The following is a 70083-nucleotide window of genomic DNA, read 5'->3' as shown; positions in this document are numbered from 1 at the left end:
TGCGTGGTTTCTGTAAATCTAATGACACATTCCCTCTCAGGATCGCATCTCTGTGGGAGGACAACAATGGGAAAATGTTCCACGCCCACTGGTTCCATCGTGGGACTCACACAGTGCTGGGAGAGTCTTCTGATCCGCTGGAGCTTGTGCTTGTGGATGAGTGTGAAGACATGCTGCTCAATTATGTGCAAGGCAAAGTTAATGTCATGTATAAGGCCCCGTCTAACAACTGGTTCATGGAGGTAGATTAACTTGACAGCAGGTTAATTTGCACTTTGTTTGATGTTTTTCTTTACCTAATGGTTACATTTTTTATTTCAGGGTGGCATGGACGTGGATATCAAAGTAATCGAAGATGACGGCAAGAGTTTCTTCTATCAGTTCTGGTACGACACAGAGTACGCCCGCTTTGAGACACCTCCCAAGACCACTCCATCAGAAGACTGCAAGTTCAAGTAAGCACCATCCAAGTGTATTTGTACTGCACATGTGATCTTGTTTGTTTTTTTTTGTATGCTTGTTTGTCATGAATATGCTTACATTTTTGCTTTCAGGTTTTGTTCCAGCTGTGTCAGAATTAAAGAGAGAGAAGAACAGGCAACCCCACGTGCATTTGAGCCCCTGGCGGACCAAGACAATGACTCCAAGGCTCTGTATGCTCTGGCCTGCTTTCAGGGGGAGCAGTTCAGAGTGGGAGACAGTGTCTATCTGCCGCCTGACACTTTTAATTTCAGGTGAGTGAAGTTAGGGCTGGTCAGTATGTAGATATTATTTTATCATGATATGAGACCAGATATTGTCGTAGATTTTGAATAATTATAATTGTTGTCTTTTCCTGTGTGTGTGTGTGTGTGTGTGTGTGTGTTTTGTTTTTTGTTTTGTTTTGTTTTGTTTTTTTAAATCTGCTGCATTACAATAAAGTGATGTAATTTCTGATGACTGAGCCTTTACCTGCTCAGTCATCAATATCCACATTACTGATGATTGGTAATCAAAAATCTCATCTTGAAAGCACCAATAGTCAACCCTTTAATTTCGCTGCAATGTCAATATCGGGGTGTTTGATTCTCTCTGTCGTCCAGCCCAAAGTTTAGTGATTCAAAATGTTTTAATTCACTCAAACTTGTACAAGGAAGAAAATGTATATGCCACTCACTGCCTCTGTTCCTTGCTCTCAGTGTGAAGCCCGCCAGTCCAGTGAAGCGCTCCCACAGGAAGGAGGACGTGGACGAGGACCTGTATCCAGAATATTACAGGAAGTCCTCAGACTACATCAAGGGGTCAAACCTGGACGCTCCAGAGCCCTTCCGCATCGGGCGCATCAAGGAGATCTACTATCACAGGCGGAGCAACGGGAAACCCGACACCTCGGAGGTCAAACTGCGACTCTACAAGTTCTACAGGTAAAAACACATCACAATTTAATTGGTTGTCATTCAGAGTTTAGTCTGCACAGAATTAACTGGTTTTGTCTCATCTCCCAGACCTGAGAACACTCACAAAGGTGTCAAAGCCAGTTACCACACAGACATTAATCAGCTGTACTGGAGTGATGAGGAAGTGACGGTCAACATGGCTGAGGTGCTCGGCCGCTGTCAAGTAGAATACGCAGAGGACCTGAATGAGTCAGTCCAGGACTATTCCAGTGGAGGACCTGACCGCTTCTATTTCCTGGAGGTACAGTTCTTATTGCTTTGTATCGGCAGTATGGCATAATTGGCTAATATTCAAAATCAAGGCGGTAATGTGCAAAATGATGTATAAAGATCAGATTTTGGGCTAAATTGGAAAGACTGTTGCAAATGGAAGGCATAATGGCCGTACTTGAACGTATCTTCAATGCAGCATGCTTGTTTATTCTTATACATATTCCTCTCTCACAGGCTTATAATGCAAAATCAAAAAGCTTTGAGGACCCTCCAAATCACGCTCGCTCTGCTGTACATAAAGGCAAAGGAAAGGGCAAAGGGAAAGGTAAAAATACAGACACAAAATATTTACATTTTATTTGATCTAAAATTTGTTTTAGGTTTTCTAAAATCATTCAATGATTATTTTGTACAAGGTAAAGGCAAAGGGAAGGCTTCAGTCGTACAAGAACCGCAGGAGTCTCAGAATGAACCACAGACTCTTAAAGTGCCCAAATATCGCACGCTGGATGTGTTCTCTGGCTGCGGTGGACTTTCTGAAGGCTTCCACCAGGCTGGTAAGTGCTTGTTCTGTGCCACTCATGAAATATGTTCTCAGATCCACAATTGTTGACCTTTAGAGTTTGGGAAGCTGCAGCTTTTTTCACTGAAAACATGACTTCCGATTGCCGTTTCAGGTATATCTGAGACTCTGTGGGCCATCGAGATGTGGGAGCCTGCAGCCCAGGCCTTCAGGCTCAACAACCCCGGCACCACAGTGTTCACTGAGGACTGCAACATCTTGCTGAAGTTGGTCATGTCCGGAGAGAAGACGAATTCTCTCGGCCAGAAGCTGCCTCAGAAGGGTGACGTGGAGATGCTGTGTGGAGGACCTCCCTGCCAAGGGTTCAGTGGGATGAACCGCTTCAACTCTCGCACTTACTCCAAATTCAAGAACTCCCTCGTGGTCTCCTATCTCAGGTCAGTGTTTGGAAAAGCAGACTCTACCCTGACCCTGAGATACATGATGTTGCAAGTTTCCTGCAGCAGGCTAAATAAAATACGTTTTCCTGTTTTGCAGTTACTGTGATTACTACAGACCCAAGTTCTTCCTGCTTGAGAACGTGAGGAACTTCGTCTCATTTAAGAGCTCCATGGTCCTGAAGCTGACTCTGCGCTGTCTTGTGCGCATGGGCTACCAGTGCACTTTTGGCGTCCTTCAGGTGGGTCTGACTCCAGTGACTATTTGTCTGCCAGTCTGGGCAATATTTATTATGAGTTCAGCTAACAGCGAGGAACCTAGGTGAATAGCATTAAACTCTTCACGTGTTAAACTCTCCTGTTTAAGCTTATTGACAAAATGCTGGGCAACGACGGGAAACTCTTGGGAGTAGATACAAAAAAATGCAAAACATGACTTTTGTTTTATAGTGAGCCACATGAAGCAACACTATTACATTTCTCTTGTATCTTCTCTTACTTTCTTAAGTAAAAGTACTAATAGCTCACTGTAAAATACAGTGTCAAAGTAAAAGCCCTGCAATGAAAATGTCTTAATTGTTCTTACATAGTTTTACTTGTGTATTAAAATGCATTTGATTAGGAACAGTTATATGAATTTATGTACTTGGTTACATTCCACCACTGGTCAGCAGAGGGAAGCACAGTAACTGAAATGACTGTAATTGGGATCAGTGGACCAGTAGTATTTATTAAATCGGGAATATAATAATCCAGTCATTGTAATTACTCTAAAATAAAATCTAAATTAGATTATATGATATTCATGCATTTTTTTATGTTCGTCAAATTCAAAGCTGTCTCCTCTGGTTGGATAAACTGCGTGGACAGTGAAACAACATGATGTTCTCTTACGTAAGAGAAGATTTTATGAGTTGTCCAGAGCACCTAAGATAAGAGAACAACAAAAGTTATTAAGTTACACGTCTTGTCGATGCCAGTTGAACAGGATTAACCTCTTTACATGTAAAACTGTCTTGGTAAAGCTTATCAGCAACGTGCCTGGCAACTAACTCGTTAGTTACAGTCCAGCTTCCAATGCCATGTGATTAACAAGTGTATTTATTTTTATTTAGATCACAGAGTCAGAGATTTGACCCCCTAACAACGACAAAAAAGTCTTGCAACCTCTTGTCAGAAGTTGTATTTTCTTATGAGTGACCTACTTTCCTTCCAGGTTATGTAGGGATCTAGGAAAAATAGTTTTACATGCCTATGTTTTTATGAGGGCTGAAGTCACCTGTACTATTCCACTAATGTGCTCACTGCTGCCCTCCTCATCAGGCTGGTCAGTACGGTGTCGCCCAGACCCGCCGCAGGGCCATCATCCTGGCTGCTGCTCCTGGAGAGAAGCTGCCTCGTTACCCTGAGCCTCTGCACGTGTTTGCTCCCAGAGCCTGCTCCTTGAGTGTGGTGGTGGACGAGAAGAAATTTGTCAGTAATGTCACACGGTAAACATCCTTGACTGTACTGCTTATTGATCTGCAATTCCAGATGACAAACCTGTACAGCTCCTCAACTAGACTGTAACAATGCTGCTGTGTGACTGCACACTAGACTGAACTTTCTGCCTTCAACAGAGGTAACGGAGGAATCTACAGAACCATTACTGTCAGAGATACCATGTCTGACCTGCCAGAGATTCGCAATGGTGCAGCTGCATTGGAGATTTCCTACAACGGGGAGCCTCAGTCCTGGTTCCAGAGGCAGATCAGAGGCACACAGTATCAGCCCATCCTCAGAGATCATATCTGCAAGGTGAGCTGACTTACACTGATTTGTCTTGGTGGTAATTTTCACATGATGTAAATGCTCTGAGTTTATGTAGGATAGTAATGTGATCACGTCTTCTCTAGTTGATGGTAAAAGTTTCTAACAAAGGTCTTTGTGTCACCAGGACATGAGTGCTCTGGTTGAAGGCAGGATGCGGCACATCCCGTTGGCTCCAGGCTCCGACTGGAGGGATCTGCCCAACATTGAGGTTCGGCTGAAAGACGGCACCATGACCAAGAAGCTGCGTTACACACACCAGGATAAAAAGAATGGACGCAGCAGCACCGGTGCACTCAGAGGTGTTTGCACTTGTGCAGGAGGTATGTAGATCTAGTTTTCTGCTTGAATGATAACACAGCTTACATTTCCAGTGTGGAGGCATCTCTGATTGTGTTTGTCATTTTTTTTAGGGACGTCATGCGACCCGTTAGACAGGCAGTTCAACACCCTGATCCCCTGGTGTCTGCCCCACACCGGGAACCGCCACAATCACTGGGCCGGACTGTACGGCAGACTGGAGTGGGATGGCTTCTTCAGCACAACTGTCACCAACCCTGAGCCCATGGGCAAGCAGGTACATCAAGTTTTTACAAACAAGTTTGAATAAAATATACTTTAGCCAAAATGATGTCCATAATTTGATTTCTGAATCACATTAGGTCCCCAGTTAATACTCTCCCCATGTGAATAGGGCTTTAAACAACAGTTGAATTTGTGCTGTTCAAGGCCTGTGACCAATTTCCTGCGTCTTGAATCTTAATCTGAGTGTTTTGATTTCAGGGCCGTGTTCTGCATCCTGAGCAGCACAGAGTGGTCAGTGTGAGAGAGTGTGCACGCTCTCAGGGATTCCCCGACACCTACCGCTTCTTCGGAAACATCCTGGACAAACACAGACAGGTAAGTGCGACTTCACTAAAGCTTGCTCAAAAAGCAAGCAGAAGTGAGAATGTTTTTCTTGAACTTCTGGTTTCTAATAACACTGGTAGTGGAAGTTGGCAAGACACATGACTGTTGGATGTGTAAAAAAGCAAAAACAACTGTTTTAGTAATGAAAATGCAAGCAGTTCCAACATGGCTTCTTCATTAAATTCAAGGGATGTTACAATTGTTAAATGCCATTTAAACTCTGAGCTGTCATCTGATCGTGTAATTGCTTCTTCCTGTTCTGCCAGGTTGGAAATGCAGTGCCCCCTCCACTCTCCAGGGCCATCGGCCTGGAGCTTAAGAAATGCGTCATGGACAGAATGAAGGAAGAACAAGCAACAGGTGACTTGTTTATCTGAATTCTACATTTCCTGATTGACACTAAACATTCAAATATGCAGAAATCCTTTAACGTCTTTCCCCTTCCACAGAGACTGTCAAACAAGAGAAGATGGAGGTCTCTGATTAGGCCCTGGTTCCTTTCCAGCAACAATCAATGTCACGAATCCTGATGCCGACGTGTCAGGCGACCATTTCTTTTAATAAGCTGGCTTTTAACCGTGTCACTAAGTGGCCACCATGGACGTTCTGTGCAGTGCCATTCCATGTTTTGTTTTAACTGTGCTTTCTAATCATCATGTTGTTAAGAAATGTTCACCTCATGTGGGATAAATTGTATGTAGTTTTTATATGTGTAAAATTTCAAATAAAGCTCTTATGAAATTGATTTTGTGAATTTTATGAAGTGAAATTAACACTGAGCTGTTAAGCTGGTAGTGTAGTACTAAAGGTCAGGTATTCATTCCAGCTCATATCAGATTGTTTTAATTCATATGTGACCTTTTCAACCTGCATCTGGAGTGAACACTTGCTGGACTGCTACGACATGCTTAACAAAACTGATCCACTTAATCTTCAACATCGTTTAAATACAGCACAAGTCTTCTCTTGTAAATGTGCCAATGCTTTTTCATTAGTTTCACACCCACAACAGTTTAACAGATCTCCTCGACCCAAAACTCAGTGGATTGACTGTAACAAGCTAAAGTAATTTTAGTGACTTACGACACAGGTGGTGATGCACAACTTTAGGTGCCAAACAAGGCGTGTTTGTTGTTAATAAAGCTAGTGTTATTTAGTAGTCGAACAATTGAGAGTCATTTGAGATGCTTTTACTTCTTGTAAATGGCTGCATTTGCAGTACACCTCCACATGCTGGGCAGGTTTGAAAAGTATTTTGGGGTTGAGTATCACTTCAGGCACAATGCACTTGTGGTGCATTTATATCTGCAAAAACAGCTGTGCATGAAGGAAAATCCAGAAAAATACTGTCAATACAGCATGCACTGAGGAATTTATCATTTACCATCGTTACTGACCGGATATTCACATTCATTCATTTAAAAAGACCCAAGACTGTAACAAACTGCATTAAACTGAAGTCAAATTATTCACAGCTCATAGAAAGTGCTTGCATTAACATAAATCTCTAATGCACTTGTGTGAAAGTTTGCACAACTCTTCCAATCAGCAATCTGTCCTTGTATATCTATAATGCCACCTCCTATTTGCAAGCATGGATCAAAGAGGCCAAAGGTGCATAGAGATTAATTATGAACGTAATGATATAAAAACCTAAGAAAATGGCTTAAAATTACGTACCGCTGGTCACGAAGTGTAAAAAGCAGAGGTGCAAAGTGCAGCAGGGTTCGTTTTCTCTAGTGAAATTATCTTTGGGGAAAATACAAATTATGCTGTGATATGCTTGCTTGTCTTTTTTTCGGACATACTCTTAAGTATCAGTAAATGACACAGCCATATAGCACAAATTACTGTATTGGACAAATGTGTTAAGAGCAAAAGGGAAAATGTAATCTTGAGGAGAAAACAACTGCTGTCTAACAAACTAGTAATATCACTATTATACACACATTGGGTTTTTCCAACTAGATTTAGCCATCTTTGCCGATGTGGCTACGTCTTCAATATCTGATTGTATTATGCCATTAATGGATAATATTGCAAATCATTGAGCAGATATGATAGTGGATTTTATATTTTTTTTCTGCAAAAATAGCCCATCCATGACTTTCTCGAAATGAAACACTACACTTTCGACCTGTTCTCAGTTGGCACTTAATCATAACGGGACAAAATAGCATCAAGCCAATGACTGCATAGAAGCAGCGAAGGTTCAGTCAGAATAAAAGTTGCCCTGGTATGTAAAAACTACACAAACAAAAAGAAAGCAATAACAAGGAAATTGTGACAGCTGTGATTCTCTTTATTTAAGTAACAGCCATATTTTACCAAAACAATAAAATCTGGCTTCATCCTTGAAGATATTCTGATGGATTCCTCAGTTGTTTGACGGTCTGCAAAGAGAATGAAATAAGATTGTCAGCAAGAATAAATAACATGAAATAACACAAGAGGGAAGTGACGATAACTTACTTGGCCCATTCAACATTGAGAATAAGATGGTCGTATCCAAATCCTGACACTCCTGCGATGGCTCTGGCTGCATCCTCCCGGCGGTGGAAACTGATGAAGGCGAATCCCTGCAGGGAACAAGGTATTTAATGGATGAGACAACTGCAACATTATTTTGTTCACTAGTGCGCGGTGAACACTGTGAGTTGTGTCGTTGTTGGCTCACTAGCATCTTCAACCCATCCTGTCTGTTACCCTGTTTCTCTTCTTGAATGACAAATAAAGATTACCACCGCCTGACTGTTGGCTGTTGGCTGTTGTCTTTACGATGTGTTCAAGTGCAACTTTTTGGCCAAGACACGGACAACATGAGGTGATGTTTTAGTTTTGGTTTATTGTGTCTGGGCCTTAACAGATACAAAAAGTAGCTGAGAAAAAAAAAACACCTGTTTCATTTGTGTAAGAATTACAAATGATGTCTACAGTCTAAAAGCTGAAACACCTGCTTTGATCATTTCATTCTACATGACCTCCTTGCCTTTTGAGTTTTTGTTTTTAAGGTTTTAAAGATTAAACATGCAGATCTTTGTAAGACGGGCACTGACCTTTGACTGTCCTGTGTTCTTGTCCTTGGCCAGATAGATCCTCGAGATGGAGCCAAATGGTCTGAAGAGCTCTTGCAAGTCTGTCTCGCGGGTGTCCTCAGACAGATTGGTCACACGAATAGTGGCATTGTCATCAGCTGTCGGGTGAAAACAAATACTGTTTACATTGGGCAATGATGTTGCTGCTGTACAATTGCTCAGGTAAAGAATAGATGCATCGAATAAGTAGATGAACACACGTACACCCACCTCTGCGGTTGGGCTGCATGGACTCTCCTCTACGCGTGCCTCCATCCCTCAGGCTCGGGGGCACATACTTCCCAGTCTTGCTCTGCGCAGGCTGTGCAGGCTCTGGCTCCGCTGATGAAAGAGAGAAAAACAGGCCACACCAGTCAGAATTTTAGGAACGGCCATCCACTAAGTCAAACAGTGGGTTGCGGAAAAACAAATAAAAATTTGATTATTTAAATGGTGCGCTGATGGTACCAGAGCCGGCAGGCTTGTCCTTGTCTCCAGTAGAAAGCCCAAGCTGTTCAGCCAGCTCCTTCTGCATAGGGCCCAGGGTGTCCTTGTACGGACAGCGGGTGGTCCAATGGTCGCCTTTGCAAATACGGCAAGACACAATCTTCTGTCCTTTCAGTTTGTTCATGGGATCTTCATCCTGGTCTTGGGCATTCAGGTCCTGCAAGAGGTTAAATGAAGTACTTAGTTTTACAACAATTAAAGCGTTCTGCATGCATTATGTGGACAGCTACACATCAGTGAGCAGCAGCACAAAACCCTAAAGGTCAAAATAGACCCTCACCTCTTTGCTGGAGATGAAAGTCATGAAGACATCATCACTGACTGTGGTGGTGGCAACATTAGGCCCTGGTGCATCATACTCCGAGTTGCCAAATTTTTTCCAGTTCTGAAATAGGAGAACAATGTTATAAGCAGGTCGAGGGCTTCTGGCACAACTTCACCTACTTCCAAGGTGCATGGCGGAGCAGGATAAATCAAAGGCATCGAAACTCCAGCGACACTTAAAAGTATTTAAAACAGTATGATACAAGACAACTGACATTACTCAAAGTCTTTGTTTCAAAGTGAATGCAACTACATTAAATTCAAACGCTGACCTTTCTCCTGGCAACAGCTTTTGAGGCTTTTCTTGTCTCGATCTTGAAGGTCCGCACAATCTAGAGGACAAAAAAAAGTAGCAAATGCATAATTCAGTTTTATTTCATAGAAGTAAAATGTTTTATTTAATGTAGTCAGAATGTCCAAGCATATAGCACTTACAAACTACTGTGGTAATAAATGTATAAATGTAGTCGAGCATACAGTCAAAGCTTTAACGAGCGCTGGTACGGTGACCTCGAGGGTTTCTTTTGGTGGTTTTGGTTATCAATGAAAATTAGGGCTGTGCCTAACAATTTCATAGTTAATTAATCTGTTAATTATTATGTCAATTAATCGTTTAGTTGTTGGGTCAATAAGATGTCAGAAAATGGTAAAAAATATAAAAGGCCAATCAGTCTTTCCCAAAGCCCAAGATGAAATCCTCAAATGTCTTTTTTTCCCCCAACCAAAAGATGTTCAGTTCGCTGTCACAGAGAAATAAAGAAACCAGAAAACACTGTCATTTAATAACCTGGAATCTTTTAATTCCTTAAAAATGTCCTCAAACTGATTATCGAGTTGATGGTTAACAGTTGCCAACTAATCGATTACTCGTTCCAAATCTAGTAAATTAATTTCAAGACAGACAGAAGACCTAAAATATACAGACCAATGAATATAAGATGCATTTGTCTGTATGTAGTTTTGAGGTTTTACAAGCCAAATGACAGTGGGTTGTAGTTTGTTAAGATATCATTACGTACCTAAATCAAAAAAGAAAAAATATGCATTAGATTTACTAATAGTCCTGATGTTTTAAAGATAAATGTCTTTTTATCTCAGTGTTGGTCTCATTGCGTGGGTTAAAGTACAATTAAAGATTATTTCATAACCTGTGTAAGAGCTGCCATATACAAACCAGCACTGTGAACAACCTTCATAGATGCAAAACAAACCTTAGTAAAACTCAACTCACCTTGAACTTCTTTCCGTCCTCATCTATTTTATATTCTGTGATGGTTTTTATGTTTCCTTTGATGGTTTCCTTGGGAGATGGTAATGTGCCTGACAAATGAATATTTAGACAAGTTAGACTTAGGAAAAGAAACGGTATTTCCTACTCTCTTGACTTGTTATTGTGCCGATCTGATATAAAATAATGGCTAATGAACTTTCAACACTTTGCTATGCTGCACTGTCAACACTAGCAATTGCCAGTGTCATCTCATCATCTCTTGATCTGCAGCTCTGAATACTCCAGGAATCACTCTACATGCAAATTGCAGTTTGAACATTAGTGAAGACAAACATATTCACATTCTGACATAACCATTTAGTTAACAGATATTATTCCGTTTATGTCCACGTAAAGACAGTACCACTGCTAGCTTGCTAACGTTTAGCTATCTTAACGTTACCGGTGGATGACACTGAGTACGTCACTGTTCACAGGCCACAGCATAACATATTGTCGGTTACATTTCATAATTAACCGTCAATTTATGACAGTTACTCAAACTTTTCAAATATTAAATGTCAAAAACATCACAGATAATAACATATGTTGTCTCCAGCATTAAGCCCGACCACCACGTGGAAGTGGAATCCGCCTAGCCGGCCTCTTCTCCCGGGCACCAGACTACAAGAGACGTGCTAGCATTAGCTAACCATGCTAACTAACTCTTTACCTTCATCTCCTTCCTCCTCGACTTGGTCGGCCCAGCTGGGCTTGGAGCTGGAGGGGAGAGATTGATAAGCAATATAAGATCAATAAAAGACCAATAACACAAGCAGAATATAATGAATGTTTCAAAAAACACTCACTCGTCGTATTCAATCGACGGCATCCTCTCAGCTAGCTTAGCTTCAGGACCGTAAAGAGTGGAGCAGTGCGAGCCGAGTCGAGCCGCCAATGCACTCACTTCCGGTACTACACTCCGCAATAAAAGCATCGCGTTAGTTTAACTTTTACCTTCACAATAAGAGTCCTGTATTCTCTGTAGTTTCTACCACTGATTTTACTGGTGGGAGGTAATTCTGTTACCTTTTCTGCTATTTTATACTTATACTACAGTTCAGAAGGAAATATTGTAGCTTTCATTTATGTAAAAGGCCTACCTTTAGTTACTAGGTACTTTGCAGATCAGATTTACAATACACAATATCATTAAAAGATAAATTATGATGTGTTATTATAGATAAAGATTTTAAATGTATATAGCCTACAGTAAAATGATGATAATACGCCTCACTTTTACTGGCTGCAACATCTAAATCAGGGGTGTCAAACTCCTTTTCCTGAGCCACATACAGCCAAATTTGATCTGATTCTGTAGATGTCCATCCTTTTACGAAACAGATGAACTACCTGAGATGTCATAAGAAAATAAGTGCAGTTTCAACAGTATGCATCAGATTTTCCACATTCAGTCAGTCTACTTCTCACTGTCATTACATGTGCATTTATCGAGACATTACATTACAGATTCTTTTGAACTGGAGCTGCTGGCTGACAATATATTGCACAGTGTTCAACATATTTAAACATGGTCACAATAAGATCTAGGTGGAAAAACCTCTGAAGCAGAATTTTACATGAAGTATAGGCAATGCATTGTTTTACTTGCTCCGGAAACCTAAGTCTAGTCATCTAGTGGGCCGGATTGGACCCTTTAGTGGGCTGATTCTGGCCCACAGGCCATATGTTTGACACCACTGATCTAAATGATGCACACATTAATGCATAAATAATTATGATCGTCTAATATAATATACATTTCCCAAGATAGGGCATGAGTACTTTTACTTTTTGTACTGTGAGTATATTTTGATGTTAATACTCCTGTACTTAAATGTAAGTAAAATTGTGAGTGCATGACTTTTAATTGTAACAGAACCTTTCTCCACTCCACTTTCTCCGTATCTTTATTCTTATTCTAGTAAAATACCAACGTACTTCTTCCACTACGGTTGAAATATGAAATTATAAATAACATTTTTGCTTTGTGTTTTGATGAAAATGTTAAATGGAAAATATTATAGACCTTGAGTGTCTGATATAGGATGATAGAGATAAAAAGTGGTGGCGCATACATCCAGCTAAAACCAACAGTTTTTCTTATCAATTTATGGGAAAAGGGGAAAAAAAAGCAATCAGAGGTTTGTGGGTTTCAAGCACAGTGTTACTTTTTAGGGAGATAAAGTATAACTAATTCTGCTGCAAATTTTTTAGCATTATTATCCTCATTGTTGTCTTTCTGTTATTCACGCCTTTTTTTTCTTGTGCATTGCTTTCACCGGTCATCTTTCAAATAAAACTGCTCGTGTCCTTACATAACCTGTGACCAGGAAGTTGCAAATCAACATTGCTTCACTAAAAATATTAAAACTGCTTCCTCAGAGAGAACTGGCTTAAATCATCTTATGTCAATTCGATTTTTTTGCGTCTCATTAAATCTAGCCTAATTAAATTTGTGCTGTTACACAGTCCTCACTGTCATATATGTGTGTGTGTATATATATATATTTTATTTATTTTTTTTGACTGTGAAGATACATCTGCAACGAAGCAAAATGTCTGCGTTTACACACCAACTATGCTGTTGTGCATTTTGAATCATAATCAAAACATGGTCAGAAGATAGAAAATACTCCCGTCTCACTTTGCTTCCTCACATGGTGAAGACAGGAAGTGAATCAGAGTGAGGATAATCAAAATTAAAATCAGGCACATTTACAGAAAAATATCTTTATTATACTGTAGATGATAATGTTTCAAAGTTAGTAGAACAATAACTTTCAGAAATAAAGCAAAACAAGTCAAGACACGACAAGAAAAAAAAACAAACTAGAGAGTTGAAATTAGCCAAAGTTTTACAGCATGAAATAATGATGATCCTCAAAGGAAAGCTGACAAGCAGCAGCTCTACTTCCTCAGTGAGCCCCTGTTGTTGTCCTCTGGGCTCTTCCCACAACAAGCTACTCTTATACTGTCAAACAAAGCCATGTAAAGGATTGGATGGATACACATGTTCAGGGTTGCCAGTCCCTTTGAAATCTGGTACATACGGTAGACGGTACAGGTATTGTCGCGATCGGCGATTCTCCGATAGAAGTCATAGCTCTGGAAAATGTGGTAAGGCACAAAGGAAATGGCATACAGCACGAGCACTGATGAGACCAACAGGGCAACCTTGCGTTTCTCCAGTGGGGTTATACTGGCATTTTTCCACACCACCGAAATCACCACACAGTAAGCCACCAAAGTAACCAGGAAAGGAACAAGACACCCAAACACAGCAAGAAACAATTTGTAAGTTAAGTGAGTGTTCTCATCCCCATGAGCTGTGTGACAGACCGACACACACAGAGTCTTGGTATTGTTCATGTCAGGGCAAACTGAAGCAAATTTCAACACAGGGCAGGAAATGACTCCTACGATGATCCAGATGATGACACTGACGGCCTTGGCGTGGGCAGGCTTCACATAGGATCGGGTGAAGAAGGGACACGCGAGGGCCACACATCGGTTCACGCTTATCGCCATGATGAAGAAGATGCTCACATACAGGTTGCAGGTGAAAAGGAACCTCTCAATTTTGCACATGGCGTCACCAAACACCCAGTGTTTCTCCAGTGAGTAGTAGACAATCAGCAAAGGCAGGGTCAGGACATACAGCAGGTCACTTATGGCCAGGTTACAAGACAGGACAACCCCTGTGTGCCAGTTTCTTCTCTCTCTGACCACAAGCAGCCACAGGGCAAACAGGTTTCCTGCCAGGGCCAGGACGAACTCAACTCCATACATTGAGGGCAGCAGGGCTATTTGAAACTTCTCACAGGTGAATGGGGGCTTCATCTTGCTTTCAGCTGAAGGACTAAGTTATCAAACTGCTTTCACACAGTCTGTACTGTCCAATATCTGTAATTTAAAGTATGTTATTTCATTCAATTTGAATAAAAGTCATTTTGTTCAGATTTAAATAAGGAACATCTTTGATTACTGTGGTTAAGTATGAGAAGTTCTTTTAATAAAATATTACTTTTTTTTAAGTAAAAATGATAGAGACTTAATTTGATACTTAGAAAAGCAGAAATTTAAATATCAACGTTCACTTACTGAAAGGCAGGTGTACAGTGGTCAGTGCTGTGAAGAAGCTTGCAACCTGAAATTTCATGTCCTGTGTGATATCTGTAAAGAAAGCGCGAAAAGCTCTTTTACCATCCCAATCATCTTGGACAACAAAAGTGAGTGGGACTTGAAGAGCTTTTATAAACCCTAGAGTCACTTCCTCTCTCGGCCTCTGTGCATTTACGCAATTTGAAGAAGCAAAACTATGCTGACACCCATGGCATTTCATTTGCAAAGCAAACTGGTGATAAACAGACTGCAGTCTTAGTGTTAAAACTGATTAAAATGCTCCTGCTTAGTCATATTTTGATCATGTCAGGACAAGGGTGTTACTGAAGCTTATCAGAAAGTACTATTAGACACTTCAGAGCATGCATGGCACCATGCAAGTCTCCTTATCTCAATCAAAAGACAAACTGCCAGACATTGCTGTACATGCACAGGAGACATGATATCCCCCATTTCACAAGGACCTCAAATTTATGGGAGACTGGAGTTGGCTGGCATCAGCACTGGGGAAGCTACTGAAACCCATAGCTTTGAGAGCTGCCAATTAGGTAAACATTTGAAAAAGCAGAACTAAACTAGGAGGAAAAATATAGTTCTGTTATTTAAAGCTTCTTAGAAAATGCAGTTCAAAAGGGTAAATTATGACAAAATATAATATAAAAAAGTCCCATGCCAGCATAAATGGCCACTCAAATGAGTTTATTGCAAAAAGTGTCAACTTGTTCACAGGTCATACAACTAAATAAAATACCGTACTATTCATGGGAAAGTGCCTCAGATGTCATCTTTGGTTTTGCAGGGCTGAGAAATTACAATAGAGAAGCAATGGTAAAGTAAAAATAAAAATCCTCCCTTTAATTGAGTTATTTGTAGTTTAAATATTTACACAAAAGCAGTCCAAAAAAGCAATTACTTAAATCAGTCTGCAAATATAAATGTAGATGAACTACCAGCAAACTCCTGCAAAATTTAGTTTGATTATCTGTAGTTCACACGCAAACACGTGGCTATTTTTCTGGTGCTTTGAAAGTCACAGAAACAAAAGCGTAACTGAAATGTTCTGTAGCATTAAAAGTAAAACAGTAGTCTTTGGACTAAACTTACTACTGTGTTAAGACAGATAGATAGATACTGAGTTTGACTTTTGGGGTAACAGACATAGAAATCAGGTCTATTCTGAGCAGGGTTGGTGGGCACATGTGAATGTCACATGAGAATTTTATTATTTATTTTGTTGGGATATTTTGAGAGATTAAGAACTGTTCCAAAAGATTAAAATGTATATTGTTCTTATTTATATGTTAGACTTTTATTTTCAAAGGTCAACAGCAAATGTGACGAAGCATAGATGAATTGCTTAAATGTGTTTGGCTGTAGAAATGAGCAGATATTCTATTAAATGTTCATGTTTTCTGGTTCTGTCATTTTTGTAAATAGGCATACAGCATTTTAACAGAGTGCCAACCAACCCTGTGATGAGTCTGGTTGGCACAAATGCACAATATGACTTTAATCACAAGTCACCTCACTTTAGAGAACATTTGTGTACATGAATTTGTAGTTGAGGCCTTTAAATTTAATTTGTTGCTGGTTATTGTATTCTAAGATAAAAGAGATAAACAGTAGAGGGTAAAAAGTGTGCTATCCACCCCTGGTCTCAAGTATGATTATACTCATTTAAACCTGCTTTTTGGATTCATGCTAACTGGAAAATCATATTGCAGTTTGACAAACAAAGTTTATGTTATCTTTATTCCTCAGCCACATCCTTTAAGCTTGTGGTTTAGTCGCATTTCCCCTAAGACGTAGCCATAAGCCGTCTTTTTTAATGTCTCTCAAGCCTATAGTGCTGCTGAGGCCTCTGGAAACATTTGATGAGATGAGAACAAATTTAAAATAAACACTAACCCATAATATAACTGTGTTGAAGGCTAGTAGACACATGTTTATACAATATCCTTGTCAAAGAAATTTACAGTAAAAATGATGAAGATACATTTCAAGCCAAGTTGCCGTTTTGCAAGTTCTTGACATGACCACTTACTCTGCATTATATTTAAGTAAAAACAACAGAGAAAATGCTTCAGATGCTTCGACTCTCCCTGAGTGTTAGTCTTAGAAAAGATAAAAAATAACCCTATGTATTTCATGCCGTATTGTTCAATGTTACCTGATCACTGATCCAAGAAATGTCTCATTGCTACTCACAGTTTAATCCTTGGATGGAGTCATTGGTGAAAAACAGCTCAGGAACATCAGCAAGACAAACCTAAATGTCATAGGTGCGGTCTCTCCAGAGGGGCTCCAACTAAATAGGTGACCAGAAAGTTCAAGTTAAGTGAGATGCATACCTGCCAGGCACATTCTTAAAATTCCATAGTGAAGTCTCAGTGTGTCTCTGCAAGTAACTCCAGAGTTGAAGAGCTGAATGAGAAAAACCAGAAGTCTTTGCTGGTCCTTGTCTTAAAGAAAAGCAAAGTTCACTGGCACCCCCAAGGGGGGGAACATGGTTCCTCTGGTACAATTTCCTACCCCACCCCTGGCAAAAATTGGAGGTCGATATAACTGTCTTTTAAGTGGCATTTCCACTAAGCAGTCCGGTTCACTTCAGTTCAGTTCTGTAGCCAATTTTCGTCACCTCTGTTGAGGTACCTCACACACTGATTGGTACTAAAAGGTGCAATCACTGCAATCCATTGATTGGTCAATGGAGAACAGTCACTCTTGCTTAATGCTGAGTTGTGGCTAGTTTTGCTTCTTGTAATGTTACTCAGTGCTTGAGTTTGACGATGTGAATTCACAGACACACCTTAAATTTCAATACGACAACTTTGACCAGTCCATTTGTTCTTATCGTCTCTTGGATGACATACACTTTTAGTAATGAGTACAAGCATTTAAAAATATGTATTGATTTTGTCTGGATCATGTGAACTGCATATATTTTAGCCTAATCTCATAACAAAAATGTCAGAGCGTCACTCTGGTGTGGTCCGGCAATACTAAACCCCTGCTCTTGCCTGACAAGAACTCAATGCACAAACCCAGCCAGTTCTTTTTTTGTTCTGAAAATGTCAGCGTGCTTTCCTGTTGTGTGGACGATAAAAAAGGTGCAGATGTCTCTCTGTATCACTGGCTTAAAGGGAAAGAGAGTACTGGATGAAACAGTGAGTAACAACAGAGCCTGCCCACATTTAAGAGTACTGTCTGTGGTGGAAACACCAAACTGATCCAGGGTCTAGGTACATGCCGCAGGGGTTACTTTTGGTTCTAAAGGTACTATACCTAAAGTTTTTGGTGGAAATGAATCTGTGGCACACTCATTTTTTCTAACTAGGTAGTGGTATCTTGTGAAAGAAGACAACATAAGACATCCATTGGTGTTAACCATGTCTGCATAATTTGTCGGGAAGGAGGCTAATAAAGCTCCAAAGTTTGGCTAAATTGTGGCGAGGAAAAAACAGGCAAGGCCATTTTCAACGGGGTCCTTTGAACTCTCACCTCATCATATCTGAAAGAAAATGAGTTCTATGGGTACCCACAAGTTTCCTCTAAACTTGAGATTTGTTCCTGGTTAATGCTTTGTTCCTTGCAATCAATTTACTCCTTAAAATACAAGCTATATGTTAGTCTTTTTTTAAGAAAAGGGCAATCAGACTATTTGAAGAATAATGAATTACCTGAGGCATATACAGATACATAATAAAGCAGGATTGTTGTGGAACTCAAATTGTTAACTGTGCCGGTATTAGTCTACTCACATCGGATAGTTTTCAACTAGCCTATATAGTCTACTAAAATGGCAAAATTGAATTCATGAAATTCAGTTTTCACTTTTGGTTTTGGTGTGCCACCAAGATTTTCAGTGGTCCCATCAGGCCACTCCTATAAATAACATTTCTGGGAGCGCCACTGGAAAAGATATAGGACACCCTGAAATTATCCCATGCTAAACAACTGACTGGCTCACTAGAATCATCCACTACATTGTAAATTTAATTTTTTTAACACTTTATTGAACAAGTACGCTTTTAATATAAACTCACACAGTGTGAAAAATATATCATTTATGTTTTCATCTGCTGATTTTCAGCAATAAACTGTCTCACAAACAACCATCACTCACTGCTGAGACACTGATGGCAACTGGAAGTTTGCTGCCATTTGGTGGTCGCACATAACACATTTAACGTCCAAGTCCAGAAGCAACAAAAGAAAGGTTCAGCCTTTTCCCTTCCTCTGTTTGAAGCCTTGCTTTGCTCCCGCACCTTTCTTCTTGAAGGCCTGACTGCCCTTCGGACCTTTAGATTGGAAAGATTTGTCCTTATTTTTCTTTCCGCCAAACGTTTTGTTCCCTTCGAATTTCTTCTTTCCACCAAATGTTTTGTTCCCTTCGAATTTCTTCTTTCCACCAAATTTCTTCTCCCGATCACCAGATTTATTTGCTCCAAACGCCTTTCCTCCAGGTTTCATTTTCTTTCCAAATGGTTTCTCCCCATCCCCTGATTTCTTCCATCCTTTTCCTGTTTTGTCTCTGTGCTGTCCTCCTGGACTGTTTCTCTTGGGTGACTTAGCATCTCTGTCTTTTTTAAATGATTTACCAGGTGACAGCTTTCTTTTCTTGGCAGGTCCGTGATTTCTGTCTGAGCCGTGCCTCTTCTTGGCACTGGGGAACATGTCTGCACAGAAGAAAAATTCTTGGTCAATAGATGAATTAAAAAAAAGACCCGAGAGCAAATGGTTTATAGCACACTAACTATATTCACCTTCATCTGGCTCCTCTCCTACAGCCTGTCTGTAGTACTCCACCTCATCATCAGATTCAACAGCAGCTGCCTGATCATCCTGTGCGCCAGGATCCTCCACCTCACTGTCCTCTTCAGCCTCAGCTTCAGCACGTTTCCTTTTAATGCCTTCCAGGCTCTTTTTCCTCGGTCTTGGAGACTTGCAAACATAGTACATAATAACTTCCCATTAATTAAAAAAAGACAGTACAGAAGGATCAAATGTAATTTACAAGACCACATTACCTTTATCATCTCATAGAAATCATACCAATTTTTCATATAGTACTCCATATCATCAGAGAGATAAATGAGTAAGAACACAGTGCACTCACTCATGGTGTGGTAAATGACGTTCCCCTCTCCCATGCCTTCCTGGATCTTCATCAGCTGCAGAGTCATGCGAGGACCAATCTGAGGACAAAATGCAACAATTCAGGTGACATTCAAGCATCATCATATTGTTTTCAACCATTAACGGGCCTGGACAAAACATCAGTACAAGAATATATCTTATTACTTCCTCTTGCAATATGTTATCGATACACTGGCGCCAGATATCAATACATTACTTAAGCATGCAGGTACTCCAAACAGATTCCCCTGCCAATCTGACAAGAGTCAGTATTTCATGAGTCCTCATGGTGGCATTATTCAAATGAATGAGGGTTAAAGATGTAATTTTCCACTGGGAAGACGATCTTTCCCCAGACTAAGCAGTACAGAGATGCACATACTTTTGAAATGGGAGTTATATGACCAGAGCAAAAGGGCTGAGGGATTTACTTTTGCTCACAAGGCAGAAAACCTTCATCTACCAAAATACAGAGCGCCACAGCATAACAATAAATGGTCCTGCTGGTCAGTGACGTAATGTGAACTTGTCTGTGTGACACATTGGCGGCCGGCTGGTAACAAACGATCTGCTATTACAATCAAAGGATAAGGTAAAATATGTTTCATATGTACAGTTAAACAGTGCACTTAAATATGTTTCTTGAAAACATTCTAGGTGAGAAATAGGCAGTGCGGTAACATGATCTTAGTTTATATTCAAACAGCAGTGCTTAGTTTTATCTTTGATCAGAGTTCAAGAGAGCGAGATACACTTCTACACTATCCTTGGTGGCGGCATGGGTGGCGGATATTACGAAGATGTGTAAGTACAGCCTGTAGCAGGGAGATCTTAGCACTGGTAAGATGAGGGGAAGTTTATCACAGTTCATTTACACATACTACACACGATATGATACAGAGCTGGTTGAAAATAGGCAACGTGTCCCTAAACAGAAGTTAACAAACTTGCAGTGAAGAAGAAACTGTTTAGGAAAAAGGAAATAATGGGAGGAACAGGCGAACCAGCTGTAAAAGCGACTGTTTCTTTTTAAGTATGTGCTGTAAAGTGGATCTAATTTATGTCAATGTGAGCGGTGATTCAAGTGGAAATTTTAAAAGCAACATAAGGATTTGGAAAAGTAGGCCAACTTAAATATTTAAAGAAACTTTAAAGTGTTAAATTCAAGAACAGAAATTGGGTCTTAGCTGTGTCAAGGAGGACCTAGCTAAGACTGCACTTTTTTAGTCCTTTGTTTTATCTCAGTTACCAAAATATGTGAAACTGAGACCACAATGCAATGAACAAATACATAATTCTTGATTTTTTGTCTTTTTAGGATTATTTATTCTTCTTCTGTCACGCACGTTGTGATGTATCGCAGATGACTGTCTTGAAATATATATTACATATCGCAGGATCGTTGTATCGTAATCAATCGTTATCATGGGCAACCTATTGTGACAGTATCATAAGTTACTCCGTGATTCCCACTCCTAAACTGTTATATTGCTCAGCACGCTCACCTCGGTCAAACGGACAGCACTCTGCTGGGACGCCATGTTGCCTCGGCCAGAGTAGACCTGTGGTAGCTCAGTTATGTTGTGCTCCCCGTCCTGCTCTGCTTCACTCTCTGAAAGGTTCGCCCCCCTGAGAGTTGTAGGGAAAACACCAAACAGTTCAGATTGCATTATCAATTCTGCACGTTAGAACAACAGCTACAGATAATCAACAAGCCAAGCGCCAAGGACTTAAAGAATTGCACCTTCACAAGAACCTTACTTCATCATCAGCTCGCTGATATCCTCAAACTTGCTCATGTTGGGGAATTTCTCCTGCATCAGCTTCTTGACTCCGCGGCTCATGCCCACAGGGACGACCTTCAGGCTGCTGCAGGTTGGGAACGTGATCATGTGGGTCAGTGTGACGTTTACTCAATAAATAAAAAAGACCACTGGTAACTGTGTGGAGGCCCATCAGTGCGTTTACTTTGAACATGCATCACTGAACAGTCAAGTTACAAATGTATCATCATCTGAGCCCAACATCTCTGTACTCTGTCAGAGCAGCTACAACCAAGAGTGCAGGTGTGCACACACACGTGCCAAGACTGAGAAAACAATAATTTAATGTTAATGGCAAAATATCACTTACTAGTGCCGGAATTCAATCTCCTGGGTCTCTGGGTTGTAATTCAGCAGCACACACCTCTTGATGTTGTTGAGGCTCACCTGGAAAACAACAATATCCTTATTTTTTGGGCTTGAACTCAGGGTTGAACTTTTACAGTGCGGAATGACTCAAAGATTCAGAAATCAGAAAGCGTTTACTTTTAATAAATCTTCAAAGGAAATCTCAGAAGACTATACGTTCATCATGTCGACAGGGCTTTGAATCTTGAGTCACCCAAAGTGACACTAATACAATATTCAGCTGGAATAACGTACCTTGTGCACATTAATGGAAGGAAACATGTTCTGAAACATGGTTGCCATGAGTTTAATATGCATGCCATCAGATCCAAAGTTATTAAGGATGAGTAGCGGATGATGTGTGAACTGCTGCTCGTGCATCCTGTGTTTCTTCAGAGATGAAACTACATCTTTGACAAGACAGTACTGAAAGAAACAAAGTTCAAAGAGTCCTTATAAGAGAGGGAAGAAACTTAGGAGTTAAAATGACTTTAGGAGTTTGGGCACATCAGTGCGTTTACTTTGAAAAAAATCACTGACAGTCAAATATTAAAACTTCATCATTTGAGCCCGTCTATTGTTCATGTGTCTTATGTATGAGTTCATGTAATTACCTTGAGTACCCTGAAATGAAGTGTGGGACCTTTGGGAAGTCGAGCAAGTCTCTGAAAGCACAAGAAATGTGGGGTTGGGTGGAAGTACAGGCTTTATGTGGCAAAACTGGAAAGTCCTCCAGTACAGAGGAGCTACAAGCTAATAGTGTGATGTGATCTTACCATGTTGATAGAGCTGGGAGTCTTGCTGAAGATCATGAAGTGTGTCACTCCCAGTGGTCCTGCGATGGCCACAAAGTCTTTCAGCACGTTCTTTTTCCTGACCTGAAACAGACAAAAAAAGCACGGTGTTAAACAACATGATATGGCAAAGATGCTTTCATCAAGTTCAAACCGATTTATTGTGGTTGCTATTGAAAAGGTCACACACTCCCTCCAGCAGTGAAATTTAAACATGCATAAAATACAGAAACATTATTGATAAAATCACACAGGCAGAAACAAAAAAAGAGAGTTTATATATAAAGATACAAGAATATAGAGGGATACAAGCTAAAGTAAAGAATAAAATATAGCATACTATTTAAAGGAGATAAAGGAAGAAAAAGATGATATACTTTATGTCTGAAATACACACACATGCACAAACAGCTCCTATAAATGCATTGAACAGAGATGTCAGAGTGACAGAGGCTGCCTTGCACAGACACCCCAAGCAGCTGGGGGTTTGGTGCCTTGCCGAGGGCACCTCAAGAGTGTACATAAATATGTATATAAAGCTGCAGTATTCATCTTCATATTACATTACTTCAGGAAAACCTCAATACATACAAAAAATTGTAATAAAGCCCATATTGACCATGCAGCTACACCTGTGATGCCATTTAAAGCAACTGGAGGACTCCACAAAGCACATGGCATCACCCAGCAGTTGCTTGCATGTGAATACAGTCAGATCTGTGCTGAAGACAGCTGCTCCAGCTTTTAGTCTTACCTTCAGAGACTCTGCAGTGAAAGGCTCCATGACCCTCCGCATGTCCACGATGAGCTGACCCACGTTTTTCCCAACCTGACCCCGGTGAAACACGAAGGAGTGCGGGATGGACCCATACGTCTCCTCGGCCACATGGTTAGCTGTTAGTCGGGCTTTCTTCTGGTTCTTTGTCTGAGAGCATGATATCCACATATTAATAATCACGACAAAAGAAAAAGACACTGGACAGAGCCAAGTCAAAGTTAACGTAACAAAAATGCTAGCTAACGTTAGCTATAGGATCTTACAATTCAGCTAGCTCTACTAGTCACCTCATTGCATTTAAACTTCACGTTTTTTATATATTATACTTTGCATTTTCACAACAGACCAACTTCTATAATACTAGTTTTAACTTCACATGAGGCTAACTCGTCACTGCAGGCTAACGTTAACTAGCTAGCACAGGCCAACACTTACCTTTGATTTCCCCATTATTATTCAGCGAGACGAAGAGCACGCTAACTTCGTCAACATTAAAAACATCAACTAACGCTACACTATCTGTATGCTACCCAACAAAATACACCCATAATAACTGTAAAATCTACAGCACGTTCATCTACGACGTCAACGCGACGACTTCCACATGGTTCCACCGCCGTGTGTCACACACTAACACATCCGTGCTGCTCACACGTCTTCTAATAGTTCCTAGCAAAGGTGGTCCACGTGTTTGAGCTGGTGCCGCTCACTCTTCAGTGAAATTTACAGTAGATTATATAAGGTGTGTAAGCTACATATATTTTAAACGTTAGAATTTAACATTTAAATTCAAATTTTCTTCAGTGGCTTGATAATGGTGACGAACAGTATTGCTGGAGTGTGTTGTACACAGTAAAACCTATGTGCAACACATAAAAATGGTTCAACTTATAATTACATGGCACAAAACATTAATAAAGAGTAGTATTTATTCTTTTGATTTTTTTTTTAACTTTTTTAATTTGTATTTTCTCCAACTAAAGAACATGGAACTGTAAAAATTTTAACCACCGTAGAAAAATGCACTTTTTTTATTTGATTTGTTCAGTCATGACTGTTTCAGTTAGCTTTTTTGGTTGTTTTTTAAATCAATTAATTTATTTGTAATAATCAATTAAAACATCACATTACATTGTACAGATGCATATTTCATGTTATAATATAAAAAAAATGATTGCAACAACATCAAACATATAGCTACCAAAACTACAACAGACAACTTAGAATTATACGTTTATGATATGTGAACTTGGACATAATAGGCCCACATCTTGTTTGTTTTACTAAATATAATTTCCCTGATTATATGAGAGTTTTCAATAGCTTTCTTGTTCTTTGTTATTTTAGAAAGTTCAAAGAGATATTGTAGTTTAGCAAAAAACAGATGGATATTTGGTGTAATCTTATGGATGTGATATTTGCTAACAAGATGTACAAGCTTGAGTGCATTGTTAGCAGACTGGGAGCCTGTATTACAATTCAGAAACAAGACCATATCTTCTAAAATTGGTGTCGATCTATTTCGATAAATCAACAGAGAAACTTCAACCCAGAATTCTTGAGAGTAAAAACACTGATAGAATAAGTGAGACATAGACTCACTCTGTGTTTTGAAGAACATATCGGAGAAATACCTGCTTTAAATTTATGTAATAATGTATTGCAGGGATGATATCTATGTAATATCTTCAAGTGAACGAGTGTTTTAGTCTGCACCATTTTGTCGATGCAGTTCCACAGTGTGACCACTAGAGGGTAACACCTTCATCTCCAACTCGCCTGGAGGAAGTCACAAAGCAGACACTTAAAACCAAAGATGTCCTCCTGACTAATTGATAACAGTGAATACTGTAACATCAAAAAGGGGAAGAGACATCTTCAAGAGCAATGCTGCACATGTAACACTTTCCACCCATTGTTGGTCAGTGAATTAGCCTGTACAGTATGTTAATTTATATTAAGTGTGACATTTTCAATTATTAAACTTAAGAAAAATTACTAAAAGGTGTAGTTAATGAGTGGGAAAGAGAGTTATATAGAAACATTATTCAAGGGTATCAATAGAGAGCAGAGAGAGAACTCTAACAAAACCGGAAACTGTTTTATTTTAGATTACAGGAGGAATTGAAATCACAAGATGTAATTATAGCTTCAGATGATGGCAGCAGTGCAACACAACCAGCTGCTTTGAAACCACAAAAGAGAATTTAATTTTAGGTGTGACACCTCCACCCCATCATTGAGGGATCTTTGACAGCTCTGCAGTGCTGTCAGTAGCAGGATGCAACATGGAACAACTGTTGCGACATCAAAGATATTATTTCAAAGTGTTTACTGACAACACTGGCCGCAGAATATGGTGTAACACGAGGTTGACATGGAAACGCTAAACAGTTGTGACAGAAGATTACAGGTCAAAAACTACATGATGCTGAAATTAACTGGTTGTGACCATCGGTGCAACAAACTGGAATCATCCACCTCACAACATTTAATGCTTCAAATTTTTCATTATTCATTTGTTATTATTATTATTTTTACAGCAGAAAGCAGACACTGCAGTGCTCTATAAGTTAATGTAATGTCTGATGTAGTATCACTCAAGCAAATTAAAGTTAAAAAAAGAAATTGCAAGCTTGTGCCAACATGTCTGATCAACCATGAAAGTGAGGCCAGGTGTCATACTTCACTTGGGCTACACTGCTGCATTTTAATGAATGAACTTTAATTTGAACCTACAAGCACAATTCTGAGGTACATTTCCATTTTAGGATACTTTGTACCTGCAAATACTGTACTTTTTCCCCCAATTATAAATATTTGACAGCAACAGCGACATTAAAATGCTGCTTAAATGTTAATGTTTCACTAATAAGATTATGACATATTTTCTAATACAAAACTCTGAAAGGGGCCCGAAGAGATACAAGTCAGTTTTGCTGTATTTTTACCTCAGTAAACATTTGAATGTAGGACTTTTACTTGTTGTATATTTTTACAGAGTGGTACTGCTGCACCAAACTGTAGGCAGGTTAGAGATATAACCTAGATATATACATATCTGGGGGTCATGTAGTCATTGCTAAGCCTCCCTCTGGCCACCAATTTAGACTTGCCATTAGCATGTTAACTCCCCCAAACAAGTACCAGAACATATACACATATACAATACATACACACACCCACACACATGTCCACAAATGATGTAATACATAAAACAGGTGAACACATGCTGACACACAAACTCACAAGCATACACATACACACAAATGTGCATTGAATAGGAGTACGTACAGTTTGTACCAGCCTGTAAACGTGTTTATTTCTGCTGTAAAGTTGGGCACACTAGCAGGGAGATCATGGATCAAACTACAGATAGTTAATTCATAAATCAACAGAAAACTAATCCGCTACTATCATTTGATTTTTTTTTTTTCCTAGTATAAAGGCAGAGCATTTTCTCTTTCTAGCCTCTCTAATGTGGAAATTTGATGATTGTCTTTGTCATGTATGATGATTTTTTTTGGACTGTAAGTCGGACAAAACAAGAAATTTGGGGACATCACCTCAGGCTCTGGGTATTTTTTCATTATTTTCAGACACAATAAAGACAAGTCAAGTGATTGATGAATAAAAATATTTGTTGGTTGCAGCCCTAGTGTTAAACCACTGCATTCAACTACAACACTACTTCAGCTGCTTGTTGGACAGGGTCTGAGGCAGGACAGCAGGTTGATGGCAGAGGGAGGAGACATCCAGCTAAACAGCAGGTACTGGGAGGCGGCAACTCCCCCAGTTTGTAATTATTTGTCTCTCTCTTTAGAGATCCTGAGACAGAACCTCCGGAGAAGAAGAGGCAGTCTAGCTGCTGATAAAACTTTGTTGCTTTGAGATTTATTTGGGAACCAAATTTCTTACATCTTGATTTAAACATTTAAGGAGGACCACAGGCGACTTTTAATTTGGAAGAAGCTTTAATGTGACTCCTCCTGATCCATGAAGATGTGATTTTTGAAGATGCGTTAGCCTTTATTTTACATCTGTGCACTGCAGCTACACACTGGAGCAGAACATAGACATCCTGAACACGTTTCATCTGCTACGGTGAGTTAAAATCATCCATTTGAATGTAGAAATGCACTGATTATGTACTGATTATCCAAAGTTACACTTGTTCAAATAACTCATTAGCTTGTTTAATCAATATACAATCCAGAATATTGTTGTTTAAGTCAGAAAAAAAGTATTTGAAGTGTAGACATATACTCTTGATACCAGTGAGAAAGTCACACAGGAGATTCTTGTGTCAGATGTCCATATTGACCTATCTGGGTTCATGTGTTTATGGTGTTGACCCTGGTTGTTGTGGCTGGATGTGGAGCTAACTCTACTGTTGACCGTGAGATGGAGGTGTGTTTGCTCTGGCTGGTTGATGTTGACTGTTGTCCTTTCAGTGTTGACCTGCTAATAAATTCCAGCCAGGAGGAGATGTGTGTACTCTCACTATGCAAGGAAACATCTGTCAACAGTCAACACTAACAACACACTGTTTCCCTAAAAACAAAGTTTAAGACTTGATATCAGTTGTGATCAATGTGCTGTCACTACTGCGGTGATTCTAATCATGTCCTCTCCTCTGCTGCCAGGGTGTTCTCAGGAGTTTAACAGATTCATGGAGAAGACACTGACAATAGGTCTGACTCTTTTCTTGACGCTGTGTGTGGACATAGCAGCAGCAGGAGGGAAGAAGGAGGGGGCTCATGGCGAGGACACTCAGACACGTTCATCCCGGTCTTCAGATATAAAAGGAGGCCGTTGCTCCTACACTTTCATTGTCCCACAGCAAAAACTGACAGGTGCGCTGTGTTTGAACACACAGTCTGCCTCTATCAACCAGTCAGAGGTGGCAGCGCTGCGGGCGGAACTCAGGCGGCAGCAGGAGCAGCTGGAGAAGCTCCAAGGCCAGCTGGAGCAGGAAGGGTCCCTTGCCATGGAAGTAAGAGCCCTGCGCAAAGAGAGTAACAGCATGAATTCTCGCATTGCCCAGCTCTATGCCCAGCTTCTACATGAAGTCATACATAAGAAAGACCAGGCTTTGGAGCAGCGAAGGGTGGAGAACCTCCTGCTAAATGCTACAACACAGGTAAGCAGACAACTGCAGTCCTTGTCACAGACATTTCATTGTTATCAAACTCAAACTGCTGTGGGTGGTGCAACATGTCAGGCACTGCAGGTCTCCAGTAACTACAGGGAGCTGGAGAAGAAATACGGAGCCCTCACATCCATGATGAGCTCCCAGAACCAGTTTATTGCCCGTCTGGAGAAGCAGTGCCAGTGCAGGGAGTCCACCCAGCCTGCTCTGGTAGGGAACAAACTCTAGTCTGCGTGTTGCAAATTTATGCTGAGTTTTTGCACTTGAACTGAGAATGGTGTGTTGTTTTGTGTTGGTCTGGACAGGTGACGACTGAACCACCAAAAACCCAGTCTAATGTGCATCCTAATTACAGCTCTGAAGCCAACGAGATGACAAATGATGTTCAAAGGGACCAAAGTGCTCTTCCACCACAGCAGGAAAAAACACTTCCTTCCCTCCCCAACACCACAGCCAACACCACTACAGACCCTCCTTACATTAGTTTCCCTGTCACAAAGACCCCAGGTACATCAAATGCTAAGAATATCTTATTGCAGAAGTACTCAATGAGACATAATCTTGTGTGTATACGCTTATCAATCTTCTCTCAGTGTTATTTAGCTGCTTAGATAAGAAGAAGCAGAGGGAGTCAGTGACCTGCTGGTAGGAGCCCTATCTCTCTGGGAATGCCTAAACAATGTCAAAAACAGCCAGCAGCTCTTATCAGAACAGAGAGGACTTTATAATGAAGACACGCTCATGAATCACAGCATTTGTTGGAGCTTGTTGTGCAACTGGAATGCTCAAAATGACAGAGTAGAGGATTTGAGCAGTCTTAACCAACAAGTCAGCAGAACCAAAGTGACTCCACCATGAGTGTGTGTGACTCAACTCTTGCTAAAAGGTCTGATGAAATACTGTGCATTGCCACATCTTGTCCTTGTGAACGTGATTCAGCGTGGACTACAAATTCTTGTCAGGGATGACCATTAGGCATTCGAGTGGGAGATTTTCCTCCATGTATACATTTTCTCTGTGCAGATTCCTATGTTCCTCTTATCGCTGTGACATGAGACACTGAACATATGTTGGGAGAAAAATTCCTCAGCTTTAAAAAGATAAGCCGGAGTTGATTTGTGCCTGTGATCAACCTGATGTTAAAACAAACAGAATACCAAAACCATCTGTACCCGGCACCCTTGTGCTTTTCAAAATTGTCACTACTGAGTTAAACAATGAGTTCCACTCAAAATAAAGTAACTCCATTTAGGGGGACAAAATATAAAAAATACAGGTTGATTAGATTCATTATGTCTCGATCAGAAAACTGTCTTGATCCCTGACTAATGAGATACCAATACCTTAATACCTTCCTGCCATTTCAGCGGGGTATGTGATATATTCGAGTACGTGTAAAAGGAAACAAGGCCAAGTTTGCAACATTTCACAATCTCAAATATAAAGAAAGAAAACATTATTTCATCTGTTTTTCTTACATAACAGAAAAATACAACTGTATAGTTTCTGAATTGAAATTTCTCTCTTTCACAGCACTAAGACCAACTTAATTGCCTTGTTAACTCATCGTAAAACATACTCCATCAAACTTGGCGGAAACAAAACTCACAAAAACTGTCTTGGTTGATCTTTCCACTGTTCCATCAATTACTATCTCTGATATGGTCACCATAAACCCTTAATTCACAGAGTTAGATCTGAAAATACGCCGGATAACTTCATGCTGTTTTTCCCTGCTGTCTCTCTCTGCTGTTGCTGGCTGGCTTTTTACAAGTCCTGTAATGTTATCCCCACCATTTGTAGCCGCTATGTCTCTCAGCCCAGCTACCTGTTCCATCAGTGGAAACTGACTTCTGGTGGTGTGTGTTGTGTACTACAATACATTGCGTCAATACAGTGTCTCAGTATCAGTTTAATAGAAAGAGGGGCATCTGTATTTTTGAAGGTATTGGAAATCATATTCTAAATACCCTGGTATATAGCCCAAGCCTAATACTGTATATCTGCATATTGTTTTACTTATCATGGCTCCAATAGGATCCATTCTCACTCCTTTTCTCCCATCTCAGGGCCGTGGCGGGACTGCCACCATGTGCTCGAATCAGGTGAGACCACCAGCGGGATCTACCTGCTCCGTCCACAGAGTGCCAATCGCCTCCTGCAGGCCTGGTGTGAGCAGAGTCGGGCTCAGGGAGGGTGGACGGTCATCCAGAGGAGACAGGATGGGTCGGTCAACTTCTTCAGGACTTGGGAGCAGTATAAGGTGATTACACACAGCTGCAAGTCTGCAAAAGACACTGAGGCTCTTTATTTTGTTTATTTATAGAAGAAAAAAGACTAGAAGTCTACGGTAATGCTAGCAGCTCCATCAGCCCGTTGATACCTGGTATTAACTCACATTTTGGTGAACTGGATGTAGAACACTGCCATTCACATCTGTGTTTATCATGCGTCTCCAGCTGACCACTTGTGTTCAGATTTCATTAATGTCTATGTCACTGACGCTAGAAGGCCCAAAAGCCCTGTGCACAGTTATCACGTCCATACTCTCGATGGCTACTTGCTAGTATGCACGCCATATTAGAAGTGGTTGTGTCGATATAGCTGGAGATATCACTGTCAGCAGAATTCACCACGTCTCCCACTGTAGAGCAAAACTAAGGGCAGTCATGCAACACTTGACCCAACTCGTCGTTAAATGAGCAAGTTTTAGAGTGTTAGCACGCTGTCACCAAGACAACCACCACGTCCTGCACTAATGATACAGTCCTTGTATAAATTTATGAGGTCAAATGTGTCCCAGGCTACCTCGGCAGTGCTGATTTGAGGTAAATGCTAACCTTGCCATGCTAACACCCTGATGTTCAGCAGGTATAATGTTTACCACGTTCACCATCTTACTCTAGCGTGTTTGCTAACATCTGATAATTAGCACCAAACACAAGGTACAGCAGAGGCTGATGGGAATGCCATTAGTTTTGCAGGTTTTCAGTCATAAACCAAAGTATCTGACAGTTTGAAATTTTGACCTGATGATGGGGCTAGACTAAAAGTCAGAGGATCATAATTGCTATTAAAGTTCATCCTGAAAGGAAACATGTTTACCACATTTCTTGGCAATTCATCCAAATGTTGTTGAAACATTTCCTGAAAGGCCGGATATCTGAAGGAAGAGTCAGAAGATCCCAAGGGTCAGTAGGAGTCATCTTCTGGGGAAGATACCAATTTCTGTGCCAATCCATTCAGTAGATGCCAAAATATTTCACAGGATAAGTAAAAACTGCTGCCCTCGCGAAGGATTTTGTGGAACATGAATGTCTGAATAAAATGTCATTGCAATCCATCTGATAGTTGATAAAATCTTTCAGCCAAAGTGACGAACAAAGTGACTGACTGACAGTGCCAACTCTAGAGCATGGCTAAAACTGGAGGAACTCATTAAAGACAATGTGTTGGTGTGTTGCAGCAAGGCTTTGGGAATCTAGACGGGGAGTACTGGCTTGGCCTTGAGCACCTCTACTGGCTGACTAAACAAGCCCAGTATAAGCTACGGGTGGCTATGGAGGACTGGCAGGGCCGGCAGGTGTTTGCTGAGTATGACAGCTTCCACCTGGAACCGGAGAGTGATTGGTACCGATTGCGGTTGGGACAATACCACGGCAACGCAGGGGACTCCCTCTCATGGCACAACAACAAGGCCTTCACCACTCTGGATCGAGACAAAGACAGCTATACAGGTCTGCTCTCCCCTTCGTCCTGCTTTATAGCTCTCTGTTGGTGTTTTGACTTTTTCTGACAATAAGCCTGTTCCTATGTTGTGTCATCAGGCAACTGCGCACATTACCAGAAAGGAGGCTGGTGGTACCACATGTGTGCCCACTCCAATCTGAATGGTGTGTGGTATCGGGGCGGACACTATCGCAGCCGCTTCCAGGATGGAGTCTACTGGGCGGAGTTCCACGGAGGGTCCTACTCTCTCAAACGAGTTACCATGATGATCAAACCCTCATAACATATTAGCATTGTGGACGTGTGAGAATGTAGCAACCAATAATTAAATAACTTCCTGAAAATGTGATGAAATTTGTACTTAATGTGACTGAAATGTAATAACTTGACCAATAATGTAATATAATGCTGACTGATATTTTAAAACCATTTTTACCAACAATGAAATGACCTACAGGTGGGTCTCTTTTTTAAATGGATGTTTTAATAATTTTGTCATGTTAGCCTTTTAGTTGGCAGTAACATTGAACACTGATTTCATGTTTAGAAAAGTGGACTCTAGCAGTAGAATTTGAAATTTAAAACAGGTGGGCTGGTGCACTGTTACCAGGCAAAGATGGTAAATTATTAAATCAAAATCCCAATCAGCTGGGAATGAACCTGCCCATAGCCCCTGCTGATAGGTTGTTGTGTAACGATTTATCATTAGACCAGAGTGGATCTGAGATAAGACACCACCAGAAGACACAAACGAGCAATGGAAGCAAAACAGCCACTTACATTATCTGTCAAAATTATTTCCATTAAAATTATTATTATAAATTATTATTCTGATTACCATTAAAAATGACCCACCTGTATGGTACTACATAGGGGAAAAACAATATTACAATATCAGTCAGGCAGTGTTAATTTAGTTGGTGAAAACTATGTTTGAAATTTTTCATCGATGAACGTTTTTCCATGACGAAAACGAGACGATGACGAGCTAAAAATAGATCTTGATGATAAAAACTAAGATGAAATCTATACTTCATTTTCGTTGACAAGACGAGACGTGATTAAAATGTTCATGGTCGACTATCAGACATTGGAAACTGAGAGCGGACATTTATCTTCAAATGCCTCATGAGAAACAGCCTGGCAAAGTCCTGTAAATATACTCAGGGTGTATGCTGAATCGCATACTTTTTCTTTCTACTCTTAGTACGTGCAACTGTCCTTAAAAAGTACATGCTGTTGTACACACTGGGTGTTTCTCAAAGTCAAGGAAGGATCCTCAAATGGCCAAATTTCAAGGAGGCTATGTCATCGACCCCCAACGAAGGACTGTTCCAATGTCAAGGATCACCGAGGACTGAGTCCTTCTTTCAGAGAAATTCCGAGGATGCATGTGTGTATCCTCAGTGGGTATAAAATCCCCACAATGCTTTGCATACGGTTTGCTGGAATGTTTGCTGGAAGTTTGGAATTAGTCATTCACAGCAGAGATGGAGTGCTTAAGTGTTTTTGACTTATATATAATATATTGATATGTTCTCCCTAAAAGTCACTTTTCACTCTGAAAATACTGCTTACATGTGTTTAAAATTGTACAACAACATCAGAAAGTGCCAAAGTCATCAGAGTACCCCGAAAACCCCTCAGTCTCTGCTGAAGGGTTAATGACGCACACTCGTTAGCCTGTTCCAATTTGTGTTCGCTGGATGTTAGGAAGGACATCCTTGGAAGGACTCATGCCAAAGAAGGATCCTTGAGTCTGAGAAACACCCACTACTTCCTCATAACGTTACACCCTGAACTATGACCCTCTTACTCATTTATCCATTACCATGGAGATGAGAACAAAATGCCATTCATCCCCCACCTGTCTCTGAGGACAGAACTGACACAGCCTGTCTTCTCCAGGCAGCCAGATCTGCCTGTGTCTGCCAGTCTCTAGGGCCAGGATGTGGTCACTGAGTCTGTACATAGTATGTTTCTCAGTTTCTGATCTGTCACAGCAGGCAGATAGTTTGCCGTCGTGTACTGTCTGTTTCGAGCCAAATAACATTGAAGTTTTTTGGGGGGGTTTTGTGGTAGATGTCCAATAGTTTTCCTTTTCTTAAGCTATAACTTGGTCAGGCTGGATTGTGTGAGGGTTGTCCTGAGGGTTTGCAGCTTCAGCTTTTGGTGGGAGTTGTAAGTTGTAATCCAGCAGTAAACAATCAGCTGTGTGTGTCTGACTGTGGGTGGTGGAGTTGCTGAATGGATCTGTGGAGTTCCTCAGTGGTGGCTGTTTGCAGCTCTGCCCGTTAGCCCTTGAATAGCAGCGGAACAAGCAACCACTGGCCACGAGACTTCACAGCTGATCACTGTGGGACTCCACTCAGTCCGAACTATCTCAGGAAGATTTATGGTCGGATGCTGTTTGTTTGACAAGCAGGTAGGAGGCTCAATTATGAACTTAGCAGAGTTTTCTCTGACGGAGATAAGAATTTAGTTTTACTCACCAACTCCGTGAGAAGACACAAGTTTAAACCTCCAGACTGTCATGTTGCAGAAAAAATTCAGGTTTTAAGTTTTTTATCTGAGTTTACAACAAGCCTGGGTACAAATCCTAGTTGTCTCAGATTACTTATTTTGGGTTTACCGGACCTTATACTTTATTCTGCTTCATTTAGACCCATGGTCCCCCTTTGTGGACACTTTATTGTGCCATCTAGTGGTAAAGAGACCCCAATACACTAATCCATGTAGCCTAAAAACAAGATGGCAGCCATTCCTACCAAGTCAGTCTGCAGCCAGCCCCGACATAAAAGTTGACAAGGTCCAAACCTGATCAGATGTAATGGTTGAACTTATTTTATGATTTATGTAGTTTGATACACCATACAAACTTTACCAATTTTGGCAACAGTAACAATCTTAATTGGAAAGTACTCATTTGAAGGACATTGAGACTGTATTACCGTCGTGTTTGATGACAGTGGGACTTTATTATTGTTTCATATGAGGACATTGGGACTTTATTATTGTTGACAATGTTTAGTTTTTTATACTCATCAGGTCCTACCAATCCGAAGGAGAAATTAAAAATGCATACCAAACAAAATGTCAGGTCTCAGGAGGCTACACCTGTCAAAAACTGCTGGAGAAATGACAGTTCAAAAGTGTTTTGAAATTATTTGTATTTGTAGAAAAATTTGTCAAAATGAAATTTTTATACTACCTGCCACCTTGACTAAAACATTTTGAGTTTTCATTGACTAAAACTATGATAAAAATGACTAAAATGTGACTAAAACTAATGAGCATTTTCGTCTCAAGAATGAGGCTAAATCTAAAATAGCTGTCAAACTAACATTGCAGTCAGGAAAGTTTGTAACATAATTGGTCAGGTTATTACATTATTGTGTTTTTATTTCATTTTCAATCAGGTTAGGTGCAATTTCGGGGCATTGTTACATACATTCTCAGGAAACTATTACATTATTGGGTGCTTCAGGGTCCTTTAATTAAGTATATGTTTCAGTGTTATCCCTGTACAGTGTTGAGCCAGTGTGCATCTGTTAAAAGGGGAACATCACCTAAATAAGAATTCCAGTATGTCATTTCCATGGTCTAAGAAAGTTAAATCAATATTTGTTTAACATGAGCTACTCTCACAAGGCCAGAAACCTGAGAAATAAGTCTCACACTTGTCTAGACTTTAAATTTTAGTTTTAGCACTTGAGTTTTTTTTTTTACTCATATTTTTGGACTGTCTTAAACCATGGGAATATCATGAATGAATTTTGAAAATAGGCATAGTTCCCCTTTAATAAATATCATGTACCACATGTCTGTCCTCTGTGTTGCAATTTCCTGACAAAATCTGATGTTCGCCAATTTGCAGTGTGCTTTTCAAAATAAAAAAAATGCCAAATTAGCTCCCTTTTTAAAGAAATACTTTACAAAAAACAGAAAGTGAATGATACACAAAATATGTGAGGAGAATCATGCATTACCTACATTTGCTCCCACGATGAACAAACCTGTGGTTTGATGTCATATTTCCGCTTGCAGACAGTTTCCTGTATATCAGGGCGTTGAATTTCCCCTGGTGTGCTTGCTTGCTTTTTCAGGCGGGTGTAGCGTGTGAGCAGAAGGTAGTTCACCATCAGGGTCAGCTCTGAATTAGGATTAATCCTGTCCAGATACTAAAGCTAGACAGCCACAGGACCATCCTGGAACACACCTCATCACATCTTCCATCCACCTCCTTCCTCCCATGTGTTCATCCAGCATGCTGCCTCTCAGGATGTTGGGCCTCATCATGCTGATGATTTCACTGTGTGGTAAGTGTTAATGATGCTCTACTGGAGCTCTGTGTGGGCATTAAATGTTAGACTTTATGTTTTGCTGCTGCTAAGAGATAAAACATATTAAAATACTGGGGTACTTTCTTGCTTGCCAGTAGTTTCAATATCTCCATGTGATGGTGACTGAAAAAGAAACCAAAAAGTGTGTGCTAGATTAACCAGAAAAAGAAATTATTAACCAACTTTAAATAATTACTCAAACTAGCAGCACACAAATATATATATTTTTTTTAAATTAAAAGATATTGTGTTAATCCAATTTTCTAACTTGATTATTTTGAGTATTCACAGCAAGAATTAAAGTTGGATAACAATGTTCTTTTTTCAGTGTAATCATTAACATCATTATTTTAAAGTGTGACTTTTTAAAATGCGATTAAAACGTTCACATTTTAAGTGGCAGTAGGGCGAGGTGTTATGGTGTTTGTGGTAATAAACTTCCGCTGTGCTATTGGTGACAGTTGACTTGTGTAAACCATGCATGGGTGTGGTGAGATGGAATCCGTTTTGAAATAAAAAGTATTAGAAGAATTTAGATTTGTTTCTATTCAGCTTTATTGTAATTGCACAGAGTAAAGGTACTGAGACATCTAACAAGACGTGCAAAAAGCAGTTAACTGAAGACGCATGCAGCTATGTATAGTGGTTATATATATTAATAATAATAATAATGAAGATTAAAGGGTAGATATGAATGCACAAAGACACTGGTTCCCAACCTTTTTCCTTGCGGAACCCCTTTTCTAACATTAAGTGAACTGGCGACCCCTGACTATTGTACATATTGTACTCAGTGCATACAGTAACAGTACAGAACAACTGATAAGCTTACCCCAAATGCATAACTGCAGGACGTGTGTGTAAAATAAGCAATTATAATAAATTTTGAGTAGATCATTTCCTGTGAATGTTGCATCAAAGATGAGTTCTCCTGATATTTGTAGGAACCTTTTACAGAATTTTTTATTTTTTTTATTTTATTTTTAACAATCACACATATTTTAAGTACTTTTTTTGAGACTTTTTTTTTGGTTTTCATTTTCTATCTGCTCATCCATTGTTTTATTAGCTCTTTGGCTGTTTTAAGTTCGTACTTTTCTAATGCAGGATGAGACTGTTTGGCAGAGAGTGAAGGTGCTGTGATTACAGCTTGTGTTCAGGTCTTTGTCGTGCCCTGTGAGATTAAAAAAAAAAAAAAAAGAAGAAATCTTGGATAGTAATCTAAACTTAAAAAAAATCATTTAATTTTCTTCACAGAAATTAATAAAATGCTGAGATATAGGCCAACTGTATAAATTAAAAAAAAAAATAAAAATCTTACACCCCTTAAAAATCAAGAAAGCCTTATAACTCCATGTGAATCTTTTGGGAGCCCTGGTTGGGGTCGGACCCCGAGGTTGGGCAGCAGTGCACCAAGACATACAGTCATGTGCTTCAGTTACAGTAGGCGGTGCAGATATAACTATAAAATAAACAGTGCAGGCTCACTGCAAGTAATCCTAATATTGAGGCAAACATGGTGTGCACTACAAATTCAATATATATGGACAGCGGTATAAAATGTATAGGTATGTGAGAGTGTGTATAGTGCAACTAAGTAAGTGTATGTGCAGTATTGTGGCAGATCTATAGTCTTAAAAACAGAAACTTGAACTTTATATGTATTTCTACATTTGAAAGGTGATGTAAAGTTGTACTTTTTACAATCCTGAAACAAGTTGTTTTTGTCAAGAGACCTCCCATTTACATTAAATCACAAATCTTTATCATAAGTTGTTGTATGACTTGTATACAGGAGGATCATTCTTGTTTTCTGATGTTTAAAGTGAAGATCAGGACTGTTATTACTGGCATAGATGGACCATACTTCAATCACATGTATTTAAAATACAGATTTCTTATTACTTTTGAGTATTTTCTCATTTGTATTTTGCTAAACAAAAAAAATCATATACTTATTCTCAAACAAGACATTTTTATCAACAGAAACCTGCAGAAAAATTTGTTTAATTTGTGCTCCCTGGACTGCAATGTTAGTGGGTACACAAAGGTGAATACCTTATCGTTGAGGTTGTTGTTGGTATCGGAGGGAGGGTGGCACTTCTCTGTCTCTTCTACTATCTTGTCCTGTATCATACTCTGCTCACTCCTCTACGCTTATATTTATTGCTCTTGAAAAAAGCCTTTGCTAAATGCTCAGTGTTATTGTCATCTGAAAGAACTCGTGCATCACTGTGGTCTAACTGTTAAGGTTCCCCAGTTGTATTTCACTTTGCTGTTCACTCAATCAGTGATCTCTTTGATGAACAGAAACCACCCAGCATGCACTGCTGAATTCACAGCCTCCCACCTCCTAGATATCCTGATTGACCACTTCAAAGCTGTGATGTGGAAAATTAGCAGAGCTCATTTTTGCAGTGTAGGGCGGTTGAGGTCAGAGCCACATCGAGGCGACTAAATGTGACCATATCAGCTTGTATAGAATGCAGTTTTGTATTTTGAAATCACAAATGACTTGTTTTCTATTATTGTATTGTATTCTATTTTGATACATGTGATGAGTAAGTATGTGTACTTGTACTGTTACGAATACTGTAAGCTAAAATTCAGCCAGTTGAAAGTATAAGTGACATGCACTGGCAGTCTGAGCCACCAGAGTGCAGCAAAGTCTACTTTTAAAATTCCATAAAGGCATTACCATTTCTCTATCAACAGATGTAAACAGTACCTGCCCCACTGATCTCAACCCTCTCACACTGGAGCCGGACGAGGTTCTGGAAGAATATGGAGGGATGGTGTCAGTAAACTGTAGCAGCACAGATGAGTATCATGATGGGATGTACTGGAGGGTTGGACATAACATCTCTGAAATGGAAATTGACACTCAGTATATCTCCTGGTCAGTGCCACTGTCAGACTGGAATGTAACAGCAGAGTGCAGAGTAAAGCTGGCTGGAAATGTTGAATGCAGCAAAGACCTTGAAATCACTCTATACCGTAAGTGTAATTTCAACTGAATGTTTTGTAGGCCAATATAAAAGATTAAAAATACTAATCTATTACTTTTTGTTTTGATAGAGAATCCAGAAGCGGTTGTCCTGTTCCCTACAAAGTATGCATCTGCGCCAGAAGGGACACTGTACGAGCTGCAGTGTAATGTCGACAATGTTGCTCCTGTTCAGAACCTCACTGTGAGGTGGTACAAAAACAATCAAACCATCAGGACAGACTCTTTCACCAAGACAACGAAAACTCCAGTAACTGAGTCTTCTATTCTGGCTGTGCACCTCAGCAGAGATGAAAACGGAGCCGAGCTCAGATGTGAGGCTCAGCTAGACTTTGGGTCATATGGATCACAACCTCCTGTTATTTCCAACACATATACTGTTTCTGTGAACTGTGAGTAAACACTTTGTTGTTTTCAGATATCCAAAACTGAATACTGTTAATATTTGATAAATGAAAAGCCTTCATTTGCCTCCTCAGATGCTCCTGAGCTCATGAACCAAACAGAAGACGTTTTTGTGAATGAGGGTGATAATGTCACCCTGCACTGTGAAGCTGAGGGGCGCCCTCCTCCTGTCTTTCGTTGGACACATAATGGGACGGCTATTTCAGAGAACACAAATATCATCAGCATCACTGGAGCCACCAGCACAACCTACAGCTGCACAGCGAAAAATTATCTGGGAAGCGTGAAGAAGCAAATCCATGTTCATGTGACCAAAACGATCACAGCAGCAGCCCCTGCAGCCCCTGCAGCCATCACCACCCCTGTGCCATCAACACCAAAAGGTATACATCCTTGTGTCCTTTACGTTTGTTTTAATATGGTATCAGAAATATCTATTGTGCAGCAAAATGAAGCTCTGATTGAATATGCTTACTTCTGAATGGCAGCTTGCCCCATAGAGTTGACGCCTGCTGAAGTCGTGGTGCAATTTGGAGATTCAGCTTCAATTAACTGCAGCACGTCAGATGATAATATTTTTGGAATGGGCTGGGAGGCTATATTAGGAGGAACAGGCCTTGAAGACCCTCCTTCTGTCCTCTGGATGGTTAAAAAACTGGAAGACTGGACCATAAAACCTTTGTGCTACATCACTCGGAAAGATAATTCCCAGTGTTCGTTGTCAGCAACCATCACTCTTTACAGTGAGTATCTACACATCTACAGAGTGTACTGTACAATATCATCTCTGTGCATCTAGAGTTAAAGTAAATATGGGCAGGGGCGGATTATGAGACAATGGGCCCCTGTGCACAAAATATGCAAAAGGCCCCACCACCTTTTGTCGTTGTAGTCATTTTTACCCCTTGGAGTCTTTTCCTGGTCACTACATGTTAATTTGAGTAACATTTTGGGCCTATTCAGTATTACAGCATTTGTGTATGCATATTTCTTATACAATTGTGATTGCAATTTTAGGGCAATCATTACATTTGTTTTTTCCCCTACTGATTATTTTCCTGTACTTTATTCGCAGAGACTCCAGACACGGTGTCGCTCTCTGCGTTGCATCAGGGGCCGATGATAGAGGGCGCAGAGTACACGCTGAAATGTGACATCCTCAATGTGGCTCCTGTGCAGAAGCTCAAACTGAAGTGGTACCGCAACAACGAAAATGTGCACACAGAAATATTTAGTGACACCATTATTACCCCAGTCAACGTGTCCTCCACCTTGAGAGTCACTGCTGAGAAAGGTTACAACGGAGCACAGTTCAGATGTGAGGCTGAGCTGCACCTCGGGCCAAACGGACCAGAGATCATCCCCACTGTAACCTCAATACCTTACACTGCTGCTGTGCACTGTGAGTTCCCCCCTTACCTATTTGTAACAGGCTTGGGTGGTGTCTATTTTCTTTAAGGTCACTACATTCTACAAGCTCTATTGAAAATGATTCCCCCTAGATTTCTACCATAACACCTTGATACCACCCGAGCCTAATTTATGCTTGTGAGTTTTTTTTTTAAACTTGCTAGCCACACACCACTAATATCAAATATTGATTAGAGTATGCTGATGTTTGATTTTAGATGAACCACTGATCCAAGATTGTCCAAGACATGTTGCTGGTGTGGAACACAAGCTCAGCCTAAACAATTTGACCTGTCGAGCCGATGGGAACCCTCCACCCATTGTTCAGTGGTACCACAAGGGACAACTGATCGATACATCTCAGCCCCTCGACAGGACCCAATCGGGAGAGTACACAGCTGAATTCGTAAATGTTCTTGGCAAGAGCAGCACCTCCGTTGATATCACAGTTGAATGTGAGTGAATCAGACCTACTTGATTGCATATAAGTTTAATTCTTTTGCCACTATTTATTCTAAAAGTGTGTTGATACAATGTTCACAGACGGCCCTTCGTTTGCTTGTGATAAACGCTATGAGGTTGGAGAGAATGGTAAGGTCCTGTGTGAACCCACAGGAATACCTAAGCCTATCATCACCTGGCATAAGGATGGAAAAAAGATGGATTCCCCACAGCGCTGGACAAAGCATGACAGTGGAACATACTCACTTGAAGCAACCAACAGACATGGAACAGCCAACCACACATTCTACCTTGATGTTTTGTGTAAGTTTTAGCATTTGGAGTCACATAAATAGCCTGTGTTTATTGTTTTGTTGACAGTAAATTGCAGCATCTTCTTCTAAAATCACCCCCCTTTTCTCCACAGATGCTCCTGCGTTTGTGGAGGAAGCTTCTGAAAACGTAAAGGAGGTGACCTCTGGTGAAAATGTGACTTTGGACTGCAGTGCCGAGGGCAACCCACCTCCTTCGATCCAGTGGAACTACACCTCTGACGTGAATGTGAGGGAGACCACCAGGGGGCGCCAGAGGAGCATCGTCATCACAAGAGCCACGTCTACCAATGCTGGTGTTTACATCTGTGTTGCCACGAATAAAGTTGGGACCATGCAAAGACCTGTCAATCTGACGATGAAAGGTATCATTATTGACTATGTGCAGAACACTTATGGAAATGTAGGCCTGCACGGTAAAGTGGTAACTGATGTTGATGTTGTTATATGAAAACAACAACAACAACAACAACAACAACAAAAAAACATTTATGGCATCAAGTGGTGAGAAGTACACTCTTAATTTATGTTGTTTTATCTTGTTTGTCCTACAGGTAAAAACAGTGCATTCTCCATAGCAGGAATTTGGTGGTGGCTGATTGTCTTGATCATCGGCGGCGGCATCATCATCACCATCATTGTTGTCTGTGTCCACCAGAAAAAGAAAGGACAATATAGTTTTGTCTCTGATGGCTCAGATAGGCCTATCCCTATGACTACTCAGTCAAATGGGGTGCAAGGTTAGGATATTACTTGATGAACGGGCATGGGTGGACTATGAGACAATGGGCCCCTGGGCACAGATTTGCAAAAGGCCCCTACACCTCTTCTACATGGGAGCAAGACAGACTTTGTGGTGGTTGTTATTTTTGTCTCAGTTTTGTGTCTCTTTGTAGTCATTCTGCCTCTATTGTGTTTGTTTGTAGTACAGAAACTCTTTATAGTGCATTCAACAGCAAAGTAAATATGGAAGGTATTAGGTCATGGGCGGATTATGAGACAATGGGCCCCGGGGCACAAATATGCAAAAGGTCCCACCACCTCTCCTACATATGAGAAACTTGTCTTTGTAGTCATGCAACTTTTTGTGTCTCTTTGCAGCTCCCTTGCATCTCTTTGTGCTCATTTTGACTCTCTTCTTGGTCAAAATGTGTTTATTTGAGTGATGTTTTGCAAATGAATGCCAAGGGGGGCCCTGGGCCTGTGCCTGGTGGGCCTGTAAATACTGTACACAAGAAAATAGAGATGTAAAAATTACTTGTAGCACTTGTTACAACATGCATTCTTATTTGTTGGCCTTTAAAATTTACCCTAGTTTTTACATTTTTTATTATGCTTAATAAAGTTACACAACAACTCCATAGCTTACTGAATGTACTTTATGATTATGATCTTTATGGTAGATTTATCTTCGATTATTGTCAATGCCGGAGTTTGCATTATCACAATATTCTGGAAATGGTCACATTAAAAAGTGTAGGCCTCTTATTGTGCAGCCACATACTAAGCTGGGGACAAACAGGACAGGGGTGAGTGACTTTTTATTAGGAAAGCATATTGTACAAGTAGCCTAATTTCATATGAATAATTCAAGTCAGTTTAAATTGGTTGTTAGTATAGACACAAGTCTCCAGCCCTTTATTTAATCACTCATAACATGAATATGTGAATTTGGTGAGTGTGTCCAAGCATGTGTTTTTGGGTTTTGAATTTTAGGATGTGTCAGGGCAACACAAAGCCCCTGAGGCTCAATGCCTTGCTCAGGGGACACTCGTAAGTAAACCAGGGTAAACAGAGAACACCACCAAGTGCCAGTGTGCAGCAGAGTCCTGTGACCAGTGTCGCTTGTGGTTCAGCGCACTGCCCCTTTAAGACTTAGGATTTGGGAGTGACGCGGATATGAAAGCTAGTTTATCCCTCTTTCCTTGGCTATGAAAAATATTTGGACAAACCAGACTAGCCACTGCCAGCCCTTGATAATTAGCTAATAATGATGCTGCTTTACATTATTTGTTGAGGGAATCAAAAGCGAAGTGCGCAGTGGTGAGGACAGATTTATCACTAACTGGGGATTAGACTCGCCAGGGCCGTCCTCCGAGCTGCTGGGATAACTTTGGAGAAGTTCTTTGTATTCGGGATAGTCAGACAGCTTGGCCGACAAGCTGAACATGGACTGGGGCACAGAGCTTTGGGTGAGTCCATCATCTGGCTTGCTTTTGGGGGTAATATTCCCAGGTTTGACACAGCGATGCGATTTCTTACGTAGAGTTTGTTGAGAAAGTCGCTCCTGTTAGTGAGGAATGTGTGAAGAAGCGGCGAGACGCTGCAGAACGGTGCATTCAGGAACCGAGTTCCATTATCGGACAGTTGTTTTGTCTCAAGCGTTTAGCGAGTTGAAACAAAGAGTGAGTGGTGAAACTGAAGCCCACCGCCAACATGTTGCTCTTGTGCAAAGTGAAGCAGTCAATCTTAGATCCACGCTTGCACGCACTTCAATTGGATCTTTACTTTTTACTGTGTTACCCCGCAGTGTTTTTTATAGTGGGACATCTGCAGTGCACGAGGCAAACAGCTGTGAAGTTGCCTAAATTTAAAATTTATAATTGCATTTTTAAAGAAAAGAATAATTTTCTCCCTTATGCCAGACATAAATCACACAGCCCGTTGTTTATATCTACAAGCAAGGTGCTAAATCAAAGTCCAATTTGCAAAAGTATGCCTAGGTATCACATGTCCTGCGTGACTGACAAGAGTGTTAACTGTGGGTTTAACAGTACATTGTTGGTGTCAGGCTGAAAATGGTGTCAGAGTACTATTTATTCTACACACACAAAAGGTGTAAGTGTGCTGAGGTGGGTTGTACCCAGTGGGATGTCTCACTGTTTACTGTCTGGCACACCTTGCTTCCATAGCGATGAAATCAGATGCTGTCATCTGCCTTGACAACAAGTTTCATCGCTGATGAAGTGCCTCATGTGTCCACCTGAGCGGCATGATTATTTATTCAAGGTGTGATTTGTTGGATTGAGTGCTTATGTGAAAAGATTCCATCAGGACATGATTATTTATTGGGCTCAGTTGACCGTTATTGCAGTTAAAATGAACCGCTTCAGCTGGTAATTGTATATTATGAGAAGTATTTGCTGCTACCAACAGTGACACTATCCAGAAACTAAACAAACCCTGGTGAAAACCCCACCACATAACACATTACCCTGATGTTTGCCACAGTTTTGTGTCAGCAGCACTGTACCATGGCGATGAAGCCACACATTTGCAAACACTCACACGGGCTCAGGGAACCTGGATATGTAAAATGGAGCATTGCAAAGATGAGGATTGGGAGGTTGTGACCTCATTACAGAGTCTCCCCCTAGGCCTCTTCCCCTGTCCCTTTTCCATTGCTGGTGCAACAGCCTAATTAGTTTTGCCCTACTTTGACTGAGTCAGAGAAACATCCGTACCCCCAGTATTAATCAGAGGCTGTATCTTTCCTGTTCGTGGCATGAAGTTGTCACACTGGAAACTACACACAAAAGCCGGTATTCTTTCTTCAGTCAATGTGAAACACAAATGATTTCCTCAAAGTCGTTTTACAGTGGCTTTATTTGGCTATGGCCGCACCTGTCTGCTTGGACAAAGCCCTGCAGGCATAATTCTGGTAATGTTTGGTTGAAGAGTCATCCCTAGGGCCAAGTCAGCTCGCTGGCATCTGTCCCCTTATTGTCGTTAATCCAATGGCTATTTTAAGGCACAAGTTTGCAGAGTGCAAGATCAGTGTCTAAGCAGGAGCTGTGATAGTGAGTGCTACCAGGCCAATCCTGAGAACCACAGTGTGGCAGGTCTGGTCGGGCCAGGCCCCTAATTTTCTGGAACACAGGGTGACTCAAGGCTGAAACATCCACCCAAGCCTTGTAGGTCGCTGACTTTCAGGGTGACTCCTTTTGAAGTTATTTGGCGTTCACTTGATGCCAGATTTCTTTGGAAGTATTGGAAGATGGGGTGTAACGGACGTGTTGGATGCTCACTTAGAGTTTTAACTCTGAAGCATGATGTAGCAGTCTTGTTGCACCCGCTAGCCTAAATCTGTGCCACAAAAATAGGTTATGGCTTGCCTTGTTTGGAAGTTCTATAATTACCAAGGCGGAAGTACAATATTTAGCTTACCCATCGAAAATGGTGAAATGAGTGAAGGCGAGAAAGATGTCAATAAATGTTCCTAAGGAATATGTCACAGTATGTAGGAGCTACTCAAACTGTCCAAAGTATATGTAAAGGGATGAAGTAATGATGAATTATCCAGGATGAAAGCCACATCTTTACAATTCTCATTCAATCAAAATCACAGTCATTTGTAAGTTGTCAGGAGCAAACCATTTGAGATTTATGAAAATCAGTTTAGTGCAAACCCAGTCTACGGGGACCTATAAAGATAATTTTCACTGTGGCTTTGGATGTATATAAATCGCAGTCGTGTGACAGCCGCTGGTGTTTGACGAGACAGTAATAATGTCCTTGCAAGTTATTTCGATGCGTTTCAAGCCCGTTTTAATGAGGATGGCTCTCCTCTAACTGGGGCGCTCTTGTTTTGAATCAAGCAGTCACAGTTGATTTACAGAGATTATCAGATGCTTCTTTTTCCGCCATTTATGAAAGAGCACATGGTGATGAGTTCACCCAAGGCTGATTCTTTACCAGCAATGCTGCACTCACTTAATGATGTGTGTAGGCTACATAGAGAAAACAGTCAACATATGTACAAACATTATGTCAGGAAAAAAATAAATATGTGTCTCTTTTGCGGCGTTGTCAGTTGCTGCTCAGTTTGGTTTCTTAATTCATGTTAAACTGATGCTGATTCTTTTGGTAAAGGTAGTGTCCCCTTATTGAGTCACTGACGGGCAATGTGTTTTATAAGTGACAGATACATCAGACAACATCCTTGTGAAATCAGTGTACACCAGTAGCTTGATCACACACAAACAAAATAAAATCTTTTATTGTGGGACTAATAGGTAGACTCTACTCACTCAGCTACATTCCATCATCTTAATCCCGTGAGATGTTTTTTTAAAAATGTTATTGTACTCGTAGAACAAGAAGCAGAAGGTAAACAATCTAGTGAATCATGTTGTTTTTTTCCTGGTGTAAAAATGATAGACTCAACAATGGCTGAAACTGTTTTTTAATTCTATTTTTGCACCACACTGGGACACAACATCCCCGCAATCACAGAAATAAAATGAGAGTAGAATGGACAGCGAAGTGTTTGCTGTGGTTATTTGGCTGGCACAGAAGAAAATGGCAGTTGTTGTTAGTTGCTATGGTGACAATATGTCAGCACTCACTAGTTTGAAAACTGCCTGTTGGCCTATTCTCACCCTTAAGCAAAAAAATTACAACCATACATCAAACACAGTTTCTCTCTTTCACCAAACTATGACTAAAATCAGCTTAGCTGCCGTTAACTCATCCTAAAACACACTTAATTCAAGCTGGAAAGAAGCTCACCAAACTCATCTTAGTTAATCCCATTAGTCATCTAGTTAGTCGTAGTCCACAGTTCCAACAAACACCAACTCGCTGCTCTCTGTTGTTTGGAGGCAGCTACAAACATGCAGTTAATGTTAGGTCTGCCCCCGACTTATCGACCATTAGTCATCATTTAGGGCCATTAGTCGACTAGTCGCCGGCATGTTTACAATATTAATTTAATTATTAAATTATTAATTTTGGGCGGGGCAACACAATGTTTTGAGTTAAAGGTGTAAGAAAGAATAGTATCAGTAACATTGTTAACACTGTGCTACATTACAGAGAAATACAAAACCGTACTAATGAACCTTCATTAATATAGGCCTATATTTTATCTACCAGTGCACGTCACACACTGAGCGAGCCGCCTGTTAGTGAAGCTGTCGGCAAAGCAGTAATGATTGTGCTAAGTGGGTAATGGGCATGTAGCTACTTACATGTTTCAGATGATACGTCATGTTTGTAGTCGACCACTGAAGATGAGTTTACATATCACCTTGGGTTCGTCCTTCACCTTCTCAAAATGATCCCACACTTTGGATTTCCTGCCCAACATGTTATTAACTAGCCTGTGGAATAACCGCAGGTACCAGCCCTGTGAACTAAACTCCTATCTGATTGCTGCTGAGCGTGGCCACTTCCTGTGTCTGTCCTTCGAAAACATTGTCCAGTCATATAGGTTTTGATTTACTTTGACAAGGCGCAGCTCCTAATTGAGTTTCACGTTTGTTTGTTTTTCCCTCTTTGACTAAGCAACCGATGAAATCTTGTCGACTAAAGACCTTTCTGGTTGACTAACGTTTAGTCGACTATTAGGGGGCAGCCCTAATTAATGGCAACAAATTAAACAGGAAAATAACATAACAGTGACCGCTGCTTTGACGATCCTGCTGCACTGATTTGAATGGAAATGTCCATTCTATTATCATTCTGTTTCTATGCTCACAATAGGCCTTTTTCATTGAAGCCATTTTGACATGAGATAGTAGGAATTACACAGGTGTAAATAATCAAACTAATGACGGTTGAATTCCATTTAGCTGCTTTGATTTCAGGATCCTTGTATCCTGCATGGTCCTCACAGGCACTCCCACTGGAGCACTTGAGCCGAACAGAGGCATCGTTAGTGTTGATAGTAACAACTGTGATTTTTCCTGTTATGACAGGTCAATATGTCTGCTGGGAGAGCGGCCTATATTCTCTGACAGACTATTAGAAAGGCTTGAGGAAGGCACCAAGACATCGACTGACACTCCCAAAAAAGATCTGTAGATGACAGCTCTGATGATTCAAAATTATGCCAGGTGTTCTTCATAAAGTGCAGCTGTGATTCAGGGCATTGTGTCTTAATCCAGAATGTTCAGTTGTTCAGCTCTCACCTGAGCCTGAGGTGTTATCAACATTATTACATATGCATCGTGCAGCTGTGTTGTAAACAAAAGCGTAAATATTGAAATGAGAAATGGCAGATACTGGGAGTAGGATCACTTGAAATAGGAGACAAAATACTGGTTTGAAGACCTCCCTGCTGTCCAGCCTACACAGACGCTGCACCCACAGCAGCTTGCCTAACAATTTCAAACCTCCCCATCAATCTCCACAGTAGATGACCTGTTTTTTTGCACACATTGCCACACACTGATGAGCAGTCCTGAACTGTGATATGCAAATAATAGACATCCATGCAAAACACCTGTATCAAAAGATGGGTGCAGGATCTAACTTTCCATTTCTGCTATTATAACCTCTCCACAAATATAATGCGTAAAATCCACTTAGGCATGCAGTTATAGTTCTGTCATCAAGAACTCAAAGATCTGGACGTTCTGGCTCTCAGTACTTTATTTATTTATATGGCATCTTTCACACAAGCATGCACCCTGAAGTGCTTCACACAGCAAAATTGAAACAACAGAAAGAAAAAAAAATCAATAAACAACAATAAATAAAATATTGCAAGACTAAAAAAATACAAACAAAAAACAATAAAATCTTTAAAAAAAAATCATCAAGCGAGAGTCAGTAAAATAAAATGAATACCAGGGATACAAAGTAAGTATTAAAACCTTCAAATGAATGCTATGATATTACTTTAAATCAAAAGCCAGAAAAAGATAAGTCTTTAATTTACTTTAAAAATACCAAGAGAGCTTGCCATTCTAATATCTAGAAGTTCCACAATTTTGGGGCACAGAAACAGAAGGCACTTTCACCAGTGTTTTTATTGGATACATAAGGAACATTTAAAAGAAAAACAGTGGCAGAAACATAACATGAAAGAAAGTGAGGTCATTTAAAGCTTTATGAACATGTAAAGATCATTAAAATTAAATCTAAAGGTGCAGGTAGTCTGTGCACTGTCCTGTCAGTGGTGCAATGTGATCCATTTTCCTTGTTTTAGTTAAAACTGGCTGCAGCACTCTGAATTAGCTTTAGTTTTCTTTTAATCCGGTAAAAGGGAATTACAGTAGTCTAAATGGCTCGTAATAAAATCACGAGGGAGTATTTTATGATCTCTCCGAATTGATTCAAGGTCTGACTTTGGCGGTGTTCCTAAGATGCAGGGTTGCAGCCACTGTATCTTACCAGCTGTTTCTTTGTGCCTCAGTTTGATTGCATTTAAATTGTATTTTTAATCCTGCTGCCTTCACTGCTTGATTACGTTATGTGTTTGAGGTTACTGGGGAAACCTAAATTGCTTTTGCAGTTAGTGGCAGCATTAACCTTTCACTAATTAAGAATCTAATCCTATATTCAGTGTGTTTTATGGTCAGTGTAGGTAGTCATAGCCTTCTGTCCTGTTGATGTGGAGAGGTTCGACTGGATGCAGACAACCACTGCTCACGTTTAGATCATTCATAAATTAATAAATCTCTTTTTACACCTCAGCAGGGCAACATTTGAACAAAGTGGTCTCTAACATCCTGCTAATTGGTTATTTACCGCCATTCAATTTCCACTTGCAAGTCACACATCCACATCTAATAAGAAAATCTGTTGTAAACACAAGCACCTTTAGGAAATTGGAAAATCTGTACTTGTAAGTCAGCTGCATTGACGATCATTACTTTTGCTCCGTAATTAATGACTCTAAATTAAACCCCTAACACTGCCTATTGGTTAGATGTTATAGTGGTGATGGATTGCAGGCCTCTAACCTTTCACTGTGCTCTGTGATTAAGCGAAGCATTGTCTCATTCATTTGGGTTTTGTCTCTTGTCTCTGTTTTACCTGAGGGGCAGGAAGGGTGCAGACTAACATGGCCCGGCTTGTCAGGAGTCCCCTCTCAACGTGCCCCCTCCTCAGTACTGAAGCATAGCAGAAAGTGTGGGGGAATTGTTTTGAGTGCAGAGTGAGAGAAGATTGGCTTAGATATCGTCTCTCACTCTTAACAGGCTTGTCTGAGCTTGAAGGTGTCATAAAATGCTCTACCAAATAAGGAACAAAAGATAACATAGCTCTCTCATGCTCTGTAATGCGAAAAGGAAAAGTTAGTAGATTCAGTTGCACTGTGCCAAAGGTTTATGAATTTGAAATTAGTCATAAAATGGGTCAAAGAGCTACATTAATACGCTTATTTAGTCATCCATAACATGTCACACTGCTCAATACAGCAGAACATGTAGGCCTATCAGAACAGCACCTCCTTTTTCCTGCCTGTGACCCCTGTTAGGCACAGTAGCGCCCCAAAGGAGGGCAGGGGAGGCTATGGCCACTGTGTGTGGAGGCTGACATAACTCTCTTTAAAAGGCTGTCATGCATTCATTCTTTAAACTAGCATGAAGATCGTGGCATCTTGTGAAACTAGACAACCTAAGGCATCCACTGGAACCAACCATGTCGGCATAGCTTGTCGGGAAGGGGGGCTAAATAAAACTCCGGTTTGAGCTAAATTTAGAGCAGCCAAACCAGCCTAGTTGAAAACACTGGATAGATAAAACATTTCAAAACAGGATTGTTGTGGAACTCAAAATGTTAACTATAAAATATGAAAATATATCAGTATGGGCTTCCTTACGTCTCTATATTGACATAGTTTTCAACTAGCCTTAATACTTTAGGAGCATAGTCGAATTCTTGAAATCCAGTGATAGCTTTTGCCGCCCCAGGATCCTCAGTGGCCCCATCTGGCCACCCCTATAAAAAAATTCTGGGGACGCCACTGGTCATGACCTCGTGTCCTTCGACTGTCCTCCCTAGTTAACAGCACTGGTGTCTTGTGATTTAAAGCTTGGCGGAAGTTTGGGAATCATTGCCAAGATTTTGTGCACATGTGGAGAGCATCCGTGGAATCCAACATGCAGGAACAAGCGTCAGTGTGTTTAGTTTATTGCCCTCTATTCAAGATTCGTTTAGATGACCTCAGACTCAACCAGACGAACGTCCCAGTTACTACCCAGAAGTTAACACATGTTCCACGTCCTGCAGAGTGTTGGCTTAATATCTTGTCCTTCATTTGCACCTTTTCTCCAGGACCAATATGACATCATTGAGAAGCACACACAGTCCGGCCTGGAGCTGGTGGAGAAGTATGTGAAATTTGTGAAGGAGAGGACGGAGATTGAGCAAAACTATGCCAAACAACTGAGGTAGGCCTCGCTCTTGTTCACCCTTGCTTTCTGCCTCAAATGCTTTGTGTGCAAAACAGTGTGTGCCAGCATGTGTGTGTTTGCACGGGTGCATGTTAACAGGCTGTTTATGAAATGTTTGTGGGGTCTTATGACTACATTCGGGACTGAATTGAACTTGTCTCTGAAACACTGGCCTCATTCTCCAGCTGCGGCCTGCTCGCTCTCTCTCTCTTTCTCTCCTCATCCATGGTGCTCCCTCTCCCAGTTGTCTCCCAGTCTCCAGGCCCACATGTGCTGCAGTGCTGAGCTTTGCTGGAGAGGAGAGGAAGTGGGAGCAGACTGGCACATGATAGACAGGATGTGGTCAGAGGGAGAGAGAGAGTGAAAGGAGGAAGAAAAGCTATTTTAATATGTTCATATAAATGGACTGCTGTTTTTAATCCTATTGTATAAAACAGCCAGCGGTTGTGTAAGAATAGTTTTATTTAGTGAGCTTTCTTCTTCTCTTTCCACAGGAACCTCTCAAAGAAATATAACCTGAAACGAAGCAGCAAAGATGAACCAGAGTGCAGGTGAATCACTGCAAAGCATATCTTTAAAGAAAACTAGGTTTAGTTTTCACTTTTTCTTTATTAAGTACTTTTAGTAGCTAAAACTGTGCTTCCTGCGTCAGTTTGGAATTACACTTTGGCCCAAGTAGTGTGTGAAGCTCTCGGTGAGGGAACTAACACACAAAGACAGAACTGACCTGCAAATAATATCACGTTTAGGAATTGCCTTGTCATTAGTGTCTTTCATGTTGTAGTGGGGCGGAGGGGGGGGGGGGGGGGGGGGTGGCGGTTGGAGCCATTTAAATGCCCCTTAAAGGAAGCAGGAACAAGGAAGTCATGAGCTTCTTATTATGACTTGGCCCACTGCTGACTTCTCTTTGAGCCTGTGTACGCATCATCTTATCGGTGGTCTCATCACTGTGTTCTCATTTCTCCACCCTTTCCTCTCTCCTCCTATGAAATGATAGGTTGTCCAGCTACCAGTCGTTTTTGGACATCCTGAATGAGATGAACGACTACGCCGGGCAGAGGGAGCTGATTGCTGAGAACATGATGATGAACATTTGCATCGATCTCACCAAGTACCTGCAGGAGCTCAAGCAGGAACGCAAGACGGTGAGCGAGTATAGCAAGTAAATCTGGTATGTTTCCACGGGTAAAATGGTGCGTTTGAGCGCAAAATAATTACACTGAACAAAAACTGTAATGCAACACTTTTTGAGTTGAAGATCTAAGACTTTTTTATGCGCACAGAAGACTTATGTGTCTCAAATTTTGGCTGCAAATTTTTTAAAATGCATGTTTGGGAGCATTTTTCCTCTTCCAAGATAATCTGTCCGCCTGGCAGGTGTGGCATATCAAGATGATTAAACAGCATCATTATTGGGATGGCGTGACTGCAGGAATGTCCACCAGAGCTGTTGCCCCTGAACTGTATGTTCATTTCATTACCGCAAGCCATCTCCAGTGCCGTTTCCATGATTTGGCAGTACATCCAACCAACCACACAACCCCAGAACACGTGTAACCACACTAGCCCAGGACCTCCACATCCAGGGTCTTCATCTGCAAGATCACCCGAGACCAGCCACCCGGACAGCTGATGCAATAAGTGGTTTTCACAACTGCAGAATTTCTGGAAAAACTGTTAGAAACTGCCTCACAGAAGCTCATCTGCGTGCTCGTCGTCCTCACCAGGGTCTTGACCTGACAGCAGTTGGTCGTCATAACCGACTTGAGTGGGCACCTGCTCACTGTCGATGGCGTCTGTCACTTTGGAGAAGTGTTTTTTCCACAGATGGGTCCTGTTTCACACTGTACCAGGCAAATGGCAGTCAGCGTGTATGGAATTGTGTGGGCCAGTGGTTTGCGAATGCCAACATTGTGAACATTGAGTCCCCAATGAGGGCAGTTAGGGTTATGGTACTTTAACACAGTGGTTCCCAACTGGTGGGTTGCAGTCTGAAAGTGGGTCGCGGGTCCATTCTGAATGGACCGCAAGTGACTCGTGAACACATCAAATTTGTAAACAAACATACTTTATTTCTGAATTACAGTTAATTTCCGGCTCAAGATTTTATTTTGAAGTGCCATTTCCTGTTGTAGAGTGAGTGAATAACAGACAGCTACTTGAAAGAGACAGCAAACTAACCGGACGATGTGGCCAAATGCAAGTATGACGCTCGAACTAATGACTAAAGAACAATCTGGCCCCCTTGGACCAGTTGCGAACCACTGTTTTAACAAATTTGTGAAAAAAATTTTGAGAAATAAATCTATTGAGACCTTTCAAAAATGGGAGCAAAAGCAAAAATGTTGTGTTTAAATTTTGGTCCAGTGTAGCTTTAAACACACCGTCTTCAGGCTCCTTTTAAAGGGCAACTTGTTGAATTTTTAAGCCTTTGTTGCAACAGTTGTCTCCCCTCCTGTAAACAGAGTTGCAGGTTAATTTTCTGTCAGTTGATTAGTCGACTATTCATTGCAGCCCTAGAGTGTATTTGCACATGTGTCTGCAGCACCACATTCAATAGCAGTCAAGAAGATACCAAAATGAGATTTTCAATGGTAGTCCACAGCACACACTGCTGGGAGGGGAATAGAGGCAGATTTACAGGAGGAGTGGAGATGTGGAGATCTCACTGTTGTGGCAGGAAGGAAGCCTTACAGAGTGAGTTAGACTTAGTGTCTCCAGGGGGAGGTATGGTCTGAGCAGTGGTGTGCCATTTTTTCTATGAGGAATGCATTGGCTGTGTCCCACTTAGACTGCAGAACAGTGCAGCCATGTACAGGCTGTTGCTGCAGACGTGATGTCTCAGACAGACACACTGGTATTTGTTTTCTTGTCTGTTATGTTGTGTTGCTTTTGGATGTCATTGTTTATTCAGTGTCTGCCCCTGCACATGGCTGTCTCTCTTGCTGTCATCTGACCCGCCTCCCCTCCTCTCACTCCGTCTATTTTTATGAATGTCTGCAGTATCTGATGGAAGCCAAGAAGGCCCAGCAGAGTTTGGAGAGCACCTACAAGCAGCTCGACAGTGTAAGTCTGCACACAGAATTTTAAAAGATTGATTAAAGACTTTCCAAAATACATTTTTTCTTATGAGGCGTCCATCATTCTTAATGTCTCATGATTACATTTTTTGTGATAAGCAAAGCTGTTAGGTAGTTTTTAGAGCCTCTTGTGTCTTTGTGTTGGGTTCATTATAAAAAATGGGCAGAGTTCTCTCTAAGCTGATGGGTCCACGTTGGCCAGGTGGCTATATTTGTCTATGGTTAAAACAGATGGACAGATTGCAAAGCAGTTCCCCATTTTAGACTCCTATCATCAATCCAAGACCTATTAAGTTATGATTGGAGATGTTCCCTCCCCTATCCGTCTTTTTAGAAAGACAATGAAAAATGCTTTGCTCAAAATAGTAGAACCTCCTCATATTTCATTCAGGCACTTAGCTGACTGAACTAAACGTGGTCTTTCTCTGTATCCCTCCATCTTTCCTTTCTTTCTGCACACCAGAGTAAAAAGCGCTTCGAGAGGGAATGGAGAGAAGCGGAGCGTGCAGCACAGTATGCAGAGAAGACCGATCAAGACATTAATGCCACGAAGGCGGACGTTGAAAAAGTAACAAGGGAGGGGGGGGATCTTCATTGTGAGGAATCCTTACCCAAAGTAGAATCAGATTCACTTGGTTAACCTGTTTGTTGTGTGTGTGGTTTCAGGCCAAACAGCAGGCTCATATGAGAGCACACGTAGCAGAGGAGTGTAAGAATGACTACGCTGCTCAGCTTCAGAAGTATAACAAGGAACAGAACCAGTTCTATTTTAATGATATGCCACTCATTTTCAATGTAAGTGAATGACATATGGCAACAGAACACTGTTAATGTTGTCAATGTTTATGGCACAGTAATAACTGGTAGTTTGCCAAAATATCGCTAAACTGATTTAACCATGTTACTAACATTTTGAGACTTGACTCTCTGGTCATATGTTGTACTTTTATTTAGATTTCTATGCTGCATTTATTTTTAGATTTCTTAACCACAAAAATCAAAGTTGCACTCATTGATTTAAAGCCAGAGACGAACTTTTCACTTAAATCCGTTTATTTTATTTCACCTGTTCACATTTAAAATAATACTTCACCTGCAAAATGATCATTTGTTAGCATTTACCCACCACATAGTACCTTGAATATGTGAGCAAAACTTGGTTTCTCTGGCATGCCTCCATGGTAAACAGAGATACAAAAATCGCTAACATTCCTCGTGAATTTAAGTAAACAGGGACCACATTTAACTACAGCAAAGCTATATCAAAATATCAGTTTACAACCTCTCACACAACCCGTGCAGTATAATCCAAGTCTCATTTATCCAGTCGTATGCTCAGTACTTTTCAAACACATGCACTTTTGCTAAAAAAAAACACATGCCCTTAGCTACCTGAGCATCCTCTAAGAACAGAGTTCAGATGTACATGAGTGTCTGGACATGCTGCTTGGCCTTGCACGAGACTGTTTGTTTTAACCTGTAATGTTTTAGCAAATGTGTTTAGAAAGTACTGAACATGCGACTGAAAAAATGGGACTTGGATTATACTTTATGAGTTGTGTGAGAGTTTATAAATGGATGTTTTGATATAGATTTACTGTTGTTGAATATGACCTGTTTATTTCAGTTCGTTAAGAATATTTGCCTTTTTTGGATTCTTTGCTCACCGTGGAGGCTGCGAGAAAAGTTTTCCTCACAAATTCAAGGTAATATGCGGTGAGTGATTGATATACAAATACTCATTATACAGTGCTTTTCAAAACAGTGTTACAAAGTGCTTCACAAGGCAGCAAAACAAAACACACAAGTGACGAAATCAACAGGTTTTAAAAGACTAATTTGGTGTGTAAAAAACAAGGAAATTAAAGACAGTTCAAAGGAAATCAAAACTCAAGTAAAATCAGGAAAGGCTGTCTGATAAAAATATGTTTTAAGGAGAGATCACTGACTGGGCCGACTTGATTTCCTCAGGTAGATCGTTCCAAAGCCTAGAGGCCCTGACTGTACTAAGAGGTCAGAGATAGAGTCATGAGATAGGCCATGAAGAGCCTTGAAAGTATTCAATAAAATCTTAAAATCCATTCCAAAACATACTGGGAGCCAGTGTAAAGTATGAGTGACATGATCACATCTCATGGTTCTGGTTAAAAGCCTGGCAGCTGGTCATTTGGTCATTTTTGGGTGAAGTATTCCTTCAGGTTTTGGCTTTGAAGATTTCATCAGAGCATTATTTTATAATCATAAATGACTAAACTTCCTGCTTGATATTAAGATACATATTGTATTATGTATTATGTATTGTGACAGCTCTAATGGCAGTGTCTGAGCAACCATTGTTTGTGTTCACTAGAAATTGCAGGATCTGGACGAGAGGCGAGTACGGAAGTTGGCGCAAGGCTACATCTTATTCTCAGACACGGAGAAGCATGTGATGCCTATCATTGGCAAGTGCCTGGAAGGCATTACTAAAGCCGGCACTAATGTTAATGAGAGGAATGTGAGTTGGTCTCATAAAAATGCTAAATGGATTTGAATGTGTAGCATGGCTTAACGTAGACCCATTTGTTTTAACTGTGCATCTGTTGGAAAATAACTCCTGCTCTTATCCATAATTGCATCTATTACAGGACTCCATGGTTGTAATAGAGCAGAACAAGTCTGGCTTTGAACGCCCTGGAGATGTGGAGTTTGAGGACTACAGTCAGGGCATCAACCGAGCCTCATCTGACAGTAGCCTGGGGACGCCTAAAGGCCCCATGGAACTTCTGGGGAAGAATAGGAGCAAAAACTTTTGGCTTTTCAGCAAAAAGAGTAAGGTAGGACTGTCCACCATAGGCACATTTAACCCAGTGACATGGCCTCTCACTAAAAGATAAGTTCTTTTTTGCATTGTGGTAATTGTGGTATGAATGCACTTGCAACCCCTCCTCCAATGATCCACAGCAGCAGATATCAATATCAGCAGGTGGGCAGTCAGTTAGAATAGCGGGTGACTCCCTGCACGACAATGTCAGTGTTTTGAGCCACAGCGGCTTCAGGAAGGAGGCAGGAAATCCCCTCTCCAGAGAGCACTCATGATGGACCTGTGGTTGTGGCTACACACACACACACACACACACACACACACACACACGTATACACAACCTTCTCATCTCTGAAGCTCAGTAAATAATGCATGAATCTCTTTCATTATATTATACATGGACTCACCCCCCACCCCACCCCCGACACTTCTAGAACAGGTCCTTTGCATGACTCTGTCCCTGACTGAATAAACCTTGCCCCCCCCAACACACACGCACCCTCCCTCCTTCTGCAGTGTGGTTTCCAATAGGTCAACTGGCAGTCAGCATTCTGCTGTGCTTGTGCTTTCATCAGCACGGGGCCCAAACAACATTGAATTTTTCTCTACAGGCATCCACAAACACACTGCTTCTATTATACTGCCCAGAACCTAGCATTATGTCTCTCACCACAATAAAATCTTTGTACCAACAACTGGGATGACACCAGGTTTGCAAGGTCAGAAAAACTGGATCAGGTCCAGAAATTGATGTTTTTGTATCGGGTTTGAGAATTTATTTGGGTCAGAAGTGCTTCACTAAAGCATGGGTCTTATCCGAAAAAGAGCACTTATTGTTGAGGTCCGAAATTGAACTGGTGATATGAGTAGCTGACCACTAACCAGCTCACCAGCTCACGGCCCCTCCCCCTCCTCCTGCCTCAGCACTAAACGATCCCTTCTTTCTTCCCCTGCAGTGTTTGCTTGTTCAGCGCCTCTCTCGCCTCTCTGCATGTCTTACTGGCTGTGCTCTGCTGTGCACTCTGTCTGTTCTGTGTATGTGTGTGGCACACTGCTCTGTGTCATCAGTCATGCTCTCCCAATTAGGCCTGCAGAGCAGTTTGAATAGGAGGCTGACTATACTGGCTTGAGTGAGCTTTTTGGTTTATGTCTGGCCCTTAAACATTCCCACTCTTAGCTGCTCTCCTGTACTTAGATTGCCATAACTCTCAAGAAAAGTAGCACATACCCAGCCGACGTTCACATAATGATAGTGCTGTACACGCAGCTCTCAGTATTTACACAAGGGACCTTGTTGTAGGTGTGTTTTAGACGTTTACTATTGAAGACTAGAAGACATCATTCTCCTGTGTAGTTTAGCTAATAGATCCCACCCTCACCTTTGCACTTAGACATACAGCTGACACTGAGAGGTTTTGTTGTAGATCACTGTGGGCATGTTTTCAAGTTAACCTCTTTGTAAGAGGTCAGACAGGCCCAGATGAATCTATATTCGCAGATGACACTGTGGTAATTAAGCAGGCTATTTATAGCAATTGCACTGATGTATGAATTGATATTTCATCTATATAGGTCAGGCTCAGTGGGTAGCACAGTTTGAACTGTGAACATGCATTTTCTCACAGAATCGTAATGATTGTGTTGGCTTATTTTCATTGTTTTGGCCACCATGAAGAAACATTTTACCGACTGATTCTCACTGGAGACGCAGAGAAATGCTGCGACCAAACTAGGAAGCTGTGCAAACTCTCAGAACTGTTGAAAAAAGATAATTTTTATTTTAAACCAGCTCTTTAGAGCATAAAACAATAAATCATTGCAGTCAGTGTTTAGATAGCCTGGTTTTATCCATTTGAGGAGCTGAAATCCAGGTACTTAACCTTAATGGTTTGAGTCATACTGGAATGAATCCATGATGTAAAAATATATAAATCTGTCAATAATTATTATTTTTAATAGCCGAGTATTGTATGCACCACATAAAGATATGTTTATGCATGGCATTTTAGGCTGCCCTACACATTAATGTTGGCCCAGTTTAACATGCAACTCAATGTTGCACATGTTCTCGGGTGTCTGTGCTCCATCTCTATTTCAGTTTAAGAGATCTTTAGCCCAAAAAAACATTGAAGACCCCCTGTTATAGATAATTGAGGCATGATGCCCTACAGAGCGGTGCAGGAATGAGTCCTAAAACCTAGAAAAGAGTTAGCATCTTAGCACTCCTGGTTCCCTTGTTTCAAAGTCAATGGGTATTTTGAATGGGTTTCTGATTAGATGCCTAAAATAAGGTCTGTAGTTCAAACAAGCTTGAGAGATTTTCAAGTTTTGCTCATAAAATAGCATAAAAAAGACGTCACCACGCCAAACATAGCTTAAAAACATTGTTGTGGTGGCGATGTTAAATCACGTGACCCTAGGGTAGTTAGTTTACAGCTGAACGTTAGCCTTTTACCTCTGGTGACTGCATTTATGCTTCAAAAATCTATAATTGGTGTTCATAGTGAAGATTATCTTGCTGGTGACAAGAACTTTTGTTTGCCACAGAGCTTATTTCCTGCAATAATCCAAAATCCAATGGAAAAACCCCAAAGGCTTTTTGTTGAGGGAACCAGGGCGACACTAGTTTCTGCGTCGGCCTACAAAAACCCCCTCATCCCTGCAGCACTCTATTAAATTAGCAGTAAAGGTGTGTCCCTGCAGTGTCATCATACCTCTGCAAAGACGCTGGGGAGTAAATTATCGTAACCCATGATGGGTAAAACTATGAAAATAAGAGCCAGGCTGTAAAAGATTGTGTAGTTGGCCTGTCCCACTTCCTCATCGAGGCCCACTGGACGGTTCAACCATGCTTGAGTTTGACTGCAGGTGTTGGGCTGCTGTGGCTTTGGTGTAGGAGCTATGGTCGGTTGCTTGCTATCTTAATTTTTTGTATGTTTGTTTTTTAAATCTCTGTGTTGATAAAAGCCAAAGAGACAGATGTGTGTTTGTGCTTTCATGCTCTCTGGGCTCCTGTGCCGGGTTTGCTCCAGTGTTGTCTTCCTGGCTTTGTGGTGTGCTTTAAGGTGTTGATGGTGTCTTTTTCTTTCCTTTGTCACCTTGTTGTTTTTGTCTTCCCCCCTCCCCATCTTCCCTCTTTTCCCTATCCTCTCATCCCCCTCTCCCCCATCCCTGCGCACCGCCTGCATACCTCATGCTCGGGTGCTGGTACTTTGGGTCTTGCTCCACCCACAGCTCTCTCCCTCCACGCTCCCACCCTTCTCCACACCCCCTGCCCCCTCGCCCGCTAACGGACCCCCTTCCCCCAAGTTTGGCCGGGACCCCCTGTCGTACTGTTTGAAGGAGATCAATAAGACAGTCAAACCCAGAATCTCTTCCTTCCGGACACTCAGGAGATCGGTGAGTCACCAGAGGAGAGGGTTTGGGTGTCAGGAGGCCTCCACTCATCAGGGCTCAACCTGTGTTCCTGCCTGTGCAGGAACAACTGAATTCCTTAGCTGAATAAGACTATTCACATTTTTAACACTGAAACATGTAGCAGATTACATCTCACTATGGCTTTTTTTTGCTGTTCTTAAAGGAATAGTGTGTAAGATTTAGGGGGATTTAGTGGCATCTTGTATTGAGGATTGAAGATTGCAGCCAGCTGAAACTTCTGGTTAGGATTCCTTCAGTGGTCAGTGTTCAAGAGGTGTTTACTGGGAGACAAATTATACCCAGAGGTCTCTTCCTCTCCAAAACAGACCAGGTGATTTATACTTGTAAAAACACTGAATTAGAAAGGTCTCAAATTAAAAATCAGTGTCTTTCCAGTGCTGTTTGGCTTGTCGCAGAGGGGCACCTAACTATGGTGGCTGATGCTAAAATGTAGAAACACAAATGGCCCTATCTAGAGCTAGTGTTTGGTTTGTCCCTTCTGGGCTACTGTAGAAACATGGTGGTGCAACATGGGGATCTCCATGGAAGAGGACTGGCTCCCTATGTAGATATAAACAGCTCATTCCAAGGTAACAAAAACATAATGATTCTTATTCTCAGGTGATTATACACTAAAGAAAACTAGTTTATTATATCATATTCAATTTCTGCCATTATATCCCCCTAAATCCTACACACTGGACCTTTATTATTTATACATGTTATAAAGATGAAAGCAAGAGTCCCTTTAAAAGATATTATGAGATTTTTCTACACACATACTGTTTTTTTTCCCCTCAGAAGTTTACTCCAGAGAGAATGACGGTAATATTGACATCAAAAAGCTGGTGTGGGGGACTCAATTGTGTGACACTTAAAAATGGCCACCTTTCCAATACAACAGCTCATCATATTAAAATAATTTTCCTTTAAAAAAAAAAAAAAAAGCTCAGATACATTTTAAGTGACTAAATGTCTGAACATGCAGCATCCATGTTCATGTTGTGTGGCAAAAGGCTTGTTCTCTTTAGCTTGTGTTGAAGAGGTGGCCACCTGGTGGTGGAGCAAGAGAGGGGTGCATGGAAGCACAAGCGGAAACAAATTTTAAAGTAGCCTCAATTGGTTTTGGCACTTTGATGGGTCACCTATTTCTATTCAAGATTTTTTGTCTTGAACTTTAAGAAATCAGCCAATATAAAGTTATAAGAGTTTTCTATCTCACATTTGTCAGTTTTGGGTTCAGCTCACTGTTGTACATGTGCTGGTTTTACATTAATAACCCTAACCAGTGTGTCACTGGAAGATTTGAAGCTAATGTTTTGTCGGTTAAATATTTTCCCCTTGAGCTGAATTCAAACTGCAGGCATTGTGTTCCTCCTGAGGTGTCTGTTTCTTCTCCATGGTTACTGTCATTATGAAACTGTTGAGACTAAGTTCAGTGTTAACGTGCACTTTCCTGTGAACTCTTGCAGCCTACGGTGACAGAGGACTTTGCCCATCTTCCTCCCGAGCAGCGCAGGAAGAGGTTACAACAGAAACTAGAGGAAATTTGTAAAGAGCTGCAGAAAGAAGTAGATCAGAGGTGTGTGTGTGTGCGTTTGTGTGTATACGCGGGTATCCTTCTGCGTATTAATAACCGTCCCTGTTAGAACTCCTCTGGTGGGAGTGTGGATATAATATTCATGCAGCGCACATCAGTGTGTGTAACTCTGTGGTGTCTGCGTGAGTGTGCGAATTGTTTACTCAGCCCTGAGCTCTGCAGGGAACCGATTTCTACTGAAAGTCACCCCCTCCTTCCTCCCTTGTTCCTCTCTCAATCTCCCTCTCTCCCCTCTTCAGCGAGGCCCTGGGGAAAATGAAAGATGTTTATGAGAAAAATCCTCAAATGGGAGACCCTGCTAGTCTGGCATCCCAAATCAGCCAGACGTCCCAGAATATAGAGCGGCTCAGAGGAGAGCTCAACAAGTATGAGGTAATTCTGATGTCTGTTTCTTAATACATATTATGAAATCAGCATTTCCCATTATGAGGTGTGCCCATTCGAAGATTTTGTTCCATATTAGGCCATACAAATGAACCTGACTTGATATATTCACCATGTAATGCATCCCAATAAACAGTGTTTTAACACATCCGTCCTTTTTTCCTTTTCACTTCGGCTCTGTCACGTAGACTTGGCTGGCTGAGGCAGGAGGTCGAGGAGACACGTTGCGCTATAAAACTCACACATTCAACAACAACGGAGCTCACGACACACTCAGGTAACATCAACGTCTACTAACAGACAGTGTGTTTGGCACAATGATGTGCTGTCAGCTTCACAAAGGAAAACCAATGTTTTTCTCTGCAGCCCTGATGGAGCTCACTCCGATGAAAGCACTCCCGACCCCTCGCAGGCCATCTACGCTGAGTTTGATGATGACTTTGAGGATGAGGAACTAGCTGCTCCGATTGGGAAATGCACAGCCATGTACGGCTTCCCTGGTATGTCACAGGCTCCTGTAGCTGACTGGGATGCATGAAAAATGATCCTTGATTTAAATGTTTTAATGAAAAGAGCTCAGTTTCTTTCAAACCTCAGCTTTTGCTTTAGAAATCAGTAGCTTTCCTATAAATTTGACTTTTTAAAAGTGTTAGTGGTTTGATGATGCAATCTGGGTGAATAATCTTTGTGTTCCCACAGTTGGAGGAGTGTTTTCTTTTAAGCGTTTACCATTTCTGTTAATACCAGAGAGCGATGCGTAAATTTGGAGATTAAAGGGTGCTATTTGGCAGCAGCAAATTAGTGTATTTTTAAGGTGTTTTTGTCGATGCACATGCCTTCTGATCAGCAAACACTACATTAAGTTCTGCAGGGGCACGCACAGACAATTTGCATGTACCTCAGTGGTGTAAAATACAGTTACAAAGTAACATTAAGCAATTCTGTGCTTGCATCACCTTGCAGCAACTCAGTAATTGCAGGTGACGCCAGAGGAATCAGGCTGAAGTTGGCTTTGCCTAGTTTTGTATGTTTTATTTTATTTATTTAACCCAGAGTTAACCCGATCAACAATCTCTTTTACAAAGGACACTTGGCCAAGACAGCAGCACACAAATGTTACTGCCGAACAACCACACAATAAAAAACATAGAAGATATACAGTAACATGTGAAACTATTAGAACACCTACCTATGACAAGACCCAAACAACTCATTCATCCTTGTACTTGTAAGAGCTTTAAACTCAGGTAGAGAGACCAGTTCATGTAGTTTCAAATCTTAAGGTATATGTACTAGAATACAGAGCAGATACAAAATATTATATAGGATTTCATGAGTATTTTCTGGCCTTATCTTCCCATATTTCACTGTAGCAATTAAAAGTCTTTCACTTGATCACCCGGCTCTCGAATGCTCTCTAAACTGGAGCTTTTGGGGTTACCCCCTCCACAGAATAGCACTTTCTCTAACATAATTTCAAAGATGAAACTCATTCACAAAACCATGCAGAGTTATAACATATTGTATCTGTCACTGGCTGAAATATTTGTTTTAGTAAGTTATCGGCCTACTTCCAGCAAAAAACAAAATGCCTCTGAGAAAATAGGCCTACTTCCCCATAAATTAACTATAGGAAGTGGTTGTTTGACATTTCTATCATCATGCCTCACTTCCTGATAGTCTGAATTGAGCTCTGCAGCTCTCCACTTAGCTGTCTCTCTCTTGCATGTAGCCTGCTGCCTATATGTTAGCCAGCTAGCTAGCCAAGGTTGGTTCATGTTATAGCATAATAGGAGGCAATGTGGTGCAATGTGATGCAATTGTGACAAACTGCGCATTGGTCGTAAGCATATGTGGACATTTTTATTCACTAGGCATCCCAGTAATTAATGGTTAATCATTCCCACAACTTAAAAATACTTGACCCATCGGAGCTCTCAGTGGTCTGTTGCAGGAGTTTCACATGACAGGGGTCCTAGGGCACAGGTTTGTGCCATTTTTCTCACAATTGGTCTAACTTTGATATTTATGGGTTACTCATATTCCTCTTTTACAACAGCAAAAGTACAACTTTTTTCCTCCAGAGAGGCAGCTCAGCCAAAGAGGGCAAATAGGCTATTACTTGTGTGACTTCAGAAAAATACCTGTGCACGTCCCTGTAGTTCTGACAGTATTTTAATTTGTGTAGCAAAGAAGGAGGAAAATATTTCTTGAACCTGCATGAGGAGCGAGGTCAAAGGTTTTTTTCTGTAGTAGCTACCATCTAGTTTGTATCTCTTTCAGGTGCCAGTGAAGGGACCATCTCCATGCAGGAAGGGGAGGTGCTGGCCGTGGTAGAGGAGGACAAAGGGGACGGCTGGACCCGTGTCCGTAGGAACAATGGAGATGAAGGCTACATACCTACATCTTATGTCACCATCAGCCTCAACAAATGACAGGCATATGAGGAATAAAAGAAGAAGAAATGATCACTTCACCAAAACTGTATGCAGTTCTTCCCATGGGACCAATCATAAAGAAGCCACAGCACTATGGGCGGGGCCACTGGTGTACCCAGAAGGGGATCCAAATAAGGTGCTTTGATTTCTTGAGAGAGGTGCCCCAAATGGGCAGAGGGATGGCGCTGATGGTATGTTCCTCGTGGCTTACATTAAATTATTGTAATCCCAGTTACCTAAGCAACCTAAACCACAAGGTTATTTTACTTCTTGATATCACATCACAGTAATTTTTTGGTTTTGGTTTAAAAAAATGTTGCATGGATCTTAGGCACCATCACGGTACGATTGCTTGCCTTATTCCACAGCCTAATAAGGCATTAGCTTCTGAATGTGGGAGGAAAGAGCAGAGGGAGAGAGGAGGAAGATGAGTGCTGCTGCCATCTTTACACTGAGTGTTAATACCAGTACAAACCTAGGAGGAAGTTACCTCACCTGTTTACCTTTTATTCAGTTAAAAACTGACCTGCAGTTCTCATTCATCTCACGCGTGCCACTTTCTAGCTTTACTAGCACTTGTGAAGATGTATGGCACCGTCACTTTGCTCGTGGTTGGACTCCAGATCCTGAGTGTCCCCAGGGGATGAGTGAGGTATGGGGGAGAATGCTTTACCTTTGGTTTCCCGCAATTTGTGAGACCAAATGTGTAGAAGCCTCCCTGTCGTGGTAAATCACATGCACACAACCGTATAAGAATAAGACAATCACAGCCATATCATCATTTAAATTCACTTTCAATCCATAGCAGTAACAAGGATATAACAGATGTTTTCTAATAGCTACAACCTGAAAATTGTACTAAAAATAATTTATTACAAATGTGTATGTTCTATGAATAAACTTTTTTTTTTTTAGGTTTGACAGAAGTTGTACTTTGTATTAAGGATATTCTCACATTGTTCTTTTCCCCTCGCACACATAGTGGACAGTCTGTAGCCACAAAAGGGAGTAAATAATGCACACATCAAATGCGCTACATTAAGACTATTGTATTTATGTAATAAATAATATATATTTTAGCTATCACAACACCACTATTGTCTTATTAGCTTTTTTAACCATTCAAATAAAGATTGTTGCATTGTGAGAGAAAACTAAAAGTCTCTAATTATGTTGCTAATAATGTTTGGATTTACTTCACATCTTCCAAGTCCTGTTTTTTAATTACATTGTTATGGAGCCAGCAACAAGCAGTAACTGCTCACGTGTCTTCGGTGCCTTCCTCTTTAAAACCATTGTGTATATAAACCATTTGTTTTTTTGTTTTTTTTTTTGCATATAAGACATTTTGTTTTCTTAATAAATGTAAAGCACATTTCGAAGTTAGAAGTGGTTACATCATTTCTGGACTTGGAAAATAAATATTTGAAACAGACATGGTGTTTTTTGGTTGTGTGTTTGTACAATTTCTTGTTCCATTTTGTGAGTTTTAGGTCTATAAAGTCATTCAAGTTGGACTCTAATGAGTAGTGACATCCATTTTGAGAGCTTTGTCTGCCAGAACATCTCAGTCAATATATTTTCTGCTTCCCAGGATAGTTTAGTCGATACCTGTGAGCATGCATCACTTTTAACTGAAGCATGAAACTGTGGAAGCTGGATTTGTAGTTTCAGCGGGTTTAAAATGAGGCAGGAGGTGGATGGAGGATTTGAGGCTTTGCTCGTCAAACAAGATTTACTGCAAATTCTGCTTTCACACTAATGACAAATGCATTTCATACTCACAGTCTTAACTTTTAAATCATCTCTCTGTGACAGCTGTCATTTTATTTCTCTCTTATTTCTACTTTCATTACACAGTCTTACAAATTCAACACTGACTGAGCTGGTGTGTGCTCAGGAGGGTTTTTCCTCCATGACTTCAACACAGTTTTCTATATAAACACCCAGGAAACCACAATGTCTAACCTCTTATCACAAAACAATCTATACACACCCGTTTCTGGAGAACAACCATTTCCCAATACACATTCTGTTTGGTACCAAAGGTTGTAATGATTTTGAGGGTTTATAGCACCAACCCATTTCTCAAACACATTTCACAGCTAAATTTCAAAATATTCCCACTGAGCTGGGTGCTATATAATCAATAATTGTATTTTAAAAGTCTTTAAATATCACTTTAAAAACACGTGGGTGCTGCTTGAGAATCACTTGGTGTAAGAAGAGGAAGCTGCACACGTCTTGCATTCTAATTAATCAGTGTTTTGTCAATGAGGTTGATAAATATAATTGCATCGCAGTAATGAGTGTGTCGCTGCCATTGTTTCAGGGTAGAAAGGTCGTGATGACATTATCCAGCAGCTGAAGACAATATTCCACTTCCTTAATTTAATAAAAAGAGAAACAGTTATTATCAGGGGGCCCCAGAGTTTACTGCCTCGCCTGTAACCATCAGAGTAGGTGCAGGTTGTTGTCAGTAGGTGGCACTGTTGCATAATTCTAAGGGAGGTGGCATAGATCTGGGTCTACTCTCCACTCTGCATAATTATGTTTTCGATATAGGCCATGCATTTGCATACCTGATTAAATTGCACTGGCTTCAAAACCATACTGTTTATAATGACTAATTAAATAACCCGAAATTGGCAAGCGCCCCACTTTCATACTCACCTTATTCACGACAGCAGACGGGCGAGGAGACAGACAATGAAAGTGAACTGGGTCACACACAGGGTTCAAACTGAATTATTCTGTCTTATTTCCAATGGAAATTAAAAAGCACTGGGGAGAAGTGATGGAGCTCGGCTCAGTGAAGGGAGCATCCAGCGGTGGCCTGCTGTGGCATTGACTGACTGGTCAGATGACTGAGGAATCAGATCATCATTTGTATGCAAAGCCTCTAGTCTCAAGATGCGTTAAAGGTCAGCGTTTCAATAAGGCTACTGCCCCCGAGCCAACATCCTGTGCCTGCCTACAGCTGACAACACTGCATCCTGGCACCTCAGCCTGGCGGGGACACTAGAGAGGAAATCCAAACAGAATATAATAGAGGTTATAGCAGCTGCTCCAGTACCTGCCGTGGAGTCATACTTTAAGCATGTTGCACACCACAGTCAGCAACACCTGCTGTAACATCATGACTGGACACAAAGGCAACACACTTGGATGTTTGAGCTGACACAGACAAGTACAGCAACAGTTTTCTGCCCTTTGTGAATCATTACAGATTTGCCCTTTTAAAACAGACAACAGTGACGGGGTAATTTCACCTCGGCTGTCACAACTTACCATACCTGTTAACAGCATCCATTATCTCCCGTCTAACGACAGGGATTAGACTGGAGCTGCTCCAGTGGTTTGGAACATACATTGCAGAAAGATCTGGGAAGACATTTGGCAAGAGGATAGTTGTACAAGATGGCATTTACAAGATAGCATCTCTATTAATGTATCTCATATCTTTCCTCCACCTCTTAGGCAGATTACAATATTTAATATGGCCAGAGTGTCACTCTATAATCTTTGTTTCACTAATCCATTTAACCACTCCATAAAAAATGTTTTACATCCCAGTAGTGTGTAAGGAAAAGCCGAAGAAATATACATTAATGTTTAGACTTTGTGTGGATTTGCGGGTTGAAACAAGCCACTTCTCTTTTAGTATATATATAAAAAAAATCAAGTAAAATGAATAAACATTTCAAACAGTAATGTATCTGGGAAAATTAAAACATTTTTTGTAACCTTGTATATAAAAAAGCTACAGATCACGTACCACTGCAGATTTAGAAGTTGAACATGATTTCATTGTGGAACTGTGAGGCGGAAATATTTGACTCCACCATGAGAGCATGTGGTGGTGGTGTGTGGTTGCTGGTGGATTAACTGAGCCTTTGAAATGCC

At 40.8% G+C, this 70083-nt stretch overlaps 6 protein-coding genes across 9 annotated transcripts in view; 4 read left to right on the top strand and 2 right to left on the bottom strand.

The window, feature by feature from the left end:
* Positions 1 to 6051, top strand: part of dnmt1 (DNA (cytosine-5-)-methyltransferase 1) — a 14493-nt gene extending 8442 nt beyond the window's left edge. For both annotated transcript variants that reach the window (XM_049560622.1, XM_049560621.1), the window contains 16 exons: positions 41 to 242; positions 322 to 455; positions 555 to 734; positions 1179 to 1403; positions 1485 to 1677; positions 1884 to 1974; positions 2066 to 2206; positions 2327 to 2609; positions 2710 to 2851; positions 3933 to 4099; positions 4229 to 4406; positions 4546 to 4741; positions 4832 to 4995; positions 5202 to 5318; positions 5594 to 5687; positions 5777 to 6051. In XM_049560622.1, coding sequence (XP_049416579.1) covers positions 41 to 242; positions 322 to 455; positions 555 to 734; positions 1179 to 1403; positions 1485 to 1677; positions 1884 to 1974; positions 2066 to 2206; positions 2327 to 2609; positions 2710 to 2851; positions 3933 to 4099; positions 4229 to 4406; positions 4546 to 4741; positions 4832 to 4995; positions 5202 to 5318; positions 5594 to 5687; positions 5777 to 5814 — 2545 coding nt within the window. In that variant the 3' untranslated portion in view covers positions 5815 to 6051. The remainder of the gene's footprint in view (positions 1 to 40; positions 243 to 321; positions 456 to 554; positions 735 to 1178; positions 1404 to 1484; positions 1678 to 1883; positions 1975 to 2065; positions 2207 to 2326; positions 2610 to 2709; positions 2852 to 3932; positions 4100 to 4228; positions 4407 to 4545; positions 4742 to 4831; positions 4996 to 5201; positions 5319 to 5593; positions 5688 to 5776) is intronic.
* Positions 6052 to 7608: 1557 nt separating this feature from the next.
* On the bottom strand, positions 7609 to 11430 carry eif3g (eukaryotic translation initiation factor 3, subunit G). Of its 2 annotated transcripts, none has more exons than XM_049562142.1 (10): positions 11312 to 11430; positions 11176 to 11222; positions 10464 to 10552; positions 9505 to 9564; positions 9189 to 9293; positions 8870 to 9065; positions 8627 to 8743; positions 8384 to 8520; positions 7800 to 7906; positions 7609 to 7720 (listed from the first exon to the last, which is right to left on the bottom strand). In XM_049562142.1, the coding sequence occupies exons 1-10, from the start codon at positions 11332 to 11334 to the stop codon at positions 7705 to 7707; spliced, it is 897 nt and encodes a 298-aa protein (XP_049418099.1). In that variant the 5' UTR covers positions 11335 to 11430; the 3' UTR covers positions 7609 to 7704. The 2 variants fall into 2 exon arrangements, with proteins under 2 accessions (XP_049418099.1, XP_049418100.1); XM_049562143.1 differs by having other exon boundaries at positions 8633 to 8743; positions 11312 to 11429.
* Positions 11431 to 13250: 1820 nt separating this feature from the next.
* LOC125879574 (suppressor of SWI4 1 homolog) lies at positions 13251 to 24128 on the bottom strand. Its single transcript, XM_049561525.1, is given in 13 exon segments — positions 13251 to 14364; positions 18850 to 19306; positions 19394 to 19558; positions 19560 to 19571; positions 19747 to 19825; positions 21272 to 21395; positions 21528 to 21635; positions 21900 to 21976; positions 22193 to 22363; positions 22552 to 22602; positions 22714 to 22815; positions 23486 to 23656; positions 23945 to 24128. Coding segments are annotated over 13 exon segments (2484 nt in total). The 5' UTR covers positions 23960 to 24128; the 3' UTR covers positions 13251 to 13412.
* Positions 24129 to 27108: 2980 nt separating this feature from the next.
* On the top strand, positions 27109 to 32673 carry angptl6 (angiopoietin-like 6). The gene is made up of 6 exons (XM_049561523.1): positions 27109 to 28652; positions 28734 to 28871; positions 28967 to 29168; positions 30731 to 30948; positions 32128 to 32398; positions 32489 to 32673. Exons 1-6 carry the CDS (start codon positions 28134 to 28136, stop codon positions 32671 to 32673), a joined length of 1533 nt encoding a protein of 510 aa, XP_049417480.1. The 5' UTR covers positions 27109 to 28133.
* A 3778-nt stretch (positions 32674 to 36451) lies between these two features.
* On the top strand, positions 36452 to 43691 carry icam5 (intercellular adhesion molecule 5). The gene is made up of 10 exons (XM_049560431.1): positions 36452 to 36709; positions 39449 to 39730; positions 39812 to 40132; positions 40220 to 40528; positions 40634 to 40888; positions 41221 to 41547; positions 41774 to 42010; positions 42099 to 42320; positions 42424 to 42693; positions 42883 to 43691. Exons 1-10 carry the CDS (start codon positions 36643 to 36645, stop codon positions 43071 to 43073), a joined length of 2481 nt encoding a protein of 826 aa, XP_049416388.1. The 5' UTR covers positions 36452 to 36642; the 3' UTR covers positions 43074 to 43691.
* A 128-nt stretch (positions 43692 to 43819) lies between these two features.
* Positions 43820 to 67612, top strand: trip10a (thyroid hormone receptor interactor 10a). Of its 2 annotated transcripts, XM_049560432.1 has the most exons (15): positions 43820 to 44520; positions 52337 to 52452; positions 52950 to 53006; positions 53453 to 53600; positions 55459 to 55521; positions 55999 to 56103; positions 56202 to 56330; positions 57886 to 58032; positions 58163 to 58351; positions 61573 to 61737; positions 63228 to 63337; positions 63595 to 63727; positions 63928 to 64016; positions 64106 to 64239; positions 66023 to 67612. In XM_049560432.1, exons 1-15 carry the CDS (start codon positions 44497 to 44499, stop codon positions 66172 to 66174), a joined length of 1761 nt encoding a protein of 586 aa, XP_049416389.1. In that variant the 5' UTR covers positions 43820 to 44496; the 3' UTR covers positions 66175 to 67612. The 2 variants fall into 2 exon arrangements, with proteins under 2 accessions (XP_049416389.1, XP_049416390.1); XM_049560433.1 differs by lacking the exon at positions 61573 to 61737.
* Positions 67613 to 70083: the final 2471 nt, after the last annotated feature.

Source organism: Epinephelus fuscoguttatus, linkage group LG19 (genome assembly GCF_011397635.1).
Source record: "Epinephelus fuscoguttatus linkage group LG19, E.fuscoguttatus.final_Chr_v1".
In the NCBI taxonomy this organism is placed as follows: domain Eukaryota; kingdom Metazoa; phylum Chordata; class Actinopteri; order Perciformes; family Serranidae; genus Epinephelus; species Epinephelus fuscoguttatus.
The sequence above is the reverse complement of the archived record's forward strand: the minus strand, read 5'-3'. Positions and strand labels throughout refer to the sequence as shown.

Excerpts from the sequence above, each read along its gene's own strand:
- eif3g (XM_049562142.1), bottom strand. The coding sequence starts at position 11,334 with ATGCCGTCGATTGAATACGACGA. Across the intron at positions 10,553-11,175 it reads CGAGGAGGAAGGAGATGAAG|GCACATTACCATCTCCCAAG; the intron begins GTAAAGAGTTAG and ends TTCATTTGTCAG. Across the intron at positions 7,907-8,383 it reads AGAACACAGGACAGTCAAAG|GGATTCGCCTTCATCAGTTT; the intron begins GTCAGTGCCCGT and ends TGTTCCCTGCAG.
- angptl6 (XM_049561523.1), top strand. The coding sequence starts at position 28,134 with ATGTCCTCTCCTCTGCTGCCAGGGTGTTCTCAGGAGTTTAACAGATTC. Across the intron at positions 30,949-32,127 it reads TTACACACAGCTGCAAGTCT|CAAGGCTTTGGGAATCTAGA; the intron begins GCAAAAGACACT and ends GGTGTGTTGCAG. Across the intron at positions 32,399-32,488 it reads AGACAAAGACAGCTATACAG|GCAACTGCGCACATTACCAG; the intron begins GTCTGCTCTCCC and ends TTGTGTCATCAG.
- icam5 (XM_049560431.1), top strand. The coding sequence starts at position 36,643 with ATGTGTTCATCCAGCATGCTGCCTCTCAGGATGTTGGGCCTCATCATG. Across the intron at positions 40,889-41,220 it reads AGCAACCATCACTCTTTACA|AGACTCCAGACACGGTGTCG; the intron begins GTGAGTATCTAC and ends CTTTATTCGCAG. Across the intron at positions 42,011-42,098 it reads CGTTGATATCACAGTTGAAT|ACGGCCCTTCGTTTGCTTGT; the intron begins GTGAGTGAATCA and ends CAATGTTCACAG.
- trip10a (XM_049560432.1), top strand. The coding sequence starts at position 44,497 with ATGGACTGGGGCACAGAGCTTTGG. Across the intron at positions 53,601-55,458 it reads TCAAGCAGGAACGCAAGACG|TATCTGATGGAAGCCAAGAA; the intron begins GTGAGCGAGTAT and ends GAATGTCTGCAG. Across the intron at positions 64,240-66,022 it reads AGCCATGTACGGCTTCCCTG|GTGCCAGTGAAGGGACCATC; the intron begins GTATGTCACAGG and ends TATCTCTTTCAG.